The sequence below is a fragment of the Eucalyptus grandis genome, chromosome 3 (assembly GCF_016545825.1).
Source record: "Eucalyptus grandis isolate ANBG69807.140 chromosome 3, ASM1654582v1, whole genome shotgun sequence".
Classification (NCBI taxonomy): Eukaryota; Viridiplantae; Streptophyta; class Magnoliopsida; order Myrtales; family Myrtaceae; genus Eucalyptus; species Eucalyptus grandis.
This window is the reverse complement of record NC_052614.1, coordinates 17452691-17520675: the sequence shown is the minus strand read 5'-3', so window position 1 is coordinate 17520675 and position 67985 is coordinate 17452691. Positions and strand designations below refer to the sequence as shown.

Sequence of the window (67985 nt, the reverse complement as noted above, 5' to 3'; positions counted from 1 at the left end):
CAAGCCTGACATTTTGCACAGAAAATGATCGTCGACGTACAAGTTTCAAGTTTCTATGATCTGATAAACTCAACTAACAGACACACCAGATGCCACTTCCTTGGATTGTTTTTTTCCCTGAAAACTCGTCCTCAACCATAATGACAACCAATTGATGGAAGATGAGAGAAACCAAGAAAACAGTTTGCCTTGTCTGTAAATGTAAGTACATCTCTCCCTAGCTATGGTACATTCAAAGGGATCTCTCTCTCTCTTTTTTTTTTTTTTTAATGATGAGCAGTGGAACAAGTAGAAAAACAGTTGTATGATGGTCCATTTATGATATGAACTTGCCATAAATAAGCGCAGAGAAAATCTTAACATTGTGATAAAAATTATAAGCCATACTCCAAAAGGAAAGCTTGCTATTCAATGCTTGTGATATCTTGTAATACAATGAATATAATTTGTGCATCAGGAGCAATAAGCTCATAAATGTGCATATCTGCAAAGAATGTTCATGTCGGGTATAAAATATTACATCAAAGTATACAGATTGGCAGTGTAGTACACATGGTATTATGGCAGTGGATGTGGATTATGGAGAGCACTCATGGTGATTTTCTGCAGAATGTAGCAAGTCTTGAACATATGGACAAAATTTAGGAGTCAGTAATCAGTATTCAAGAATCAATACTTGACCATTACCATTTCCATCACAATTACCACAAACAATGCTTCGGGGTTTGGTGCCTTGACTATCCTCTGCAGCCTGTAAAACCAGGAGACAATGTTCAAGCCAAAGGAATATAAAAAAACAGAAAAAAAAAAAAAAAACAATCATGGAGAACAAACTCAATATGTATAAATTCAAAAGGTCATTGGAAAAGGATTTTGTTAAGAAGTGCCCTCAAGTTACTTGTTAAACACCTCAATGAAGAAAATTTGTCATTTCCAATCTATGATCTTTCTTGTGTTTTGTGTAATCCGTGTATTGAAAGTAAAGACGTTCCTTATTAAGTATGGTTAACAAGTGCTTCAAGGCCACTCGTTAACAAGACTCTTCTAAAAAATACCCATTTAGACATTACTTTGTTGTGAAAGGTTACTTCTCCATATTTTGCCCTCTTGCTCAAGCTAACAAGCATGTGATTAATCCTTCTATGATCTACTAATCATTCAAGTAGCCAGAACATCAATGGCGCAACATTTTTCACTGTCAATCCAGCTAGATTTCTCGCATGAAGTTATTACCACCCGATAAACTTCCTAGCAACAAATTGCTCAAAACCAAATGAAATACCAATAAAATCCACCCCTGTTGCCCATGGATTACATTATCGCCCTGCCACAGGTTATTACATAATTTGCATGGGTAGTCCAAGGCGATTTCCAAAAGCTCAAGGCAATCGAACCCTCATTCAGTATGGTCCAACTCAGAGTAATCTCATCACCAAACACCCAAGAAGAAAGAACAGCCTAAGAAGCTACCACCCATTTGCTTCAGCATTAAAACCCCTCATCCCCCACATACTAAAGTTCACTGCAATTTAAGAAGCAAAAAGATTAGCCTCAGAAGCCATCACCTTAACTTCCACAGACCGAAATCTTGCAACTTTAGTCCCAATACACGCTTCATTCACTCGGAGAACTTTCCCAGCAACCGAGCTACCAATCACCGCTCCTGCAATGCCCACCCGCAAAAACAATAGCAAGATTGAACGTCAAGTCAAGATTTCACAAACAAGAAAATCAAGAATCAAGGTCACATCCACATGGGAGGGAGGGAGGGAGGGAGGGAGGGAGGAAGAGGAAGTACCCACTCTGGGTGGAGGCTTGACAGAACAAGCCGGAGCGAAGCATATAGAATTCGCCATGTCCAGGAGATGCTCCAAGCTCCTCTCGTTCTTGGGTTGGACTGAGCACAACCGGAAAACTCAACCTAAAAGGAAAGGAGATGAACGACAGAGCAGCTGAGGTTTTTGCCTCTGATCCCCCACAGATAAGGCCCTCATGGTTTCATGAATGGGGACAACTGTAAATTGAACTTACCAAAATACCCTCCACAGAAACTCTGAGCAACGGGTGGAGCTAAGGGGGTGAAGGGTAATATCGATAGTCTGTGGCGAAAGCATTTTCCTTTCTTGGGGGCAGTGGTTCCGCTTGGCGCTCGCAGAACCAGAACCCAATTTTTCTTATTATTTGTAAAACAGGAGAGAGAGAGAGAGAATGGCAAGCGCCCTCTTGTCCACCGGTCTCTTCGTCCCGTTAAAAAGTAAGCACATCAAAGCTCGTTCATTTACAATTTTTTAAGGTTCAAAATCTCACCTTTTGAGCTTTTCACTGTGATTTGCTATGCTACTTTCGTTGGAATTGAGAAACAGCTCGGGGTCTCTTACATGTGCCATTTTGAACAGATAGAGGAGAAACTGGTGGGTTCTGCTTGTGGAATTCCAGGAGCTCAATTCATGGCGAGTTGCTTTCCAAAGCCAATCTAGTGAAGAGGGAAATTAGCAGCGACGCGAGGGGACGCCTTGTGATTGCCTCCGTGGTTGGTTTGCTCTTCACCTCTGCTTGTCTGTTTGTCTGTTGTCTTATCTTGAATTCAGTCTTTTGGCGTTCAAAACTTGGCTTAGCACGATGGTGTGCAAGAAAAGGGCTTGCTTAGACTATTTTGGTAATTTTTTATACTTATGAACTTGGAGCTCTTCGGGGAGCTGTGGCCTGATACAGTTGGTCATTGTAATGTATGGCAGCTTGGGAGGAAGGTCACCCGGAGAGAGACTGTAGTTCCTGACCCTGATTATAGAATACCCATTGTCTTACTTGGTAAGTGCCCTATTACGTTGCTTTTCTCACGTTGAAGTTTGCTTCTACTTGCTCTCCACAAACTCAATTGTGATAGGATGATTCAGGTGAACCTTCAGAATTATGTAACACTCCTGTCGTAACGTTTGATCTGGGGATTATCCTATTGGCTACTGAACTGATCTTGACTGATCATTTTTCCAAATCTTTAGAATTCGCTTCTTGGATGTTAGTATTTACTGTCATTAAGAAAAAATAGATCAGTTGTTAGATGGTCAAATGGCAATGAAGAAGCTGACAGGAATATTGATATGAATCAGGTATGGCTGGTGGATTAGCCTATACAAACAATCTGTTACCTGCTGCCCCTGTTGGTCTACTTGGGCTGCTCTTATTATTTCAGGTGATGTTACAATTAAGGCACGTGGATCCTCTACTGGTACAGTGCTCCTCCCGGTGCCTCGGTAAATCTCAATCAATGATTCATGAAAATGAGACTTTCATCAACGGTTGAAATTTGTTGAGACATCAAGGGGAGCACGACAAGGAGTAGAGGATCCTCACCCATAATTAAGGATCAATTTTTGCAGGCAGGTTGTGAAGTGGAGTAAAAAATTTGTGTCTGACACGCCACCTTAAATTTGCTTCCTTTGGCAATAACTAGTTGAAGATTTTGAGTTTACTTTGACAATGTCTGCTTATTACTCAATGCAAATTGTGATCTAGTTTGCCTAAATGGTGACTCTGTTTTCTTTCTCTTCCTTTTGATCCAGACTACTAGAGTGAGATTTGTCTTTGATGATGAGGCTCTGGTACGTTAATCGATCTTCATTCCAAGCTTCCAATTCATGCATGAGCTAATTGGCAAGAAAACTAATTTGAGTGTTCTAGTCTCTATGTGTATTGTGATGGAAGTAGATTCTCCTCAATGTGATCTACATTTCTTTGGTCTGAATTTCTTGCACTCAAGCATTGTTCTGGCCCTTCACTATTTTGACTTTAAAAGTTCAAGGTGGACCTCGATGATTCTAATTCTGGAAGCTGAAGCTTCTGCTTTTGTAATACTCAATTTAAGCTCATCTGCAATTAGAGAGTACTTTGAGCTGATGTGTTAATCTTAACAGAAACTCCACCTACTATACAACTTAGATTCTTTTCTCTGATAATAATTGGAATCTGAAGATGGTTTAATACCATGATTCACTAGTTTCTTCATTGTATCTTTTCTTTCATTATTTCCGGAATTCTTCCTTTAGTCATATTATGTCTTAGTAACTGTAGTTTGAGGCTTTGAGCCATGTCATGGTGACTTTAGCTTGAGCCATGACCACCCTAATGGATTACTCTTCATTTCAAGATCCCAATCAGATCAGTTAGTTGTTACAGGAGGATGATTCTTCTTGACAAATCATATGCTATGAGATTGACTCAGATTCATTTTAGGCTACCCAGCTCCCTGGTTTCACGGGCTTTGGATTTTATAAGAAACATGAAATAACTTACTGGTTGCATATAATTTCACTGCATGGTGCTATTATATTTCATTATCTTAGGAGGTGAAAGTTGGAGAGGAGCTTCAACAATCAGGTGAAAATGTCTTCGTAGGAGGGAAAAATCGGTGGAAGTAAGTTTTTTAGTTGCTGCAGTAACTTCGAGAAAATTTTGCTTTCAGTGAGAATTACAGAAGCTGCTGCTTTGCGTTCTGCATGTCTACAGATACTCTACCTTTGTGAATTGGGAGCTCTGGTGGCCAAATTTTCCTGTCCTTGTGTACTTCAAAGAGACACAAACAAAGCCTGAGGGACAAGTGCACTTCTTTCCAGTAATTTTTGTAAGTGAAAGATATAAGTGAATTGCGATTGCTGCAAAATCATGCTGCATCTTGTCCAGCTTCTCACTGTTTTTAGGTTGTGGAGCCAGTGAAGGTTCGAAATCTCATCTATGACTTTTTTTCTTGGAATATCAGAATGGGAAGCAACTGTATGATGTCATGGTGGAGAGAGCTGGTCCTTCAAAAACAAGCGGGCCAAAATAATGCTAAAAGAGTTTATGCATCAAGCTATGCCATATTATGTGGGACTTCAAATTGACGAGGTATGGCATTACATACTAAAAATTGTCAAAGTTTGTGAAATCCAAGAACGAGTGATTTCATTCTAGATTCTGTAGCAGCTGTATTTCTGGGTATTCTTTTGGTTGCTTCTTCATTGTGATTTTTGGAAGTTTGAAGACTTGTCTTGGTTGTCTTTTATCATCAATCTCTTAGAAAAGATATTTATTTGGCCGTGTGATTGACCCAGAGGCTTTCGTTTCTAACGGAATTATTTGAGTCACCTTATGCCATTTGAATGCAACTAAAGATTGTCGCACGAACATCATCCTTTTCCCTCCCATGACATCTGCGATTCTTTCTTTTGCAGGAAATGCTTCAGAGTGCTCGGTTAATTGAAGATTCACTATGAGAGTTACGTGAAAGACAGTTTTCTCATGTGCATATGTACCTATGTATGTTTTCTTCCGGAATGGTTGTAGCCAGTTCGAGTTCAATGTACCTTTGTACATCACAAACGAGAAAGAAATCTGTATATTTATAACGCTCCTCTAATTGTTTACATGGATCATGTCCCCTCGTATCTTGTAACCACATCCAACTTTTTTATGCATGGAGTTGTCGTGAGACTGAATCTTCGTGAGACTGAATCTTTGGTAGAATGGAGAATCCTCTTGTTCTCTCTCGTTCATGCATAAGCACAAACTCACAAAACCCTGAAACTATCAAATGTTTAACATGCTTCACCAATCAAACCAAACTACCATGAGTACATTCTAAATGTGGTCAGATTGCTTCATTCTCATGGAGATATAAATTCACAGGAAAAACAAGACTACAAGTGAAAAGGTGTTGAATATGCCTCTGTAAGCTCTGGTCACACAACTTATTTTGCATTCACTCGCCAATCGCAAGGTCATTTGCTACAAATACAAAGCATGAATTGCAATAAATAAACATAATAACAAATTGGGTGTGGCAGATCTAATGGCGACAGATACAACCCTAACTATACTCCAAGAGAAAACCATAAAGTATCTGTGCTTCCTCACTTGCTCAATAACTGGCTCCTTCAATGGACAGTGTATCTCATTACAATTCCAAATCTAATTCTCCATCTAGGAACTGAGTGGAAGTTCTGTCCAAGGGTAGGCAAAACTCTCACAAAGGAGTCTGCTAAAGAATTGTCCCTTTTCATGCTTGACACGATGATCTTACATCAACAAGGCTAAGGTAAATTAATCCACTATCAGCCGTTCTTGGTGCAGTGTGCGTCTGTACCATGCTGGGTGCAATGACGATACCCAACAGAGTGAAGAAATTCTCGAATCCCTTTAGAACTGCTGTTACTTGCCTGCAACAACCGTTCATCTTCCTCATAAATCAAATAGGGTGCCTTGCCTGCCTCTCTTGACAGCAACTTCACGGCCCCCTTCAGAACATGATGCTCCCAGCCCTGAACATCTATTTTGATGAGAAGAACCGGTTCTGACTCTGGTATCACTTCGTCCAGCGGGATGGACCTTACTTGAAGTTCTATTTCTTCATTGGACTTGAATGCCAACTTGGCACCAGCTGATGAGACAGCACTGTTGTCGAGCCGGCCAACCAACTGAAAACATCAGTCAGCATGGACATGATCAGCACAGCTAAAAGCATAGCCCGATCCCAACAATAAAAGAATAATTGTACTCTCAATCTTATTATAAGAATGACTGCATCAGTATTGGGAACTCAAAACATGATCAGATCATATGACATCTGGGACTGGAAGGAGCTCATGCAGATTGTCCTCCCTATTATTTCAATCTAATTATAGAACTTGAACACATATAGTTACATTTTTATTAGCACAAAGCAGCACGAGTCCTAAATCATATAGTGCCACCATCTCTGTTGCACCAAGTTGCACAGCAATTCAGATAATGAGTTTAGTGAGAATTATAGAGGCTGCATTCTTATTTCACAACATTATTATTGTTAGTTCACAGCTTCAATGTAAACAGAGAAGTTCAATGTTGGTACCCATTAATGGATACACCATGCCAACTATTGTCATTTCGAAATACAAGAGCTCAAGATGTTCACTGTTGAACTTGCAAATAGCGAATACCATTTTGAGAGTGTAAAATAGTTCGAAATACGCACTATCTTCTAGTTCTAGCCACACCATTAAACAATTTCATTTACGCACAGAATGCATCAAAGCACTGAAATTTTCTTTCCAAGGGCATTACAATGATAGAGGGCCAAAGCCTACCACTCACGTTACATCCCATTCGTTAACCACTCACGTTACATCCCATTTGTTAGGTCAAACCAAGCCAAATGGAGCCACATTCTATTAGCATTCCATTGATATTACCACATAAGTTTAAGCAGAAACCTATTGGATCGGAAAATTACTGCTCCACAGTTCAACCTTTGTCTCACATTCATATTCAGATCAAGCCATGGAGTCCCTAGGTTAGACTCTTTCAAGTGGCATATACACTGAATGATCAACTACAAAATTGGAAAATGCACGAACGTCACTAGCCTCCTAGGAACAAGATTCTCCACCAGCAGACAGAACTCATTCCATTTTTTCCAAAAACGGAAACCAACCGATACAGATGAAAAGCCTCAAATTTTAGAGCGATTCAAACAACCCAACAAGTATAAAGAAAACGCCACCTTGTGAAATGTGATGTTCCCAGCCCTGTCCGATGCAGCCGCCGCGAACAAATCCATCAGCTCCCCGACCCGATTCATCCAAATCCCATCGCAGATCCGCTGCAAGTTCTCGAAAACCGGCTCGAAGGCCAAAACCCTGAACCCCATCGCCGCGGCGGCGAAGCTGGCCATCCCGACATTGGCGCCCACGTCCACGAAAATCCCATCTCTGCCCTCGCTCCGGAACCCCTCCAGGAGCTCCTGGACGGTCACCGATATGTCGGGCCGCCGGAAGGCCTTGCCCTTGAGCGTCCGGACGATGTTCTTGTGGGGCTTGTCGGGGAGCGACCCGAAGTCGGAGAGGGAGTAGAGGAAGGGGTGCTTGACGCCCTCGACGACGTTGGCGATCACGGGGTGGGCCTGGGGCGACGCGAAGCAGTCGAAGGGGGAGATGGCGGGGGAGGAGAAGCGGGATTTCGTGGCGAGGGTGGTGGTGACGGTAGGGGCGTCGGGGGAAGGGGAGGAGGAGGGACGGAGGGAGACGAAGTAGAAGATGAGGAGGAGGAGGGAGGAGGAGAAGAGGAGGAGGAGGAACCTGGAGGACAGGAACTGGGGCTGCTTCTCCCTCCTCCACGCGTTCGCCATTGCAGGGAGCTGCTGCTGAGAGAGAGAGAGCGAGAGCTTCTGGGTAGATCAAGATTGGATCTTGGCACTGGGCCTGAACCTCGACTTTGGAAAAACTTGCCCCTTACGGTTGGGTATGTTTCAAATTTTGCGTCGAAGGAATTATCTTTTTTGACATATGAATTTTGCCCATTATTTTTTTTATAATTTTTTTTTTTGGATTTAAAACACATAAAGAAAAAAAATTGATTGTTGCTTTTTTTAGAGGTGAGAACAAATAGAGACAGGAGTAGAGCAGATCTGTTGAAAAGGTAAGAAATTTTCTCTAGCCATAATGGTTATTGTGGATGACTAATATGGACAGTCACATTCAATTTTGAGTAGTTGCATATAGATATAATGTTCATAACTTATGACTTCCAGTGGAAAGCATGGTTGGAGGGAGGATTGCACGAAAATAGCAAGTTAAATCAAGTTCATAGTTACTTCATTTAGGTATATTTGATTCTGGAGTTTTTTTTCGATCAATGATTCTTCATGCCATTCTCAAAGATCTATAATCTAGTGATGGTTGTGCTGCCAATGGCTGACATTGGCAAGGTTTTGAGAGAAAAAAAAAATACTTACTACTATACCTAATATTTTCTTCATTCTTGATAAGTGTCAAGTGGACAACTCTCTTGATTGATTAATACATGTACAAGTGGGGTCCACTCTTCAAATTTTTCAACTACCCTTAGCCTATTTCACATTTTCCTCTTCTTTCTCATATGATCGATCTTGCTCTCGACACCCTTGTTGGCCATCATTATAGGCGGGGCCCTTTTTGGCACATCTTTGAGATTTTCAACGTCGAAGGATGGTAACCACTGGGATTCGCCTCAGTGGCCATCCTTCCAACATGGAATGGGGAGGTGAGGGGTTCAAATCCCCACATTCTCAGGGGGATGGGGTGAGGACGCGTAAGTTTCAGGAGTGGGTTTTGACTCCCACGCGTTGCAAGAGACAGGACAAAAGTCTGAGAGTAAGTGTAGAAGTAAGTGTAGAATAGAAATAGAGTAGCAATTGGCTAAAAAAAAAAATGTCGAAGTATGGTGCGGCCATGAGGGTGTCGAGCGCAAGATGCATAAGGCAGTTCTCTAGTGACTCTTTGAAGAAGGAAGAAGAAGAAAAAGGAAGAGGATCTTGAAAAAAGAGAAGGACATTTGAAATTTATGAAGAGTGGATCCCATATGTATACATGATAATTAATCAATAGAGTTAAGTATATGCTTACTTGGCACGTGTCAAGTATGCAATATGCTTCGATCTCATGATTTATAAGAGACACTTATTAGAGGACACTGATCAGAGGGTTGGCATTTGGCATTAGAGCATCTAAATCAAATGACGGGAAGAGACACTGCAAAGTTGCTATTTATATGCCCAAGGGACTGTAGAACAACCCTATAAATTTGTCTATAATTTTTCATGCCAGTGGATTAGGTCTATCACATCTGACAGGGAGCTTAGTGTGGCCAACACACACAATCTATTGACAAAGAAAAGGCATTGCTGGTGAAATCTCATGTCCTACTTCAAATAGAAGAGAACCTATTAAGTTATACATTAACATCCATCTATAATGTCATATTTGAGACATCATGGAAAATGCTTACCATGAATATTTAAGTGGAAAATTTGAAATTTGTATATTTTTTCGGGAGATGATAAAGGAGCGAAATCAAATTGTGAGTATTCTTTTTCCCATTTTCTTCACTTACAGGCTCTCAAACAGAACCTAAAATGGTGATTACCTTGTATGGGCACTCATTATACTTATTTTGAGGTTTAATCCCCTTAGAGCTAGTCGGACTCTTATAATGGTATCAACTCTTAACAAGTTTTTAGGAGGGTGAATGAAACTGAAATAAACAGAACCACCCATCAAATAGGAGAGCTTTAGGAGTTTCGTTGGGTACACGGGCCAAGCAGAAGGGGAAGAAATGAATTAAATCACATCTACTAGGGCAGTAACCAACGTCCTATTTTAGATTTAAAAAAAAAATTGCTCCATTGAATGGTATATAAATCGACACCCCAACCCCGAATGACCACCACCTTGTGTGCTTGTATTTCTTTTGGGGGTTGTGTCTAACGTTGAACGAGCCCCATAAAATTTCAATCCTGATCCTTGAACTTATGCCTAACTTCAAATCAAATCCCTTCAACTCTAAATTCACTTAAATAGAGTTAATGTATCCATTGGATTCAACAAGAGTTTGATGTGGTAAAACTTACCGCACAGTAGGCTGTCACCTAATGGCAATGCATGGGATTTAGCACAAAAGAACTTTGAGTATTGAGATTTCTTAACATGAATGTTGCACTTGAGTTTTCCATGCGAAACTCTTGGTGGCTCCAATGGACACATCCACAGCAATTAATTAGATGAGTGAGAGTGACTTCATTGCAAAAGTTATTCATGTTCAAAATTGGATTTGACGTAATAAATTTAGAGACAAAGCTGAAATTTTACCTAATTTCAAACTAATCAGTCCACGGGCGAAGTTATTCATCCACTTCTTCCAACCTCATCTTACTTTTTTTAGCTCAAGGACACTAGCTCAAAGGCCTGACTACTTGGAGGTTAATGAAACACCTCGCAAACCTCATGAACTAGCTTAATTTAGGCGTTTGACTTATATGCTCTGAATCATAGCGGTTGTACACAATTGGTAGGGTTAAAATATATTTGAATTGAAAATCTCCTCAAAGCTCGACCAAGGTCGTCAGACAACCTTGTCACCTCGGACAATACAAATTTGTGTTATATTATCGCATCTGAAAAGTTATCAACGAAACTCCAGAATTTACTACCATTGTTTCTTTTTTGTAAGAAAACATATCATCAAGAAATTATATCTTCTACTAAAATATTTACTGAGGAAGTAGAAGCCCTTTTAAAAGAAGCTATCCAGGAACAGAAGAAACGCTTTCTACTTCAGAAACATGACCAAACCCGGATGAAGAAATTCGTCATGTCAGCTCACGGATTTTAGGATTTCGTCGTTGGGTTCAGTCCCAATCTAGAAAGAAGGAACAATGTGAAGATCAAAGCGATTTCGTGGGACGTGGCGTGAAGATTATGTGGAAGGCCATAGCGCAGTTTAACAAACTTCTTGTTATTGTTTTCCTTCTTCACGAGAGGCCCTCTTCTCGGGACCATCGAACTTGTCTTTTTCTTTTTTCCCGAGTGTTTCATGCTTATCTTTCTCTCTTCTTTTCGTTTCTTTCACTTTCACATGCATTTGCTTTCTTCAACCGGCAGAATTTGCTCTGAAATTTCTCTCTCTGTAAGGAAATCCTGGCCTTCTCTCTAAACTCGATCTTTCCATTGATTTTGCTGAAGAAGGTCCAGGCGAAGGGGGAGACGGCGGCGGACGAGAAGCGGGATTTGGTGGCGAGGGTGGTGGGGACGGGAGAATCGGGAGAAGGGGTAGAGGAGGGACGGAGGAGAGGAAGTAGAAGATGGGGAGGAGGAGAAGAGGAGGAGGAGGAACCTGGAGGACAGGAATTGGGGCTGCTTCTCCCTCTTCCACGCGTTCGCCATTGCAGGGGAGCTTCCTCAGCTAAGAGCGAGAGCTTCTTGGGAAAATCAAGATTGGATCTTGGCACTGGACCTGAACCTGACTTTGGAAAAACTTCCCCTTTCGCCTTCTTTCTTTCTAAGCGTTTTGTTCGGTTTGCCCGGCTCCTTATTCCTACCTTTTTGGGTATTTTTCAAATTTTGCATCGAAGGAATTATCTTTTTTGACATATGAATTTTACCTATTATTATTATTATTTTTTTTTGCAAATGATCTTTTGAATAAAATGACATAAAAAGAGAAAGTGGTTGTTGCTTTTTAGAGGTAAGAGGCTAAGAGCAAACAGAGACAGGAGTGGAGATATGTTAAAAAAATGATACGGAACTTTCTCTAACCATTATCTCTTATTGTGAGTGACAAATACAGACCTCACTTACATTCAATTTTGGGTAGTCGCATGTATAATGTTCATAACTCACCATGGAAAGCACGGTTGGGGGAGGATTGCACGAAAATAACAATTTAGATAAAGATAACAGTTTATTCATTTAGATATATTTGATTTTGGATTTTAAACCCATCAACAATTACATAGATATTATTACAACATAAAATAGTAAATAGTTCTCACAAGTCTCCATTTTGTTGACGACGAGCCACAATCCATCGACGCATAATGTGAGGATAGTAATTACCGTCAATGAAACGGATAGATTCTGTAATGCATAGGATAAGTTGCCCCAGCAGGATAACAGACACCACCGCAATCCACGCGTAAATGGCAAGGCCGATGCTTCTTGCCGTCATAAGTTGTAAACAAAAGGGGGACTCCATAAGTTGCCTCGGAGAAAATTATAGCCATACCCATATGGATAAAGTCTCGCCTTAAAAAAAATCATATTACCTGCCGTGATCAATTTTGTTTGTTCCATGAAAAATAAATAACTTAAATTCTTAAGAAAACAAATTTCAAATAATCTATTTTATTAATAAAAAACCTAATAGTGATCCTTTGTAAATTCTAAATGGTTCCTAGGAGACCAATGTGGTTCCTAATTTTAGAAATTTGAAATTGAGAATAACAAGTACATGAAAAATTTTTAATATTGAAGGATGGTGCACCATGAGGTATCGAGCGCAAGATGCATAATACAACAGTTCTCTAGTGACTCTTTGAAGAATGAAGAAGAAGAAAAAGGAGGATGATCTTGAAAAAGTAGAAGGATTGAAATTTTTGAAGAGTGTATCTCATATGTATATGTTACGGGCTGATCGATTTAGCGTTCCCTAACTGTGCGACCTAGGATTTTTAGAGAGACAAACTCTTATGAACTTGTATTTCACTTGTGGAATTATACAATGAGGAGGAGCAGACCCCTATATAAACAAGTACATGACAAATTGTATCCGTAGATCTCTCTTTAATCTAACGGTGGAGATTGTATCTCCCAACTACCATCTACCCGCATTTACTGCATAAGTGTACAATTACCATATTGCTCGCCTTCAAGAGTATTCTAGAATACTCGAGAAAACCTATGACTCAGGATACAAGCCGAGGATCACTTGTTCCGCAGATGGGTCACAGCCATCGTTTAGAACTCTTTTGGATTGGGCTTTCCTTCGGGCCGTGACATATATATGATAATTAATCAATAGAGTTAAGTATGCTTACTTGGCACGTGTCAAGTATGAGATATGCTTCGATCTCATGATTTCTAAGAGACACTTATCAAAGAACACTGATCAAAGGGTTGGCATTTGGCATTGGAACATCTAAATCAAATGACTGGAAGAGACACCGCAAAGTTGCTATTTATATGCCCAAGGGACCGTGGAACAACCCTATATCAAAAATTTTCATGCCGGTGGATTAGGTCTATCACATCTGACAGGGAGCTTAGTGTGGCCAAAACACACAATCTATTGACAAAGAAAAGGCATTACCGGTGAAATCTCAAGTCCTACTTCAAATAGAAGAGCAACTATTAAGTTATACATTAACATCCATCTTTAATGCCACATTTGAGGCATCCGGGAAAATGCGGATCATGAAAATTTAAGTGGAAAATTTGAAATTTTTATATTTTTTCGGGAGATGATAAAGGAGCGAAAATGTTAAATTGTAAGTATTCTTTTTCCCATTTTCTTCACTTAGAGGCTCTCAAACATAATCTAAAATGGTGATTACCTTGTATGGGCACTCATAATACTTATTTTGAGGTTTAATCCCCCATAGTCGGATTCTTATAATGGTATCAACTCTTAACAAGTTTTTAGGAGGACGAATGAAATTGAAATAAACAGCACCACACATCAAATAGGGAAGCACTAGGGAGTATCGTTGGGTACATGGGCCAAGCAGAAGGGGAAGAAATGAATTAAGTCACATCTACTAGGGTGGTAACCCAATGTCCTATTTTAGATTTTTTTTTAAATGCCCCACTGAATGGTATATAAATCAACACCCCGACCTCGAATTCCACCACCTTGTGTGCTTGTATTTCTTTTGGGGGCTGTGTCTAACGTTGAACAAGCCTGATAAAATTTCAATTCTAATCCTTGAACTTATGCCTAACTTTAAATCAAATCCCTTCAACTCCAAATTCACTTAACTAGAGTTAATGTATCCATCGGATTCAACAAGAGTTTGATGCGGTAAAACTCACTGCACCGTAGGCTGTCACCTAGTGGCTATGCATGGGATTGAAAACCTCGAAAGCACAAGAGAACCTTGAGTATTGAAATTTCTTAACACGAACGTTGCACTTGAGTTTTCCATGCGAAACTCTTGGTGGCTCCAATGGACACATCCACAGCAATTAATCAGATGAGTGAGAGTGACTTCATTGCAAAAGTTATTCACGTTCAAAATCGGATTTGACCGTAATAAATTTAGAGACAACGCTGAAATTTTACCTAATTTCAAACTAATCAGTCCACGGGCGAAGTTATTCATCCACTTCTTCCAACCTCATCTTACTTTTTTTCAGAGCTCAAGGACACTAGCTCAGAGTCCTGACTACTTGGAGGTTAATGAAACACCTAGCAAACCTCATGAACTAGCTTAATTTAGGCATTTGACTTATATGCTCTGAATCATAGCGGTTGTACACAGTTGGTAGGATTAAAATATATTTGAATTGGAAATCTCCTCAAAGCTCGACTAAGGGTGTCAGACAACCTCGTCACCTCGGGCGATGCAAATTTGTGATCTATTTTCGTATCTGAAAAGTTATCAACGAAACTCCGGAATTTACTACCATTTTTTCTTTTTTGTAAGAAAACATATCATCAAATGACCAAACCCGGATGAAGAAATTCATGTCAGCTCACGGATTTTAGAATTTCGTCGTTGGGTTCAGTCCTAATCTAGAAAGAAGGAAAAATGTGAAGATCAAAGCGATTTTGTGGGACTTGGCGTGAAGATCATGTGGAAGGCCGTAGCGCAGTCTAACAAACTTGTCGTTATTGTTTTCCTTCTTCACGAGAGGCCCTCTTCTCGGGACCATCGAATTTGTCTTCTATTTTTTTTTTCTCTCTTCTTTTCGTTTCTTTCACTTTCACATGCATTTGCTTTTCAACCGGCAGAATTTGCTCTGATCTCTCTCTCTCTCTCTCTCTCTCTGTGGAAGGAAATCCTGGCCTTCTCTCTAAACTCGATCTTTCCACTGATTTTGCTGAAGAAGGTCCGGTGTTTCTTGTTTCAACCCTGTCATGGATGGTATCTGTTCCCCTGTTTCTTCTTCTGTAATGTGTCATATACGTGTATATTGGGCATTGACATAATTCTCTGATAGCGTCTTGAACTTACGATGCTGATTTATTGTAGCATATCTGCTCACGCATGCCTCCATGCCGGTTCGATCTGAATTGTTGCTTTACTGGTCTTATGATGCTGATTTATTGTACATACTCTGTTCACGCATGCCAGCGTGCCGATCTTGAAATGTTACTTTACTGATTAAGCCAAATTAAAAAAAAAATTAATGCGTTTCTGTTACTTTACTGATTAGGCCAAAAGAATTAAAATGAGTGCGTTTCTGTTAAGGAATGATGGGGAGTTATCGTTCTTCAATAAATAGAGCATTCAAGTTGATTTTCTTTTGCTGAACAAGCAATTAAAGGCATAGAACGTTACATGAACTAACTGAAAGTTCACGGATTATGAACATTTTAAAACAGTTAGCTTTTTGAACCGTATGATATACCTCATGCTTGTCCAATGATGCATGGAGATTCCGTACAAGGAAGAAGCAGGAGCAGCTATGAGAACGGCGACAATGGAACATCGTTCCTTCAGCTAGTGCTCGCACTGGGTTCTGAAAACTTCATGGTGAGAGTCTTAACGATAAGGTTTATGGTCAGGCCCACGACCGTGTTGTTCTGTATTCGCGTTTAAAGTACAATGTAAACTCACTTGTGGATGACTGCTTTGCAACTTTGCAAGGGTACATTAGCTCTTATTCTCGCCTTTGGATCGATTTCTTGTGGCTTTGGCTTTGTGATTGTCTTCGGAGACTCCGGGTTTTTCAGTGTCTGCGATTATGGAGCCGTCGGTGATGGCGTTACAGATGATACGGGAGTAATACTTTTTCCTGTTAATACTTATCCACTCGATTTCATCATTAACTTTTTCTCACTGTCTTGGATTTGACATTGTCTCCCACTGGTTGCAGGCATTTCTTGAAGCTTGGCAGGCTACATGCAGCACGCAATTCGAGAATCCGACCATGATCATTCCAGATAATTACACATTTCTGGTACATCAGCTTACATTCAGCGGGCCATGCAATGCCAAAAAAATCACATTCCTGGTATAAAGAGATTGACTTCACTCTTTTCCCTGATTAGAATTGACCGTTCAAGAGTGAAATAGAATCATTAACCAAAAATGATTAACTTGATTAGACTGCTCGCACTGCGCGAGAGGAATTTCGTAGCCTGCTCGCAATGCCAAAAATAATTAGAACTGACCGTTCAAGAGTGCAATATAATCATTAACTTGATTCTCTTTCATTTTTCCTTCATGTCAATTTCAACTCATCTATCATGCAATTCCATAGGTATTAGGGAATATAAACGCACCTACCTCGCCTAGAGCATGGACGGATCTCGACCCTAGCTCCTGGATGACATTCCATGGTATAGATCAGCTTCGTGTTAGCGGTTTCGGTACAATTGATGGACAGGGATCAAAGTGGTGGAATCAATCCTGCAGATATCATCCACATTTGGTACATCAAAATTTCCAAATATATTTTTCATTCTACTTGTTTTTTCGTGGCTCGGATCATGCAATGGACTGTTATTTTTTCAGGAAGGATGCACTTCTCTGGCACCGACAGTAAGTCCACAACCTATTATCTTGCACTGTAACAAAAACACGCATCTAATCGACATATTGGCAGGACATTGACAAGTTTTAGTAGAACAATTGTGGATATTTTGTAATTGGTTTGCAGGCTATGAAATTCCTTTCGTGCAGTGCGAGCAGTCTAAACAATATAAAACTTGTAAACAGTCCACAAACCCATGTATTAATTAGGGGATGTCGCTTCTTTGACATCGGCAATTTGTTGATTGAAGCTCCGGGGACGAGCCCTAACACCGATGGCATTCACATTCAATCCTCACAGCATGTGTCCATCGCAAATGCAGTCATTGGAACTGGTAATTTCTGCCATTCCTCTTTTGTTTGGTCTTCCTTATTGCAGTAAGAAGTCGGGAATGTTCCTGTCTGTGATTTCCGTTTTACTTAAAGTTGGGCTTGTGATTTTTAGGTGATGATTGTATATCCATTGGAGACTATACTTCGAATATTTATGTCTCGTCTGTCACATGTGGACCTGGCCATGGTGTAAGGTGAAGTCCAATTGTTCATGATATCTCTGTCAATGCGATTATATGATGGAATCAATCATGACAAAAGGACATCAGATCATGAACACAAACATCTCTTTGAGCAATCTTAATCTTGAAAATTATCTACATTGTGCTCTCCAAGACACGTGCATAAGATGGCTTTAGTTAGTATTCAGGAATTGAGTATTGTAGATGGTGCACCAATCTTAAACCTAAAAGAGGATGAACTTTGTGTTCATCTAATAAGATGCAGATCCTTTCGTTCTTGCGAAGGTCATGCAATTCCTACTCCACTTCACGTTTTTGTCATTACTTCGTTTATGCTTTTCTACAGCATTGGAAGTCTTGGCCGAAGAGGGAATTTCGTTCAAGTTGAGAACATTCATGTGAGCAATGTACAATTTAAGCATACTACAAACGGTGCTCGAATCAAAACATGGCAGGTAATGAACAATGAGTGCAAACTGCATTCATTCATATTTCTATTCTATTTGAATTTCCTCAATATTCCTTTGTGCTGCTGTAGTGAAGGTCGGGAAGGGATATGTACGAAGAATCACTTTCGAGCATCTTAAATTTGACTCAGTTAAGAACCCCATTATCATTGATCAAAACTACTGTTCCATCCGGGGAGCATGCAAAGAAATGGTAAATTCCTTTTGCTAAATTGATGCTTTTCTTTTTCTATGAAAGATGCAAATTGTTGAGGCAATTTCTTTCTCCCTTTGAAATTTTTGGACGAAGCCAACTGGAGTTCACATAAGTAACGTGGCATATGTCGGCCAATCGGGGACTTCGAGCACAGATGTCGCTATTAATTTGAATTGCAGTCGGAGCGTCGCGTGCACAAGAATAGTACTTGAATCAATAGAACTGATGTCTGCAAATATGGATAGGCAAGTTACATCCAGTTGCCTCAATGCACACGGGAACGCCATTGGAGTGGTTCGACCCGATCCCTGTCTCCAAAGTTGACAAAAGCACATTAATCTCTTTCTGTTCTACCGAGAGACCGGCATCTAACTATGTCGATTTCTCAAAGTTTCTTTGGCTGTTGCAGAGAGCTTCCCGTGTATCCTCAGGAGTTGTGCGGTGAAAGTTGTCTGGGTTGTCTCTATATGGAGCCATTTCTTGCTGAAAGTGCTTCTCTGCACTGGCACTTTCTTTCTGCACATCCATGTTTCTGCATTATTTTGTGATTGTATATTCTGAATCACGATAGCTGAGCTTAGGAATCAATACCATACAAGAGCCCAGACAAGAGTTGATAGTGATGGATTTGGCTAACGTGTTCTCGGAAAACCCGACGGGAGGATGGTCCCGACGGTAATGGAGAAGGGAGAAATGACATTTGGACAACGGAGTCAGGCGGTTTTATCTCTGGTGGTACTAATAATCTGTAATGACCTAGTAGAATTTTGCATAAGCATGGCGTATGAAAACCGAAATCTCCTTTAGTGTTGGCTCGTTATGCCCAATTGATAAGTCCCCACCCTTATTGGATCGAATACGGGCCTAGCCCATTTATGAACTGCATATCTACTCAAAGAGTCATGCTTTGATATCATCTGTAATGATCTAGTCTAGTCTACGTGGGCCAAACGTTCAAAAGAAGTAATTTAAGTAACCATATAAGATGGTGACCATTTTGAGGTGGGTGTCAAGTAACTCAACAAGTCTTCTCCTAACTGATGTGAGACTTGAGTTGTCAAACATGTATTTATTTCCTCACATGCTAACTTAGGTAAGTGAGGTTGAATCCGGGTCAAAACCCAGAACCCCTCAATCTGTTCTCATGCATGCAAATCCATTCCCGGCGAAAGTCTTCGCAGACTCGAAAGCATTGATCGTGCATTATCATCGGTAGTTTCGTTGGGAGGAACAACAGATAGAATTTATCAAGTTTGAGCATCATCCACGATTACCTCGTGCCCCCGAAATTTAACACCACGAATATGCAACGTAGTCTTCAGGAAATGATATCATTCTCCTCCAGAACTATGCGGACTACATCAATTTTTAGAACATTCGTACATTGATTATGTCATCGGTCTTCCATACGCCATGCCTACGCAATACAGTTTTCGCTTGCGCTGGAATAAGACGCCGCAAGTCAGGACAATCGCGACGGCTCAGCATTGGTAACTGACCTGCTAAAGTGCAGACGAACTGCAGATTCTAGTTCTAGCGGCACAAGTTTGCCATTGTCCACAAGCATACATCTGAATGTAGAGAAGAGTTTTTTTTTTTTTTTTTTTTTTTTTTGGTAATCTATAAATATTTTTCCTTTCTTGAGAACAAGGTAGGTATTGTTTTTTTACACTTTGAATGAGTCATTGGGCATATTGACACATTAACCGAAACGATCTTGACAGCCGCATGAGATGAGCCATATGCAGTTAACGTGGACGGCAATTGCTCTGAAGGCTTTGTTTTTGTTAGTAGCGAATTGTAACAAGGAATCTTCTCTCGATTCGAGTCCTACATATCTCTTGATCCCACTTCTTGTCTTTGTTGTTGATTATTTCCTCTAATATTCACTCGGAGCAAACATACCTTAACTTTCTCGAAATTTCAACACATAGTTGCTAAAAGAAATTCCTAAACGGGAGGACAAACGATTATTGATTGGTTGAGTCCTTACCTTGTTCTGGCGGATTAAGTTTTCAACATTTAAAATATGTGCAATCGAGTTTTAATCTCACTGTCGCGAGTTTCCCATGCTAGAAACCCCATCTAAATGTCACGTGGCCACCAATCCATCAATATTATAGGAGTTTTGATGGCGTGTTTATGACTTGATAGCACATTTTTTTTTAATAATGTTTAGCTGTTAATTGACTGAAATAAAATGCTAAGATCTCATTCTTTTTTACCCATGCTCCTATTTCTTTTTTTTTTTTTTGTGACTTTATTCCTGTACGGGTGGAATGCTAATTGATTCTCGAACTTAAATTGTAATTACGCAAACTTCAATGATGTGCTAACACTGCCTCTGTAAGATGATTTCTCAAAAGTTTCAGGTGAATAGGAGAAAAATTCTATTTTTTTTTCCTCTTTTGTCTTTCCATTTTTGGCTCATGCAAGCATATCAGCAAGAGGGATATTCCTAGGAGCTGGTACGTGCACATTTCGTTTGGACGAGGACGGAGGAAATAGTTTTGAGAAATCAATCAAAGGCAAATCAATCAAAAAACCAATGCTGTGCTCTATAAATACAGGGACATAGATGGTCCGTATTATAAACGGGAAATGATTAGCTAACCATATTCGGATAAGAGTTAGCTTTTGCCGCTTCTTCTTCTACTTCTTCGCTTGTTTTCTTGAGCTTCTTCCAACAAAAGGAGGCAAGGCAACCATGGAAGTGATGAACAAATACTGGACCATAAAGACCCATATAGAGGACGCACCCAAGGAAGATGACTTCTACCTCAAGACTTCGACTTTGGCTCTGTCGCTCGGCCCAGGCTCGAAGGAGATGATCGTGAAGAACCTGTACGTGTCCATCGACCCTTACCAGTTGAACCGGATGAAGAGTTCCAGTTCGTCACAGAAGACCGGTGGTTTTGCCGTGGGAATCACTCCTGGCCAGGTTAGCCAATCTGTTCATAAAGTAGCTAAGTCTGCTTTGATATTGTTGCTGTTCTGTTAATCAAATTGAAGCATTATTATTTTGGTGAATTTGTAATGCTTCCAATGCTTGCAATGATGACTTTTGTTGTTGGCAAAAAATAAAACGATATCATTGCAAAGACCAAGCTAATCATCAATCATTCTCAATCAACGCAACTGTAGAAATCTCCTGTTTGTGTTGAAAAGATCGACTTGAATGGCAAAAACATGAGTCGGGCGTTTTGTTTTATGAATAATCTTTAAACAGGAAATTGAAGCTTTTGGTGTGGCAAGAGTTGTGGCCTCAGAGAACCCTGAATATGAGAAGGGCGATTTGGTTGTGGGAGTTGTTACTTGGGCAGAGTATAGCAAGATAGGAAGCAACGGAATGATCAGGAAGCTTGATCCAATGGGGTTTCCTCTGTCTTACCATGTTGGGATATTGGGTAATCTCTTTCACCATCTTATATCTCTGTAGTGAGTTCTGTCACGTGAGAAAGGCCCTTTTTTGATCCTCCTGTGTTCTTCCAGCATTTAGTGGGCTCACAGCCTATGCCGGGTTCTTCGAGATATGCAAGCCGAAGCGTGGTGAGAAGGTTTTTGTATCGGCGGCATTGGGGTCAGTCGGGAACTTGGTTGGACAGTACGCGAAGTTGCACGGGTGCTACGTCGTCGGTTGTGCAGGAAGCAAGCAAAAGGTCACTTTCCCCGCTGTCCTACGATACAAGTATCCCAATGCTTGTCGCCAAAAGATCGTGAATCATGATGAACTTTTTGTTGTTACAGGTAGAACTGCTCAAGGAAAAACTAGGTTTTGATGAGGCCTTCAACTATAGGGAGGAAAATGATTTGAACTCAACTCTGAAAAGGTCAGATTGCGTCAGATCGTATCAAGAATCTAGATTGTTTATTCTTTTCTCAAAAGAAAAATCTTGTCACTTTTCTTGCGTTTGTTTTTGTCAATTGACAGGTATTTTCCTGATGGGATCGATGTATACTTTGACAACGTAGGCGCCGAGATGCAAGAAGCTGCGGTCGCTAACATGAATGCCTTTGGCAGAGTTGCCGTGTGTGGAGTAATATCCGAGTATACAGATTCCGGGAAAAAAGCGGCGCCCGACATGTTAGATGTCATTTACAAGAGAATAAAGATCCAGGGCTTTTTAGCCGGCGATCACATTGGCCTTTTCCAGGATTTCATCTCAACCACCAGCGACCATCTCCGCAGTGGCAAGTTGTGCGCACTCGAGGACATCTCAGATGGCCTGGACAGCATTCCCTTTGCTTTCGCAGGGCTGTTCCGCGGCGACAACATCGGGAAGAAAATTGTTAAGATTGCAGAAGAATGAGAGTTGGCTAATTGGGGCATTAACTTAGTCAGATCGGTGCTTCAATGCCGATTCATTTGAGTTTACATATCATAAATTGCCGGAAACTTTCTATAGCTTTTATGATGGGAATCTTGAAATGGAGAATGGTAAAACAATTTGATGCAGATCAGGCCATGAAAACTTCAGAAATTAAAAATACTGATAGTCCTAAGTAAGATATTGAAGTACAGAGTCTAGTTTTTGCATCAAGTTTATGCAGCATCTCACTGAGGTTAGAGATAGCTCTCTATGCTATTGCAACCTCTTTAGTTGCATCTATTACACTGTAATGTAATAGAACTTTAATAAGGATCATACTGATTGGTTTAATTCGAACAAATGATCATACTGATTGGTTTCATTAACGACATGTAACCCTAAAATCATAATTAAAAGGGGAATATAAATTCACACCTTAAATACTTAATACCTTGCAGATATCATTAGATAAGTAACATGAGATTATATTAACATAAACACTGTATTATGATTATTACTTTACTAGTCAATCATAGTGTAATTATTCTGGACATGCGAATCCCTGGAGTACCATAACTTGGCAGAAATGGACGTGCTATAACTTACCAAAGATACACTTAAGTGCCATATTTGAAGAAAAATGGATCACTTAAGTATCACTTCGACTAAAGTTTGGCCAAAATGCTGACGTAACATTTTTCCAGCGAAGCGAGTGCAAAACGATGCCGTTTTGCACGCTGACGTGGCCAAATAATGCAAAAACGGTGTCGTTTTGGACCGACGTGATAAAAAAATAATATAAAAATTAATTAAATTAAATTGAGTTAAATTATGAAAAAAATAATAAATTTAAAATTAATTAAAAAATAATAAATAAATAAATACGAAAAATATTAAATAAATGCCAATAAATCCAATTTATGCTCATAATGTCTAATTGGATGCCGGAACGGACACGGAAAATTTCCAAGACTCGTTTAATAAATAATATACCATATTTCCTTGCTAATTACACTAACCATTTATTTAACATGCATCGGTAAGTCTCTAATTTAATTACTCTAATCTAATTTATCAATTTAATTGCACTTAATTAAATCTAATCAACCCCTAAGCATAATTAACCGACTAATAAGGGATGATTCTCGGGGCTGTTTCGGTGGCCTCGGTTGAGCTGGCCTTGACGCGGTTGAGCAGTGAAGATGAGGCACGCGGACGTCGGTGGAGTTGCAGGAGTCTTTGACTCAACCGAGAACAAAAGAAAAGGGATTGCAGGGGAATAGGCGAAGGAGAGAGAGAGATCGTGGGTGGAGGGCGGCTCAATTGAAATGAAAGAAAAATAAAGAAAGAGGGTGTGTCGGCCAAGAGAGGGGCTATATAGCACGGACACTCTCCGGAAGCCTTCGTGTCGTGTCCGACACTCCGACACGTGTCCGACACGCTCCAACACGTCCCGACATGCGGTCAACGAGTGTCGAAAAATCCGACACGTGGTCAACTCTTTCCGACACGCTCCAACACACAAGTCCAGAATTTCGACACGCGATTCCGACACGCACGGGGTCAATTTTAAAAATTTATAATACTTGAGGGGTCAAAATATAAATATACGCAAAAGAAGTAATAAAAGAAGTAATAATATTGCTATAAATATACATACAGGGTCAATTTTTTTTTTTTCAGTTTTATTTTTTTAGAATTGTTTTATTTTTTAAAAGTCTTTTACTCTGAAAGAAGTAATAAAAATGCTATATATGATAAATAAATAAATTTAAAAATATCATTTCAGCATTTTTCTTTAAACAATGTTTTTTTCCTCTAAGTTTTGTGTATTATTGTAACAAATTAAAATAATGAATGATATTATTTAATATTTTTTGTGTAAATTAATTCTAGGCTATTATTATTATTATTATTATTATTTATGTATTTATATATAAAAATATATCTAATATATAACGTGTCAGAACGTGTCGAAATTCTCTATTTTTAAGAAATAACGTGTCGACGTGTCGTGACGTGTCGTGTCACGTGTCACGTGTCCGTTTCGGTGCTACATATGAGAGGGGAGGGGAATGCACGAGAGAGAGAGAGAGAGAGAGAGAGAGAAGAAGAAAGGATAAGAGTAGAAAGGGATTGGAGAGGATGGTCGTCCAAGTAAAAAGAAATGTGCAAAACTAAAAGAAAAATGGAGAGAGAGAGAGAGATGTGATGGACGTGAGGGAGGCCACGGATGGGGCACTTGAGAGGGAGAGAGGAATAGAGAGAGTGCGTGTGGGACCGAAGGAGAGGAAGAAAAAATTAAATAAAACCTCCTAAACTAATCCAAATTTGGTCCCAACAACTTTATGCACAAATTCCTTTTCGTTCCCTAACATACTCTCAAACAATAACTCCACAAATTATCCAATTTGATGCCAAAAATGTCACTCACCAACGAAAGTTTCAAATTTCCTAATTTTGGCTTCAATTTCATCATGAAATTTCCCAAATCGACGTCAAATTTCGCCAAGGAAAATGCCCATAAAATTTCTACAAGTCCTTTCACCAAATAGCTCAATTTGCAAGTCAAAAATCCCCTTCAATTTGATCAATCCCAATTTCCATTTTTTCCCGAAACATCCGAATCGATTTTCTGTAAAAATCTCGGAATCTCCGAAAATTCCTCGAAAGGTGAGTCAATGTTCCTGAAATGACTCGTGACATGACAGAATTTTAAATTTTTGAAATCGAATTCAAATTCGTGGTTAATTTCAATCTAATGTGATTTTAGCATGATCTAACTTATCGGGTAGTTTTTAGGAATTTTTGGTGCAATTGACTCATAGTCAATTTTCTTCGAACCACACATACCTCTTCGACACATTGGCGACTCTCGGTTGTTGTAAAAATGTCAAGCTTTCAAATACGGACATAGGATACCAAAACGACAAAAAAATCAGTTTAGTGCCAATCAATGAAAATTTTACAAATTAGTGAAATCACTCAAGTTTAGCCATACATCTCAGTTGAACCGACCTATCTCTGATTTCTGATTAATTTTTAACTGTGCAGTAATGACCCTTGCAGATTAGCATAGTCGAGTAGTCGATTCGTAGTCGAATTTTCAAGTCTATTGCGTTTGAAATCTCAGAGAACGATAGTCTAGTTATCTCATGAGTGGCCATCTCAAAGAAAAACACTATAGGCGCGTTGATGAAAAGCCCAACTTATTCAATCGAAATTAGAATTTGAAATTCAGGATGTCACATAATTCCTTAAAGAAAGTGATATCATATCTCAAAATCTGACTTCATTGTTATCCTCGATTGTTTGTCATATTTTCCTAACACCTATTAATGATGATTCCTATAATCGGCCGCTGATTGTTTTTTGATACCATGGAAAATAAGGTCTTTTGGAATAAGAGCATACTTATAGCTGCAACCTATACTATTTTGTTTTCTAAGTTTTGTTTTGTTTTGCAGCTCTTTGGGAGTGTCCTTATTACTATTTTACTCGTACTATATAGTATTGATAAATATACATATTGCATCGGATTAGATATTGTCATATTATGCAAAAAGAAAATATATCACGAGGTCTAACTTATTGCCTAGGCTCACGCACACGAAATCAAAGAAATGATGATGATGATTGTTGCGATAGGGCAAGCGATCGAACGAAATATAGACGGAAGAAGAAAAATAAATCGACACCGGATTTACGTGGTTCGATCGTAAAGACCACGTCCATGGGAGAGAAGAAGACGGAATTTATTTATAGATCGTCGATACAAAGAGATTACACACTCAAGTCACTCAAACACTCTCTCAGTGTTTCCAAACCCCAATTACACCCAATACACCAATTTTTCTTAGATGTAAATCACGAATAAGCTTCGTAGCACGAACAACACGAAGACCCAAAGCCTATGGACGTCACTCACAAACAGAGAAAACCACGGACAAAATAAGAAGGTGCTTCGATCAACTACCAATCCTTCGGTGGCATGCGGCTTCTCCTTTTTATACGTAAGTCTTTGGCCGCTTCGTAGGGTTTCCTTTTCACCGACTTCGTACAAGATTCGTGTGCCCAAGGTCAAATAGTTGACCTGGGCCCACCAATTCTTAATTCGGCTCACTTCACGTGCAGAGGGTTCTCCCTTGGCGGCATCTTCCTAAAAGGAAAAGAAGACCTTCAATTATTTCTATACGTGTGCCCTCACTTGGGCCCACCACGTTCTATTTGTCTTCTTCACGCGCGTGGACTTCATCGTTCGGATTCCGCAAGCAATTGAAGAAAACTTTGCTTCAATTTATTTTATATTTCAAAACTCTGTAGTTCGCTTTGGGCTTAAACTCGAGACATATTTTAACAATGATGATGAAGCCCACGGAACATTAAAATTCGACGAATGAGAAAATCTAGACGTAAGATTTACTTATAAAAATCTTAATCATTGCCTAATTAGGTGCATGATTATGGATATTTTATCAACTAGAAAAATTTTAGCTTCTACGAGTCTATACATTTGGTTTGGCTTTTAGTCCTATTGTTTGTTAAAGAAATCTTAAACAGTGCTTTCACATAGAATGCAATACTATGTTTTTTTTTTTTTTTTTTGATGAATGCAATACTATGTTTGTTAAAACCGACTAGTGAAAACATAGTGACCATATTTTTAAACTCACGAGAGTTTGTCGTATAATTAGGATGCAAAATTTAGGAATCAATCTCAAAAATATTTTTAATTGGATTTTTTAGAGAAAGAATCTTATATGACGTTAAAATGTCAATATCCATACATGTTGAAACGTTTGAAATGATCTTATTTAAATTAATCAAACTTTTCAAACTTTACACGACAAAAATAAAAAGTAAATGGTAGAAAGGTCAATTTCATGCAGATAATTTATATATGTGGTCCTATGGTTATAGAAAGACTTACAGTTTCATCCATACAAAGAATCTGTCTAGTTTACTAGCTTCAGCTTCTTCTTGTTCTTCTGCAACCATGGAAGTGGCCAACAAGCATGTGACCCTGAAGACCCACATAGAGGGTGCACCCAAAGAATCTGATTTTGAGCTCAAAACCTCACCTTTGGCTCTATCACTCGACCCTGGCTCAGGCGAGATGATAGTGAAGAACCTGTATGTGTCCATCGATCCACATCAGTTGAATCAGATGAAAAGTTGCAGCTTGTTGCAGAAAACCAGTACCGGTTTCGATGGAATTGCACTTGGTGAGGTGAGCCCAACTTGTTCATAGCAGCTATATATATGTTCACCGGAAGATCATGTAAATGTGATGGGAATTGAAAAGCAGGAATTGGGTTTTCTTTGATTTTTGGCTGCAAATCTTTGTGAAGGAAATTGAGGCATATGGTGTGGCAAAAGTTGTGGCTTCAGACAATGTTGATTTTGAGAAGGGTGATGTGGTTATGGGAGTTGTTACTTGGGCAGAGTATAGTAAGATAAGAAGAAATGGGATGATCAGGAAGCTTGATCCATTGGGGTTCCCTTTGTCATACCATCTTGGAATACTGGGTAAATTTCTCATTCACCAACAATTTCCTATTATCATAATCATTTTCAATGGTGCATGACTTCTTTGTAATCAAAAGAATTTTGTAAGACTCTGCCAGGGAAAAGAATTTTCAAGGCGTGCTTCGGATTTTGGCATGTGCCTGCTTAAGTAGCTGTACTATTCTGGCAGAATAATGTTTTAGTTAACTGATTTTAACAATAGAAACATAAAAATTAAAATGGTGTTGAAGTCATATGGTTCATTACAGCAATATGTCACAAGAGGTACACATTCGGACAAGGACATGTCTTAACATGGTCAAGAAATGATATAGGGGTTATTTGACCTTGGATCGACATCTCGCAGAATGCGCTATAGTTGGGTGATACAAATGATGTCTCAACCTATGTCAAGTTCGTGATCTTAGCCTCTCAGTAGACATCGAACTAAAAACCATTTGTTTGCACTGATGCTTTAGGCTACCAAACGTTTTTCCCCCTTCTGGTTGCGTTTCTATACGGGTGTTTGCTCGTTCTTTCAGGATACAGTGGACTTACAGCCTATGCCGGGTTCTTCGAGATATGCAAGCCGAAGCGAGGTGAGAAGGTGTTTGTATCGACAGCAGCGGGGTCAGTCGGGAACTTGGTCGGACAGTACGCGAAGTTGCACGGGTGCTATGTCGTTGGTTGCGCTGGAAGCAAACGAAAGGTCACTTTACCTATGGTCCTACATCACAACTTTCCCCAACGTTTCCGTCACCAAAAGATCACGAATCATGATGAAATTGTTTTGTTGTTACAGGTACAACTGCTCAAGGAAAAACTAGGTTTTGATGAGGCCTTCAACTACAAGGAGGAAACGGATTTGAACTCAACTCTCAAAAGGTCAGATTGCTTCAAAGCGTGTCAAGAATCTGGATTGTACATTCTCTTCTCAAAAGGAAAATCTAGTCATTTTTCCAATGTTTTTGTCAACTGACAGATATTTTCCTGACGGCATCGATATATACTTTGACAATGTGGGTGCTGAAATGCAAGAAGCCGCGGTCGCTAACATGAATACCTTTGGCAGAGTTGCCGTGTCCGGAGTAATATCCGAGTATGCAGATCCAGGGAAAAGAGCCGCCCCCAACATGTTACAGGTCATATTCAAGAGAATAAAGATCCACGGGTTTTTAGCTGCCGATCACGTTGGTCTTTTCCAGGATTTCATCTCTACCACCAGCCACCATCTCCGCAATGGTGAGTTGTGCCCGCTTGAGGACATCTCGGATAGCCTGGACAGCATTCCCTTTGCTTTCACAGGGCTGTTTCGCGGTGACAACATCGGAAAGAAAATTGTTAAGATTGCATAAGAATGAGAGTTTGCTAATGGAGTTATAACTTAGCCATATTCAATGCCTCAATATCGGATTCCTTCGAGTTTACTATGGGGTGTTGTCATCTCTATTCATATTATTTTTGTGAGCTATATAAGTGATCATTTTTATGAATGTTTTCTAAATCATTCATTTTTCTCAAAACATGCCAAATCTAAAATAGGAGTTCCCTTGAAAAGCAATTTATCACATAACAGATAGACTATTGTTGGATTTTAACCGGCTCCTATAATTCGTTTGGTGCTCGTTTATTTCGTTCTCAAGTATTCTTCTAATGCATCTCTTTTCAGTCTTGCAAATTCAATAAACGTGCATTGTGAGACACAAAAATTTATTCAAAATAAAATAAAATAATTGGAGAAACATTTATGATACACTTTAAGTATCATGTCAACTACTATGTGTCATAAGATCAAATTGAGTTATGCAACATATTATCTATCGAAATCAATTAAGAAATTGACAAAGTTTGATTGAAAAATAAATTTGGTGTTGTTCTTACAAATAAAGCCCAATACGCAATAATCTATTATAAAAATTGCTGTTATTATACAGTTTAGACCTCAACACATAAAGAAATCGCAATCATTTCCTCTTGTACTTATAATTCGTTCTACTCTGTAAAATAAAATCACCCACCAATCGAGTAATTATGCAATTGGAAATTAGTGACCACTTGGCTTTATTTGGCCAGTAGGCCTAAAGGAATCTTCTCAACGCATGACTAGTCCTTCCATCTTTATTTAATCAATCACAATTTGTCACGGGAATTATCTGGCCAATGAAAACGGCCGGCTCTTGCTGCGGGTACTACTCGTTCTTGATCCTGCCCTTATTTTTTTTTTTTGGGTACTTGTCTTAAACCTTATTTAGTATTCTAAATTTTTTTGAGAAGGACAAAAAATCACAATCACTAAACAGTCCTCTTACCTAGGATGCCGTACTAAGTTTATTAAAACCGCTCTATATAAGTAGAATATTGAGTTTTGTAGTATAGTAAAAGTTGACATTTGACAGAGTAATCATATTTATTACCTAGTGAGAGTTTATCTCATTTTTAGTGTACTAAGTTTAGGAATATTTCTTGTCATTATACTCGACATCAATTATATGACATTACATGTTAGTATCCAAATATGTTGAAATTTTTGAATTAATCTTAATTAAATTTATCAAGCTTTAGACGACGAAAGTAAAAAGTAAAAGGTACAAGCCATCAACATTTTTTGTGAAGTAAGCACCGTGGTAGATTACCACTGCAAAAGGTTACTTTCATGCAAACATTAAAAAAAAAATTCAATTTTGGTTATTGTCAATATGCAATAGACTTAGTAGATGAGAATAGAGTTTTGTCATTTATGAATAGAATTATCGACAACTTAAAAATGAATCAACAATCTCAAATAGCAGAATAAATCAACCATTGAGGCAAGATTTGAAGAAACTGTCAATATAGTGGAGTCAATGTAACCATTTGGTAACCATTTGTAACATTTGTTTATAACATCTATTTTGATAACCATCAATTATAGGTTTTAAATAGTCACAACGTACTTTTTGGAGTCCCTACACAAATCAAACAAAATTACTATCTTTTCAATATCTTTACTTTCCTGTGTAGTACTTTATTTTCCTAACTGTAGCTTCCAAATTTGCATTGTCAATTGAATTTGGGTGTGCATTTTTATCTTGCGCGTTGTGTCATTGATTAAACTACAGCATGGTGCTTTTATACTTTTGGGTTGTGTTGTTGATTAAATTCTGATATATTTTGTTTGCATTTGGTTACTTAACAAAGTCCAAACTTTCCAAGCCTTGTCGTTGATTAATTTCCGGCATGATTTACGTTTGTGCATTCCTGTTCTAATAAAAGTCGTTGGTTGCTAATCATCTTTGATATTTTGTGTTCGGAGTTTGTGTAGAAACCTGATTTCCTTTTAAGTAAAAGTTAAAGAACGACTTTTAAGTGAAAATATATTTTATCGTGGGAGCAATTCCGGTAAAACATAGAAAGACTCGTCAATTTCACCCAGATAATAATCTGTCTAGTCTCAAACTTCAGCTTCTTCTTGTTCTTCTGCAACCATGAAAGTGAAAGTGGCCAACAAGTATGTGACCCTGAAGACCCACATAGAGGGTATACCCAAAGAATTTGATTTTCAGCTCAAAACCGCACCTTTGGCTCTATTGGTCGACCCAGGTTCAGTCTAGATGAGTGAAGAACCTGTACGTGTCCATCGACCTATATCGGTTGACCCGCGTGATGCATTACAACTTGTCGCATAAAACCGATACCAGCTTCGAAGGAATTGCTCTTGGTGAGCTGAGTGTGACTTGTTCATCACCGGCTAAATATGTTCACGGGAAAATCATGTAAATGTGATGGGAATCGAAAAACAGAAATTGGGTTTTCTTTGATTTTTGTCTTCAAATCTATGTAAAGGAAATTGAGGCATATGGTGCGACAAAAGTTGTGGCTGCAGACAATGTTGAATTTCAGAAGGGTGATTTGGTTGTGGGAGTTGTCACTTGGGCAGAGTACAGTAAGATAAGAAGAAACAGGATGATCAGGAAGCTTGATCCATTGGGGTTCCCTTTGTCATACCATGTTGGAATATTGGGTAAATTTCTCTTTCACCAACAATTTCCTTTTGTCATGATCATTTTCAATCGTACATGAATTTCTTTGTAATCAAAAGAACTTTTTAAGACTGCCGGGGTGGGGAAGAGAGTTTTACATGTGTGCCCGCTTAAGTAGCTGTCCTATTCTGGCAAAAAAAATGTTTTAGTTAAGTGATTTTGAGAGAAGAAACATAAGAATTCAAAATGGTGTTGAAGTCATGTGGTTTATTCTAGCAATATGTCGCAGAAGGCACACATTTGAACAAGAACAGGTCTTAACAGGGTCAAGAAATGATGTAGAAGGCATTAGAATGCACAGTTGGGTGATATGATGTCAACCTAGGAAAAGTGAAGGTACAGTTCTAAACATTAGAAATGCACTATAGTTGGGTGATACCAATGATGTCTCAACCTATGTCAAGTTCTTGATCTCAGCCTCTCAGGAGACATCAAATTGAGGAACATTTGTTTGCACTGATGCTTCAGACTAACGAACGTTTTTTCCCCTTCTGGTCGCGTTTCTTCATGGGTTTTTTCTTGTTCTTTCAGGATACAGTGGACTAAGAGCCTATGCCGGGTTCTTCGAGACATGCAAGCCAAATTGAGGCGAGAAGGTGTTTGTACTGACGGCATCGCAGTTGGGAACTTGGTCGGACAGTACACGAAGTTGCATGGGTGCTATGTCGTCGATTGTGCTGGGAGGAAACGAAAGCCCACTTTCCCCATAGTCCTACATTACAACTTTCCGCAATGTTTCCATCACCAAAAGATCGTGAATCATGATGAACTTGTTTTTTGTTGTTACAGGTACAACTGCTCAAGGATAAACTAGGTTTTGAGGCGGCCTTCATCTACAGGGGGAAACTAATTTGAACTCGACTCTCAAAAGGTCAGATTCTTCAGAGTGTATCGAGAATCTAGATTGTCTATTATCTTCTCTAAAGAAAAATCGAGTCATTTTTCTTGTGTTTGTTTTTGTCAATTGACAAGTTTTTTCGTGTTGGGATCGATATATCCTTTGACAACATGGGCGCCGAAATGCAAGAAGCGGTGGTCGCTAGCATGAACACCTTTGGCAGAGTTGCCATGTGCAGAGTTGTTGAGATTAACGGATTCCCAAAAAGCGGATTCGACACTAAATCAAACCCCTAAAACGAATGCGGAAGACAAGTCCGGGAAAATCATGTATCACCGATCTTAAAGCACACCACGGATTCGAGCATACCTTGTTAGCCACATATTAGACACCGACGCCGATAAGAGGAAGATAATTTGTCCTTGTTCGATCCGATGACGCCTTGAATGGAAGAAAAAACGTTGCCTTGTGCTAGTGTTTTTCTTTTCTTTTTTGGAGAGAAAGTGAGGGAGAGGGAGACGTACGTACGTTAATTATGCCAAAAGGTGCGTTTTCCCTCTCTCCCATCCCTTTTATACGTCCCTCCATCCGCGGGCCCTATTCCTATGGGCCGGGCTTTTAGGCCCAACATGGGCGGACGGGCCTTAAGCCCATCATTAATAAAACCATCAGGAGTAATATCCGATTATATAGATTCAGGGAAAAAAGCCGCGCCTGACATTTTAGATGTGATTTACAAGAGAATAAAGATATAGGGCTTTTTAGCCAGAGATGACGTTGGTCTTTTCCAGGATTTCGTCTTGACCACCAGCAGCCATCTCCTCAGCGGCGAGTTGTGCCCGCTCGAGAACATCTCGGATGGCCTGGACAGCATTCCCTGTGCTTTCACAGGGTCGTTTCACGGCGACAATATCGGGAAGAAAATCGTTAAGATTACAGAAGAATGAGGCTCTGCTAATGGGATTATAACTTAGCCAGATTCAACGCCTCAAAATCAGATTCCTTCGAGTTTACTACATGAACTTACACAAGCGTTGTCATATCTATCAGTAATATTTTACTCACATTACTGCATATCGTCAGAAAAAACTCACATTGCATCAGATAATATACGATCTTATTTTGCAAAAAGGAAAAAAATTTACATGAGGTGGTACCGGCATCATCAGATGATATATAGCAAATCAACTGAGATTCTCATTGCTACCCCGCCATACGAAATAAATGAACAAAAAGTTTAGGCCCATGGAACAAAAAGCTCGACAAATGGAAAAACTCTTGACTTGTTGATTAGGTGCTCGGTTATGAGTGTTTTCTTAACCAAATTAAGTTGTGGCTTCTTCAAGTCTATGCGATTGGTTTAGCCTTTAGTATTACCGTTGCTTGAAATTTTGCTCAAAATAGAGAGATTTGGATGACTCATACCATCCGTGTTAGAGCTATAATCAAGTTGAGTTGAGTTATCAAAACAAAACTTTACGCCAAAAGACACTTCCACAAGTTAATTCCAATATATATATTTCAAAATTGGTATCCCTATGTTCAGTGAATAGTTGACTTCATTCCTACCCTTACGTCATTCTAGTAGCTTGCTAGTAGACCCTTGCTGATATCTGAATATCGCCGAGAATAAATGAGGGATTATAATAAGAATACCCTGGGGTCCACCATTTATAAGCATGTCATATACATCGCGATCATGGTGTTAAATCCATGTCGCCCGCTAAGTGGTTCCTCTTAATCGTCTATCTTAGATGGAGTCATCATAATGTCATGTAAGATTCATAAATTGCATGAACTGTGGAATTTGCCAATTGATAGGCTTCAACAATTAAATGTACGTTTTATTCACACTTACGCAATAGAGATCGTTGGAATATTGGCCGTTAATTTCGTCTATTTTATAGCCACAGCTTCACATTCTCACCATCCTATTCGTTTGTCATTTGGTTCATGCAAGGCCCAAGCTCGCATTATGGGATCAGGGGAAGCAAAACCGATAAGTCCCGTAAATAATGGTCGGTAAATTCGTGCAAGAATTAAATAAATTTAAGGCATTCATAAGAAAGACAAATAAAATTAGTAAACGATAACAAAAGTTGATAAATTTTGAATAGTCACATTGTATTTATTATTTATTTTATTTTTCCTCTCATTTTAAATTATTTTCATTTTTCTTTCTCTTTCCCCTTCCATCGTTCTCTAATAAAATTTTTATTAAATAATAAACTATACCAATATACCTAAAATACTAAAATACCTAAAATATGTGATAAATATAAATATAAATTATTAAATTTATATTATAAGATATAGTTAAAGTAGAGTATATAAATAAATATAAGATTAAATTAAAAATAAATTGTTATTTTTGGTTATTTTGAATTTCTTATATTAGAATTTAAATATTATTATATTGAAATATAATTTCATTTTGTTAATTTAAGAAATTTGTCGAGAAAAATATATTTTTTGTTATGGATATTAAAAATACTACCCATCTTTATCCCGCATCCCTTAGATAATTTTGTCTAGCCTATATCCCTCTTAGATCCGATTTTATATTATCTTGAGTAGACACCAAATGTAGTGTAAGATAAGAATTTTTATCCTTGTAATACATCTAAAGTTCATGCAGTTTTGCCCCTTTACTTTAAAAATCTATAAAATTTAAAATTCACTGAATGCAAATGTTTGCATTTGAGTTTATATATATATTAGAGTGATATTTTGAATTTTGGTTGGATAATTTGCTTTTGCTTCCTCTTCCATAAACCTTCTAAAATATGTAGGCTCCGTTCGTTTCGTAGAAAATAACTTACGAGAAAATATTTTCTGAAATTTCCGGTGTTCGGATGGCGGAAAACACACGGTCAACGGAAAATATTTTCCGGTCAACGGAAAATCCCTCTTGAATGAGCGGAAAATGTTTTCCTCTTTTGAAAAAGGAAAACATTTTCCGCAGCTCTCACACGAGCTCGGTGCTCCCGCTCTTTCCTCCCTTCATGTTCTCGTTCTCTCTCTCTCTCTCTTTCTTGCTCTCCCTGAGGAGGCTTCGGACGACGTCCTTCCCGGGATCGGCCTCCGCCCTCCCCGCTCCCGCCCGCCCCCTTTGCTCAGCCGGAAGCCACCGCCGCCGCCGCGCTCCGCTTCCCGGCGGCTCGAAGCCACTCGGGAGAATTTAGCTCAAGAGGGAGCACCGCGGAGGCGCGGGAGGCTCGCAGGAGCCCGCCGTCCGGTGCCGCTCGTCGTGCGGCCACTAGCCGTGAGCTCGTCGGATCGGCGGCGGAGCTCGCGGCTCGCCGGATCAGCGCGAGCTCGGGCTCCCGATCCGGGCAAGCTCGAGCTCTGTCGCGAGATCCAGCGCGCTCGGGTGAGATCGGCCGAGCCTCAAGCTCGCCGGATCTAGCGGCGCGGCTCGCGGCTCGCCGGATCTAGCGAGCTCGGGCTCCCAATCCGGCGAGCTCAAGCTCATTTGCCAGATCCGCGAGCTCGGGTGAGATCGGCCGAGCTCGATCTCACCCGAGCTCGCCGGATCGGCCACCGGTCTTGGTCGGCCGGGAGGAAGGAGGTGACGGCGGCGGAAGCCGCTCGGGAGAAAGGAGGTGGCGGCGGCGAAGGAGGAGGAAGGAGGCCACGGCGGACGACGCCGCTCGGGAGGAATCGGGAGGAAGAAGGAGACGGAAGGAGGAAGGAAAAAAAAAAGAAATAATAAATAATAAAAATTTCTATTTTAAAAAATATAAAAATTTAAAAATCATTTTTAAAAAATATAAATAAATAAAATAAATTTTTGGGTCAATTAAAAATATTAAAATTCAATTTTTGATAATTTTTTCCGGAAAATGTTTGAGCTAACGAACAGTGGAAAATATTTTCCACTCAAATTTTAGATGTTGGCGAACACCGGAAAATAGAGTCATTTTCCTGGAAAATGACTTCGGGAAAATGTTTTCCGGAAACGTGATATTTTCCGTGAAATGAACGGATGTAGTGTTAGGAAGTAGAGACCAAGTGACGATGCATTCTTCCTATTTCATTTTGATTATTTTATTTACATTTTGCAATATAGATAAAAATATAAAAATCTTTGTCGACATATTAAATATTCGTTTATTTTATAAAAATATAAAAATTGATAAAAAGGTAAAAAGCAAAACAAAAGCAAAAAATAAAAATAATGAATGAAATTAAAAAAAAAAATCGAGCAGGGCTGGATATTCGGCCCACTCCTTTAATAAATATTCGGCCCCCCTAAAATTCCTCTCCCTCGGCCCATCTTTTTTGTTTCTTTTTGGCCCATGTTTCTTTATTTCTTCAACTCCACAATTTGAGCCGAAGAAGAAAGAAAAGGGAGCCCAGGCCCATTCCCTCTCCTTCTTTCCCGCGTGCTCACGTCCGTGACGCAAGGAGATGAAGGCAACAAACGAGCGGCCTTGAGCGAGAGCAACTTGAAGCTTCTACAATCGTGAGCTGGGAAGGGGAAATAACGGACAAGATTCGCCCGAGGCAGGCGTGCGAGGAGTGCGCGAGCGTGAGGGGGGCTCGGCCTAGCGGAAGAAGAGGAAGGTGTAGAACGTGCTCGACGTTCGGAGAGCGAGAATCAAGGAGCGTGAGAACCACAGAGAGAAAACTAGAGAAAAAAGAGCGTGCTCGACCAGGGAAAATGGTGAGCAGCGTGGATTCGAGTAAAGAGGGGCAAGCGTTATCGGTCGAGAGGAACCGCTCTATCTGTACGTGCGCTTTTTCCCCGAGCTGTCGAGGATTCTAAAGAACAGCCGTCCCTCATGCGATTCTTCATGTGTGTCTCGATCGCTGGTACCGGCCGCAAGCTGTTCACTTCTCAAGGTGAAGTCTTTTCCTTCAATCTGATGATTCTGTTGTTTTGGGTCTTTAGGGAAGATTCTTGAATGCTCGATGATCTGCTCTTTTTGTTGTTTTGCTTCCGGCTTGCTTCTGGTTAATTTAAAGGGAACAAGAAAAATGGTTGACATTTTATGACTTTTCGAAGGAATCAAGTCACACCATGGTTGTCAAAGCTTCGTTGGAGAGAGAAAAAGAGGAAGGGAGGACATCGACCATTTTGTGGTTGGCTGTGGGCTGAAGATGAGAGCAGAGGGCTTCGACCATGGATTGAAAAAAAATCTTTGAGAGAGAGAGGGGTTCGGCCATTGGTGCTTGCTCGAGAGGGGTGCTCGACAGAAGAAAAAATACAGAGCAGAGATTGAGGGAGCTTCGACTAGAGGAGCTAGAGCAAAGGAAAAAAAAAAAAAACAGAAAAGAGTGACAGTGAGCTTGGCTAGAGAAAAAACAAACGAGTCAAGAGAGGAGAGAGAGACGTTGGCCGAGGGAATTTCGGCCATGGAAGAGTTGGGGCTAAAGAGAGGTTCGCGGAAGAGAAGGGAGAGAAAGATTCCTTGGGTGGTTTTGGCGGAAAAAAGAGAGGAGAGGGAAGAGAGATTAAAAAAGGAAAACCAGAGAGAACTACAAAAAAAAGAAAAAGAAAGAGAGGGAGGTTCGTTCCAGAAAAAAGGGAGAGGAGCACAATGATCGCGCAACTTGGGTAGGGGAGAATGACTCAAATGGAGAAGAAAAGCTAGTGAGGCATGCTGCGTGACGCCTCTGTGTCTGGCCAAAGTTGTTTCGCCATTGTGTTATCCGTCATCTTATCCTCGCTCCTAGATATAAGAGTCCGAGGAGTGGAGTTCTTCCCCCACTTGAGAGGTTTTCGTCGATGTGATGACTCCATTGTCAACAAACTGAGGATACTTAGTCTTCGTTTTGAAGAAAGGTACGGTCTCATTTCTCTATGGTGAATTTGAATTCTCCTGTGCCTAAATGGAGAGAAAGATTCCTTGGGTGGTTCTGGCGGAAAAAAGAGAGGAGAGGGAAGAGAGATTAAAAAGGAAAACCAAAGAGAAAACCACAAAAAAAAAAAGAAGAAAGAAAGAGAAAGAGAGAGGTTCGTTTCAGAAAAAAAGGAGAGGAGCACAACGATTGCGCAACTTGGGTAGGGGAGGATGACTCAAACGGAGAAGAAAAGCTAGTGACGCATGCTGTGTGACGCCTTAGTGTCTAGCCAAAGTTGTTTCGCCATTGTGTGATCGGTCATCTTATCCTTGCTCCCAGTTATAAGAGTCCGAGGAGTGGAGTTCTTCCCCCGCTTGAGAGGTTTTCGTTGATGTGATGACTCCATTGTCGACAAACTGAGGATACTTAGTCTTCGTTTTGAAGCAAGGTACGGTCTCATTTCTCTATGGTGAATTTGAATTCTCCTGTGCCTAAATGGTCGTCGGCCGAATGTTGTTTGATGATTCGAAGACGATTTTCGTTATTGCTGATAACTTGAGATGAATCCCTCATTTGTTGTTAAATCAATGTTCTGCCTCATGTCGTCTCATGAGAATTGAGTTTTCGAGATTGTTAATGTCTATGATTCGAGTTGAATTCTCAGTACGAATAGAGTTGAGTGTTCGACATTGTTACGTATTGTAAATTTTTACTTCTACAAAACAACCCCAAACAATTCTCGTACTATGATTATGACAATAAAATCCATACCTTTTGGATTTCTATACATAACCAATGAAGTAATCACTTGCCATTGTTAAATCTTTTTTTTTTCTTTTTTTCATGTGAATTGTAAATTTTTATTTTTGCAGGACAACCCAAAACATATAGATGTCATAAACTAAGTTTTCTTTCCGTCCATAGTTCAAAGAGAATCTTTGAAACTGCTTTACTAAGAACCCTGTTTAAATACATTGAAGTTTTTAATACATACATCTAGAAATATAATGATAAAAATGAATGACTGATTATACTTCTAACCATTTTCATTAAAATACGATTAAGCTTTTCTGCTGCACCATTTTGCAATGGTGTATCATGTATCGTGTATTGAGCACAAATACCATGTTTTTCAAGGAATTTAGCAAATGGACCTGGACATTGTCCCGATTCATCATATTTTTTATAATATTCACTACCTTTCCTCGACCTTACTATTTTCATTTTTTTTTTATTTAATTACCTCTTAACCTCTATAATATACACCTCAAGTGCATACACCAATTAAAATTTATCATGCAATAAATATAATCATAATGTGAAAAATCATTAATAAAGGTAATGAAATATATTTGTACATTGGTCTTTTGGAAAAATTAATGTTTACCTCATGGATGGATCAAAGAGATAAGACTTCAACCAGCGCCCTCGTTTGGCTGTCATTCCACGTGTGATGCATTGTTGATTTCTCGGGGATGGAGTCATTTCATTGGACCCTTTGACCATTTCATAACATTCCAATGAGGAAGGGCTCGAGATGGAGGGCAAGTCATTTGGGGGCATATTACCGTATTTCTAAATTTTTTTTGGCACCAATTGAACGGTGTGAACCACCACCAAAAACATTAATGGAAAATTTCAAATAAGGACATAGAGTTTTCTCAAATAAAGACTTGAAGTGAATGTTGTCTCGAATAAGAACTTGAAGTGGTTAGATTTATCTCAAATAAGGACCTCTTGCCAATTACCCAAATGTTTCTCTGGCTGACAAGTAGTGGTTAGATTTGTCTCAAATAAGGACCTTAGCTTGTTGGCCGGCCAAATGTTCTCCGGCCAGCGAGCAAATGACGTTTCCAGCGACTCGAATGGGGACATTTCTGTCCAAAAAATTACAATTGCTCAAAAAAAAAAATTCAAGGTTTCATTCTTAAGAACAAACATCATTCTTTTTCCTCCCCAACTATGTTTTCCCAGAATTTTCACGCAAGCTCTCGAACCTCAAATCCATGTTGCCCAGCAATTTCAATAGATGAATTTCGCCTTGGTTGCCACGATGTCACTACGACTCTTCCTCAAAAGCTCTGTGCCTTCTTGTACTCATCCCGTTCACTTCCTCAGGAGCCCCGTGCTTTCACCTTCCACGTCTTGTGTCAAGCAATCGATTAAGTGTAAGTTGATTTATTCACTTGGAACTTATCTAATGTTTGTTTCTGGTGCGGTGTTGTTGCCGGGGAGAGTTGAGTACGACTTTATGCCTTTTTTTCATTTCTCAATCAAATGCATATGATGCATCGAGGAAATGCCTCAGAGGCATGACTGAAAAATGATCCATGAAATTCTTAGATCCGAAAACGTTTTGACATAGATTAGTCGTTTTCAATTGATATGTTAGATCCAATGCCAGTCATATGTCATCGTATATGTATCGATTTCTAGTGTTTTTATTTTATGTTTTGCATATGTTCTTCTTACCCACTCGATCAATCTATGTCAAAACATTGATTGATCAAGTAAATACGGCACAAATGATAGGGAGGGAAGAGAAGGGGTTGAGCTCGACCTCAGGGGGCATAGAGGTAGGTATTAGCACAAAAATACCATGGCGGGGCCAAGCATAGCAAATATGGCACAAAAGATTCATAGAAAGATATGATCCGCTCGTGCCAGTCGTGGTGGTCTGTCATTTTGAGTTAATTCGTTTTTTCTTTTTCTCCTTGTCCTCGTAAATTTTTGTGGGTGAGTTCTGTGAGGAGGGTGGATAATTTATGATGTATAGAAAAAAGTTATGTAAATTATTTAGGAACTAAAATTGTTTTTAGGAACTAAACGAAGTTCCGAACTCACTGTTCCTAAAAAGTTCGATTTTTGAAGAAGTATACGTCACATTGAGGTAAATATTGAGACCGAGATGATACTTACACACTTTGTAGACCGAGATGGAACCCACAACCAAAAAACGATGAGGTGCCATGTTTCATTTCAATGGGGGGACTTGAAGTGAATTGGTGGAGACAAAAGACACAGATTGGGAAACGTTAAATGTTGTCAAAGACTATAATGTTGGAATCCATGAAAGTAAATATATGACGTGAGACCCCTCAAGTGCCTTAACTTTGCCTAAAGGGACACTTAAGTACCATAACTTACGAAAGGTATACTTAAGTGCCAAAATCAGAGTAAAAATGATCACTTGAGTGCTAATTCGGCCAAAATGCCGACATGACATTTTTCCGGCGAACCGAGCCTAAAACGACACCGTTTTGCACGCTGATATGACCAAATAATGCAAAAACAGCATCGTTTTGGGCTAACGTAGTAAAAAATAATAAAAAATTAATTAAATTAAATTAAATTTTAAATTTAGTTAAAATATTAATAAATAATGATTTAAAAATTAAATTTAGTTAAAATATTTAAAAATCAATAATTAAAAATTAAAAAAATTAATTTAAGAGGGGGAAGGCGGTCGAGGATCGGCCCTCGCTGCCGCCGCCACCGCCCTATTGCCGGAAGGGCCGGCGACGGCGGGGAGGGTCGGCGGGGTCTCCGGGCCCTAAGCTAGGGGCTGCGACCCCCCGGCCAACCGTCGCGACTCGCGTGGTCCTCACCCGATCCGACGACCCTCGCCACTAGCCACAAATGCAGGGGAGGTCGCGGCCCTCGCCTAGATCGGCGAGGATCGGCGGCCCTCACCCGACCGGGCCAAGGGCCACCGCCCGCGCCGCCCGCCCGCCGACCCTCCCCCCCCCGTCGCCGGCGCCGGGCCTTTCCAACGGTGGCGGCGCAGCCGAGGACTAAACCCTCAGCTGCCTCCCCACCCTTTCCTTTTTTTTTTATAAATATTTTAAATATTTTTAATTTTAAAATTATTATTTTTAAATATTTTAACTAAATTTAATTAAATTAAATCATTTTTTTTTTTTTACCATGTCAGCTCAAAACGACGCCGTTTTTACATTATTTGGTCATGTCAGCGTGCAAAACAACGTTGTTTTTGGGCGCATTTCACCGGAAAAATGTCACATCGGTGTTTTACCCGGAGTAGCACTCAAGTTATCCGTTTTTCTTTGAATATGACACTTAAGTGTACCTTTCTTAAGTTATGACACTTAAGTGTCCCTTTGAGCAAAGTTATGACACTTGAAAGGTTCTTTTGCCGTAAATATATAAATAGGTGAATAGGATGATGCCGACCGTTGGGCAACGATCTTTCAATCTAGAGGAGACTCAGTTTTTGATCGTGTAAATGGTGTTCGGCAGCCATTCCATTGTATGGAAAGCCACCAAGAACGCGATCACCACTCCTGCCCGTATTTTTATCCCAAGTTCTATATTACAAGATGTTTGGTCAGTGAAGAACAAAGACCACTGATGTTCGTAGGAGCATCGCTTACCGCATTTTCATTCAAGGCCGGCCTCGATCCACAATTTGCCGTATTATACAACTTCCCAGTTATCACGACGATTTTTATTCCTTCCTATATCGTCATGTCATTGCTGCTAACAAGCCTCCCTTCGAGGCGTGCAATCTTTCTCTCTACAACGAGGGTGCTACTCTACTTTGCCATTCTCTCGTCAGCCTTCGCTCATGTCCATGTGGTTAGAGCCACATATTTTAATCCCGAGTTCTACATTGTTGGCGAAATCCTCAGGCGCCCTGGCTCTTACCACATGGGCATGAGCGAAGGCCGACGAGAGAATGACAAAGTAGAGTAGCACCCTCGTCGTAAAGAGAAAGATTGCGCGCCTCGAAGGGAGGCTTGTTAGCAGCAATGACATGACGATATAGGAAGGAATAAAAATCGTCGTGATAACTGGGAAGTCGGATAATACGGCAAATTGTGGATCGAGGCCGGCCTTGAATGAAAATGCGGTAAGCATCGCTCCTACGAACATCAGTGGTCTTTGTTCTTCACTGACCAAACATCTTGTAATATAGAACTTGGGATAAAAATACGGGCAGGACTGGTGATCGCGTTCTTGGTGGCTTTCCATACAATGAAATGGCTGCCGAACACCATTTACACGATCAAAAACCGAGTCCCCTATGTATCATCTTCCTACAATCGACACAAGGGGATCATCTTCCTACGTATCTTATGTGCCATATTTTCTATTCTCGGCCACGCCATGGTGATCATCGTGCCAATACCTACCTCCATGCCCCCGGAGGTCGACCACAGCCCCGTCTCTTCCCTACATTGAGGTATAACTATTTTATATGTTTAAAGCTTTTCATGCCACGATTAATTTATCTAGAGTACCTAGGAAAAAGAAGAAGAAAGCATATGGTATAAATATCTCAATTAATTCAAAAATCCTAAACATGGGTTTGAGGAGAAAAAAAAATTAGATAAGTAGCGAAATGATATCTCAATTAATTCATATCACATATATACTCCCATTTGAGCAAAAGAAAGTGCTTGGTAAGTGTCCAAACATTTAAAATTTTAATCAATTAAGCCTATGCAAATTTAACAAAAGAGTTGCCACTAGCATTTTTGGGGTTGGCTAGAAACCCATTAAGATACATAAGAATATCTTACTATTCATGCAATTAGAGATTCTAGAATCGGGGACCTGATTATGTTAGCCTTAAGAATAATTCCCCATCGATACCTAAATTGATCATGCTAACTAATGCCATAGTAGCCTATCGAAAAAATGTAAAATTTGTCTTAACCATTTTAAAGCAGGAAAGTAACACCAAAGATATTGAAATATACATTTAATTATAATCATAAAGGAAAGCAAACAAACATCCTAATATCGTCCTAAAAAAAAAAAAAAAAAGCAACACAAAACAAAGAAGCCCTAAGGCTATGTTTGGTTGTTTAGATTTCTAAATATGATATGATAAGAAGTTCATGGATTTTTATATATCATATTCACTATTTGGTGAACTGTGGATTTAAAATCGAATATATTCACATTATATTATGTATATTATTTAGTATAACGTACATCAATGTAAATGAACCTAAAAGTTTACAATTGTAGATGATAAAAATCTTTCGCAGCACTCGTGCCTTCTTCATTTTTATTTGTCATTTTTTCCTCTTTTCTTAATTATTTTCATTTTCATTTCTTTTTATTAAATAGCAAACTAGACTAATATACTTAAAATACCTAAGATATGTAATAAATATAAATATAAATATAAATATATTTATATTAAATTTATATTATAAGATATAATTAAAATTCGACTATGTAAATAGAAAATAAGATTTAATTAAAAAATTTAAATTGTTATTTTTGTTATTTTGAATTTCTTATATTGGAATTCAATTATTATTTATATTGAAATATAATTTTAATTTTATTAATTTATGAAGCTTGTTATTAGAGAAAAATAAATTTTCTATTACAAATAGGAAAAATCCTATCCTTTTTTTATCCAACCTCTCTCTTAGGATATTTTTATTCAGTTTACATTCTTCTTATATCCGATTTTGTTTAGTCTTAAGCATGCACCAAATGGTTGTGAATCGAATAAGCTTCAGTTTATCAACCCCATCACTATCAAAATGGTTGTCTGCGGTACTAGATTGCAGTACCAGTACGAATATTAATCACGCCAAACTCACTAGGCCTCTCATCACTTGTGATCTGTGAGCGGAAATTAAAGAAGTAACATTAGACTTGTGAATGAAGTAAAAAGATGTACGCCATCCTACATATTTTTCTTTGAAGAACTATGCTATAGGTTAAAGGTTCTTTTGCTTCGCAAGGCATCATTGCTTCTCTAATCACAGTCTCGTCAATCCTATCAATTCCTTGTCATCCTTGGAGTCCCGAAATCAATATAAGCATTGAAAAGCATCATGCGAGCTATCACTAGAGAAAAAACATTGTAACAAGGAGGTCACCAAAGCTACGGCATCAATGACGTTCGGAGATTAATAAAGAAACCCTGGTGCATGATGCAAAATAAGTATCAAGAGTACAATAAGGAGGAAACTATACGGAACTCATGTAAAACATATACAGATATAGAGTGACAATTATATCTTACAGGCAGAAGTCCTGAACTTTTTGCACAGGTCGAGCAGTTGACCCCGCCACAATCGAGCAGCTCCAGCAGCATCCTCGAAGCAATGCAGGCGCTGCCAATTCATAGCGGAATCAAAATCATGATAAACAGATCGGGCGGGCTCTGAGCCGCATCCTCAAACACTGACTGCTCACCTTGCCACAGGAAGCGCACTCCCTCCATCCGGAGTCCTTCGAGTGGGAAACATCGCAAAACGTGGCCTGTTCAAATGCAGACCTGGAAGCAGTCAAATTCGACATTAGCGACCGCTATTCAACGGCACTGCTAAGCATCCAAAGCACCTCTCCGCTCATTACTAGGACCAGATAAACATTCAAAAATCGATGTCACACCGCTTTGAAGCACCGAATAGAACTGAGAAAATCGAAAGTGAAACCGGCGGACGACAGAGGAGGCGAGACAAGAGTAGTTACCCGCACTTATCGCAGAGGGTGGCGAGTTGCAGTTTCGTTTCTTCTTGAATTTTTATTAACGGTTTTGGCGCTCTCCGCCTGGTGGTTTCCCAGGTTGAAACCGCGTCGGTTTGGGGAGGTTTCGAGCGGTCCGCGAAACGCTCGGGCTCTTTTTGATTTTTGAACGGGCGGAAGGCTGTGCTTCCGTACGCTCTCGCGTTGATTAGACCCCGGGGACCCTACCGAGGGGTGGCGTGGGTGACAGCTGGTGGGCCCTGACTGGACAGAAGGTGATGTGTGATTGATTTAATAATCTACGCTGGTCACTTGATCTAAATTTCAAGATCAATTCGAAGTTTGAAAAGCGCGAATCCATGCAGTCCACGCGGGCCCCGCATCGGGGCCGTGGAGTCAATTGCGAAATGACGTGGATTTTAAATTTTTTGGCATGGGAGATAAATAACTCATCTGATAAAGCGATTGAAATGAGATTTTTATTTATTATTATTATTATTTTTTTTTATGTTCAGGATCCGTCAGGCTCATATTTCGCTTATGTTAATAGATAACTTGCGGTCCGTACAGTGCACGGTGAATAAAGAAAGGCAGAGAATATTAAAGATAAGAGAAGATTTTAATCGACAGAGATGTTGAAGCAACTACTTACACATGTGATGATTAGCGCATGGTCCCGATTTTGCTCTTTTTAACCCTCCTCGTTAAATACACGTTTTAGCCACTGGGAATGCAGAAAGAGAGAGAGAGAGGGAAGGAGAGGAGGAAGAAGGGGGGCGGTTTTGGAAGTGGAGGACGTGGGTGGTGGCGGAAGAGAGACGGGACGTGGGTGATGATTCACGTGTGTTTATTTGCTTTTGAATCCCCATTTATCTTTTCTGCCTCCGCCAGATTCTCACTCTCCTTCTGTCTCCCCAACTGAAAAAGGCCAAAATCTATTAAATCTGATGTACCCACGTTGCAAAAGGTATTTTAACATGTCGAATACAACGCCCGCCATTGTGACGATGTACGTGGCGTGACTATGATTTGTCTGCTGCAAATCTTGATTTGCTTGAGGACGTGTGTTTATACATTTCGCTTTGGATCGACCGGCGGCCTCACGCGTTACAAGTACGTGATGCATCGGTCGGTAACATGAAATATATCCTCTATCTTGAGCTCCTTAGGTAGCTATTACCGATTTCATACGATGAGCAAACAAGTTGTCGTGGTTATCTTTATGAAGGCCGTGCCACTCGACACTAAAGAAGAGCCGGACCATTGGAAGCCGTTTGAGTGTCTTCTTTGATTGCCTAACTAGAGATCTTGACGTTATTATAGACGAACTCCCCAAAATTGCAAAATAATTTTTTTTTTTGAGTATCTATGTTTGATCCACCATCGTCTATTTGTTGAACAATTTATATATTTCAAGCTTTCAATTAATGCTAGGTTAGGTTGTTTTTAGTCATGCCTTAGTGTTCACGATAGAATATTTAAATATTAAATCATGTTAAAATATTTAAATAATAAATCACATATTTACTTAATAATTTTAGCTTTCAAAACAGTTTGCCTGATTTAATATTTAAATATTCTATCATTTTAATGTCCATTTAAAAGTTAACCCTCGTGAGCATCTATATGGAGGTAAACTATTTGGCCAGCATGTTCTATTACTGGTCAAAGTGAAAAACATATATTTAAGATATATATAAATATTAGACGGTACTTGGAAGAAAGAAAGAACAAGAAAAAAATAATGTTAAATTGAATAATTGTGTCACACTAGACTGGAACAAAATACTAATATATTTATTTTTCGTTTTTTGCTTTCCACGTTGTATTAGTTCCGACCTTTGATCATACTATGAGATACTCCTATTTGGCGTAGCGCGTGCAAATTGGATGACCAAATTTTCAGGGATTTCAATTGCCTTTGCACGCACCTCATTGCCGATACCGTCTATGCCTAGCAATTGAAACTCTGGTACGACTGAATAGACAAAAGAAGCCTCTAAGATGATCTAATTAAAGATGGGAGCAAGCCGACTTTCTCTGCCCTTAAGAAAATTCTGACCAGTTTCAGAGATGTCGTCCATAAACGCATTCTTCCCAAGTTGGGACTCAATAGACCCTTCCAGGAGCTGCCTACTAATCACGAAGTTCATCCTTTTCTCTGAGCATCGATGAAATGACACCCCATCGTCCCCAAAGTACTCTAGAATTTGCACTGTCGCTATCACCGGCCTTATTTCTAGAAGGTCAAGGCCGCTCCCAAAAACCGAGACAGAGCATAAGTCACAGAGAGAAAGTTAAGGCTATTTCTTTTCTTTTCCTGTGCTCAAAACCTTTGCTAGCACGCAAAATTGCCGCTTGGTTATTAGCTCATCATATTAATAAGTCTAGGGATCCAAGGGAAAAATGAAGAGGAAAAGATAAAGGGGAGAAGTCGATGGGCACACGAGGAAGATTCCTATGTGTTCTCCATAATGGCAAACAAATGAATTCTCTGATCTACTGTAGGACAAGACCGAAAAGGGATAATACTTTCACAAGGCACAAACCTCATTTGACCGAATATTTAACAAGGATTATTTTCGAAAGAAAAAAATTATTCAATGAAATGAGCAAGTACTATCTTATGTGCCCTTTATGCTGATTGGGACAATGCATTTGAAGGTGCCCTATTCTGAAGTAACATGAATTAATGATAGCTGCTGGTTAAACTGGCATAAGCAAAGAAATCAGTGAAAACACAAAATGTAATCTGAGAGCTCCGATCTTTACTTGCATTAGTTGATCCGAACCTATATGCATCCATCGACCCGTATTAGTTGAACCTGATGAAGCGTTACAGCTCATCGCAAAAAATAGGTCCCAGTTTCAAAGGAATTACCCTCGGCGAGGTGAGTGCGATTTGTTCACATAAGTTAAATATATGTTTAGAGGACAATCATGTAAATTTGATGGGAGTTAGAAAAGAGGAATTGGGTTTTCTTTGATGTTTGTGTTAATCTATGCGCAAGAAATTAAGGCGTATGGTGTGGCCAAAGTTGTGGCTTCAGACAACGTTGAATTTGAGAAGGTGATTTGTTGTGGGAGTTGTTAGTTGGGCAGAGTACAGAAAGATAAGAAGAAATGGGATGATCAGGAAGCCTGATCCATTGGGGTTACCTTTGTCATACCATGTTGGAATATTGGGTAAATTTCTCATTCACGAACAATTTCCTATTATCATAATCTTTTCAGCGATACATGAATTTCTTCTTAATCAAAAGAACTTTACAAGACTCTACCGGGGTGGGTAATAGAGTTTTACAGGCGTGCTTCAGATTTTGGCATGTGCGGCTTAAATAACCGTGCTATTTTGGCAGAAAAAATGTTTTAGATAAGTGATTTTGACAGAAGAATGGTGTTGAAGTCATATGGTTTATTAGAGCAATATGTCCCAGAAGGTACACATTAGAAGAAGGACAGGTCTCAACAGGGTCAAGAAATGATGTAGGGGCAATTTGACCTTGGATCGGCATCTTACAGAATGCCCTAAGTCAAGTTTTGTCAAGTTCTTGATCTCAGCCTCTCAGGAGACATCAAACTAAAAACCATTTGTTTGTACCGACGCTTCAGACTACCAACGTTTTTTCCCCCTTCTGGTTGCGTTTCTTTATGGGCTTTTAGCTGTTCTTTCAGGATACGGTGGACTTACAGCCTGTGCAGGGTTCTTCGAGATATGAAAGCCAAAGTGAGGTGAGAAAATGTTTGTATCAATGGCACCGGGGTCAGTTGGGAACTTGGTCGGACAGTACACAAGGTTGCACAGCTGCTACATCGTTGGTTGTGCTAAAAGCAAACGAAAAGTCACTTTCGCCAATGTTTCCGTCACCAAAAGTTCGTGAATCATGATGAACTCGTTTTTGTTGTTACAGGTACAACTGCTCAAGGAAAAATCTAAGTTCTAATGAGGCCTTCAACTACAGGTAGGAAACTGAATTGAACTCAACTCCCAAAAGGTCAGATCGCTTCAGAGCGTATTAAGAATCTAAATTGTACATTCTCTGCTCAAAAGAATAATCTAATCTTTTTTCCCGTTTGCTTTTTGTCGATTGACAGGTATTTTCCTGACGAAATCGATATATAGTTTAACAATGTGGGTGCCGAGATGCAAGAAGCCGCAGTCGCTAACATGAATACCTTTGGCAGAGTCATGGCGTCCGGAGAAACATCCACGTATACAGATTCAGGGAAAAGAACCGCCCCCAACATGCTATAGGTCATATACAACAGAATAAAGACCCGGGGGCATTTAGCACAGATCATGTTGGTCTTTTCCAGGATTTCATCTCGGCCACCAGCAACCATCTCCACAGCGGCAAGTTGTGCCCGCTCGAGGACATCTCAGATGGCCTGCAGAGCATTCCTTGTGCTTTCACAGTGCTGTTTCACGATGACAACATTGGGAAGAAAATTGTTAAGGTTGCAGAAGAATGAGAGTTTGCTAATGGTTTGTGAGTTAGCCGGATTCAATGCCTCAATATCGGATTCCTTCGAATTTACCACATGAACTTGACGAGCGTTGTCATATCTAATGGTACTATTTTACTCACATTACTACATATTATCAAAAGTATACGCATTGCATCAGGTAATATATTGTCATATTTTGTAAAAAGGAATTTTTTTTTACATTAAGTTGTACCCGCATCACATGATATAAAGCAAATCAACTGACATTCTCGTTGCTTCCTTTGTCATATAACTTCCAATCTGAATGTGGGGGCAAAGGTTGCGATTAAAGGTGATCATCAGGGAGGCTCGTGCTGGATGGGCATCCAGTTGGAGTGTTTGAGCTAGTCTCACCCTCTCCCCTCCCTCTTTTATTGATTTTGTTTATGTTTTATTGTTCTTTTCTTACCTTTTCTTCTCTCCCAATTTGGATTTGAGAGCTTTCTTCTCATGATTTAGTTCTCTATTTGAGAGTTTGAACTCTCACGGTCTAGTTGTAGATTTGGGTAATATCACCTCTCGATTTAGATTTGAAAGTTTAATAAAAATACTTTGGGGAATTTGAGGTGAAGAAATTGACAAAGTTTGATTGAAAAATGAAGGTGGTGTTGTTCATATTAATAACGCCTATCTATTTTAAAAATTTAAGCAGTTATTACATGCAGAAAAATACATTTTAGAGCTCAACACATAAATAAATCACAATCGTACTTATATATTGAACTACTTTTCAGAATAATCACCCACCAATTGAGTAATTTTCTTTACCAAATTAAGTTTTAGCTTCTTCAAGTCTATACCTTAAGTAGCACCGAAACCGACACGCGACATGTGACACGCGACATGATACGACATGACATGCCAACACGTCGTTTCTTAAAAAATAGAGAATTCCAATACATTGAGACACGTTGTATATTATATGTATATTTTATTTATAAATAATAAAATATTATTTTTATGATTATTTCAATGAAATTAATCCGATTCAAATTCAAAAATTAATAAATAATAATAAATTCCTATAATAAATTTACACTAAAAACATTAATCCACCATTTATTAATATCCTTCATTATTTTAATTTGAAAAATTCAACTCCATTTTAATAAATCCATGAAACTTGGAAAGAAAAAAAAATTAATTCATATTCTAGACTTATGTATCAGACGTGTCGAAAGAAAAAAAAAACTTGAGGGTAAATTATGTATCACGGAAAGTGACAGTCAAAAGAAGAGAATAAAATATTAGGTTTTTCTTATTTCCTAATTTATTATTTTTATTATTGATTTTTTTTATTTTCACACACACACACACACACACACATATATTTGACCTTTCATTTACTGAAATTTTTTAAAATTGACCTCACATGTCAGAATCATGTGTCGGAAACTTGCATGTCGGAATTCCAACTCAAGTGACGAAGAGTGTCAAAAAAAATTTAACTAGGTATCGATTTTCGACACGTGTTAATCGAGTGTCGAAGAGTGTCGAACATGTGTCGAAGTGTCGACACAACACGAAAGCTCCCGAAAAGTGTTGGTGCTTCCTAGTCTATACCATTACTCTCTCTCTCTTCAACCCTCAAACTAGTCTCCACCTCCCCTCCCTCTCTACCCACTTTTGTTGATTTTGTTTGTGTTTTATTGTTCTTTTCCCTTTTTTCTTCTCTCCTAATTTAGATTTGAGAGTTCTCTTCTCCTAGTCTAATTCTCGATTTGAGAATTTGAACTCTCACAATTTAGATCTAGATTTGGGTGCCATCCTCTCCCAATTTAGATTTGGGAATTTAATAAATATACATTTGGGAATTCGAGATTAAGAAATTGACAAAGTTTGATTGAAAAATGAAGTTGGTCTAGCTCATATCAATAATGCCTATTATGCAATAATCTGTTCTAAAAATTTATGCTGTTATTATACGTGACAAAAAACATTTTAGAGCTCAACACATAAATAAATCAAATCATGTCCTCTTGTGCTTATATTTCGAATTACTTTGTAGAATAATCACCCATGAAATCGAGTAATTATGCAATTGGATATTAGTGATCACTTGGCTTTATTTGGCCAGTAGGCCTTAAGGAATCTTCTCTACTCTTGACTATTCCTTCATCTTCATTTAATTAATCGCCACTTGTCTGGCCATTGAAAATGGCATCTTCTCTTGTTGCGGGTACTACTCGTTCTTGATCCTGCCCTTGTCTTTTTGCTTTTTGTATTTGTCTTAAAACATATTTTGTATTCTTTTAATATTTTGGAAAAGACAAAAAAAAAAAAAATCACAATCACAAAACAGGCCTCTTACCTAGAGTGCAGTACTGAGTTTATTAAAACCAGTCTACATAAGTAGCATATCGAGTTTTGCAGTATAGTGCAAGCTAACATTTGACAGAGTGATCATATACATAACCTAATGAGAGTTTGTCTTATTTTTAGCTTATTAAGTTTAGAAATATTTCTTGTCAATATACTTGACCTCATTTTTATGTAAATAATTCTAAAAAATATTTCAATTAATTTTGGAAGGAAAAAAACTTTTATGACTTCAAAATGGGCGGTGGTATTTCCACCCCTATATGACTTAATTTACTCAATTTCTATTAAAAGACAAAATTATCGTCTATCATTTAATTGCAATTTAAATTAGTGGTCTAAAATTTATTTACTTTCCTTTTTTTTTTTCTATTTTTGTGTAGGATCTACTTACCATAATTAAGAATTTTATATGTTTAGGTTTTGTTTGTTGTAGATTTTCCATGTAAATTAAAGGCACTATTTTTTTTATTGCTAGATATTACCTCTATAAATGTTTATTTTGTTGAAAAGAGAGATTTCCTAGAATTCTAATTCTTTTTCATGCTGTCGATTGCATTTATAGATATATTGTTAAGTAGATGAAATTTAATTACATCAAAATATTGCACAAAGTAAAAACTTTAAAAATCCTAGTGAAATATCATTATTTTGGATTAACAAAAATTCATATCATTTATGAATTGTACAAAAAAAATCAAGATACCTTATTGTGTATAATGTTTTTTGTGTTTTCCTATATATTCATATAATGTCTTACATGCTTTATATAAAAGTATTTCACTAGTATAATAAGGAAAAAGGATAAATTCTTTTATCTTGTAAAGAAAGAGATTTAATATACATAGTAGACTAATGAAATTAATTAAAAGTTCACCAAGAAAGTGAGATTTTGAGATAGGAGGGACAAAAAAATAGATAATTTGTTATAAGATCAATAATAAAGAATAGACTTTTCAGTTTTATACTATATCAAATAATGTCTTCTTTTAGGAAATTTGTTATCGGATTTTTAGTTAGTTAACAAATTTGTTATCGGATCATTTTGTTTAAGTGTTTATGCGCATTTTAGGAAAAATCAAGAGAAGGGTTTCCTTGAAAATAGGAGCTATCGGTCACATAACAGATAGACTAATGTTTGATTTCAACCGGCTCCTATCAACCGGCTCCTAGTATTCCTTTGGTGCTCGTTTATTTTGTTCTCAAGTATTCTTCTAATGCATCTTTTTTCAGTCTTGCAAATTCAATAAACGTGCATAGCGAGGAAAACAAATTTATTCAACAAAATAAAAATAAAAAATGAAGAAACATCTATGATGATACATTTTAAGTATCATGTCATCTACTATGTGTCATGAGAACAAAAATGAGTGATGCAACAAATTATCTATCAAAATCTCAAGATTAAGAAATTACAGAGTTTGATTGAAAAATAAGGTTTGCATTGTTCGTACTAATAATGACTAATACGCAAAAATCTATTCTGAAATATTGAGCTGTTATTATACATTTTAGAGCTCAACACATAACGAAATCTCAATTGTGTCCATTTTTGTTTATATTTCGAACTACTTTGTAGAATAAATCACCTACCAATCGAGTAATTATGCAATTGGATATTAGTGTGCACTTGGTTTAAATGGCCAGTAGACCGAAAGGAACCTTTTCTACGCATGAGTACTCCATCTCTATTTAATTTAATCGCAACTTGTCTGGCTAATGAAAATGGCATCTTCTCTTGTTGCGGGTACTCCTCGTTCTTGATGCTGCCCTTGTCTTCAACCATATTTAGTATTCTTAATGTTTTCAAAAAGGACAAAAAAATCACGATCACTTAACAGGCTCTCACCTAGGATGCAGTACTAAGTTTATTAAAACCGGTCTATATAATTAGAATATCGAGTTTGGCGGTACTGTACAAGACAACATTTGACAAAGTGATCATATTTATAACCGAACGAGGGTTTGTCTTATTATCAGTGTACTAAGTTTAGGAATCTATATTGTTAATATACTCGACATCACTTTTTATGTAGATAATTCTCAAAAATATTTTAATTAATTTTTAAGGAAAAAAAACTTTATGACATTAAAATGTCAATAACCAAATATGTTGAAACTTTTGAAATAATATTATTTAGATTAATCAAACTTTAGATTACGAAAATATAAAGTAAAAGGTAGAAGCCATCGACATTTTTTGCGAAGTACCACCGTGGTAGATTCCCACTGCAGGGGTCAATTTCATGCAGATTATATATATGCGGTCCTATAGTTATAGAAAGACTTGTTAGTTTCATCCAGACAAGAATTTGTCTACTCTTCAAGCTTCAGCTTCTTCCTGTTCTTCTGCAACCATGGAAGTGGCCAACAAGTATGTGACCCTGAAGACCCACATAGAGGGTGCACCCAAAGAATCTGATTTTGAGCTCAAAACCTCACCATTAGCTCTATCACTCGACCCCAGCTCAGACGAGATAATAGTTAAGAACCTTTACGTGTCCATTGACCCATACCAGTTGAACCGGATGAAGCTGTACAACTCGTCACAAAAAATGGGTGCCGGTTTAGAAGGAATTACTCTTGGCAAGGTGAGTGTGACTTGTTCACAGCAGCTAAATATACGTGTAGAGGACAATCACGCAAATGTTATGGGAATTAGAAAAAAGGAATTGGGTTTTCTTTAATTTTTGTCTTCAAATCTGTGTGCAGGAAATTGAGGCATATGGTGTGGCAAAAGTTGTGGTTTCAGACAATGTTGAATTTGAGAAGGGTGACGTGGTTGTGGGAGTTATTACTTGGGCAGAGTACAGTAAGATAAGAGGAAATGGAATGATCAGGAAGCTCGATCCATTAGGGTTCCCTTTGTCATACCATGTTGGACTATTTGGTAAATTTCTCTATCACCAACAATTTCCATTATCATAATCTTTTCAATGATACATGAATTTCTTCTTAGTCAAAAGAACTTCATAAGACTCTGCCGGGGCGGTGAAGAGAGTTTTACAGGCGTGCTTTGTATTTTGGAGTGGACGCTCCTTGTTCTGGCAGAAAAATGTTGTGCTTAACTGATAATAACACATTTGAACAAGGACATGTCTTAACGGGGTCAAAAAATGTAGTGCTTATTTGACCTTGGATCAGTAATTTGCACAATGCGCTGTAGTTGTGCAATACACCCGATGTCTCAAGCTATGCCAAGTTCTTGATGTCAGTCTCTCAGGATAACATTAAATAAAAAACATTTGTTGTCGCCGATGCTTCAGGCTACCAAACGGTTTTCTTCCCTTCTGGTTATGTTTCTTTATCAATTTTCTGCTTGTTCTTCCAGGATACAGTGGACTTGCAGCCTACGCTGGATTCTTCGAAATATGCAAGCCCAAGCAAGGCGAGAAGGTATTTGTGTCCGCGGCTTCAGGATCGGTTGGAAACATGGTCGGACAGTACGCAAAGTTGCTCGGCTGTTATGTGGTTGGTTGCGCCGGAAGCAAGCAAAAGGTCGCTTTCACGAGCTCCTGTGTGACTAGTACTTGTAGTACTTGACGTGTGCCCACTTATGAATCTCCCAAGTTTTGGACTTGTGTCACAGGTAGAACTGCTCAAGGAAAAACTCGGCTTTGATGATGCTTTCAATTACAAAGGGGAAACTGATTTGAATTCAACACTCAAAAGGTCAGGTTCTCCAAATTTAATATGCACGGATGCACTGACCACCTTCTTCTCCAGTGTTTTGGGATAAATCTAAATTCTAAAACAATCCCACAATCATTTTGCTTCCCGCATTTCCGGTAACAGGTACTTTCCCGACGGAATCGACATATACTTTGACAATGTAGGTGCTGAGATGCTAGAAGCTGCAGTGGCTAACATGAATACCTATGGCCGAGTTGCCGTCTGTGGAGCAACATCTGAATACACGGATCCTGGAAAAAGAGCCGCACCCAATATGTTAGATGTTATCTACAAGAGAATAAAGATCCAGGGTTTTCTAGCCTGGGACCACATGGACGTCTTTGAGGATTTCATTTCAACCACCGGCAACTGTCTCCGCAGCGGCCAAATGCACCCGCTCGAGGACTTCTCGAATGGTGTGGAGACCATTCCCGCTGCTTTTGTAGGACTATTTCGTGGAGATAATATTGGGAAGAAGATTGTTAAAATCCCACAAGATTGAATTTGCTTGGTTAAACAACTTAACCAGAAAGCCGGTAATGTTTGTGTGACTCATTATGGCTTCCGTATAATGATTTTCAGTTTATCTAATCTTAGTCACAAAATTTTTTAAATGGCTAACGGCAAATTCACTTACAATCAAGATGATCCTGGCAAAGCGGGAAAGATGCGGACGCCGAAAAAACACTACGGCTAGTAATTGATGCCGGGTTGCTTGGTAAAGTAGGTTGATACAAGTGATAGTGAATAAGAATTTATTCAAAAGGCTCGAATCTCTGAGGCCAATGCACAGGAGCATTTCTAATGCTAATTAGAGCACTATGATCGCAGTATTCTTTCGGGCTACCGTTTGAACTCTCTATCCAGACAGTCAACAGAGGAACTTCCGTTCTCAGAGTGATGACTGGGGACATTTATCATAAGAAATTCCACTCTCGGAGCCATGACATCCATAGTTTACTCAAGCATGGAACTTATACAAAAAAAAACACGAATTGCACAAGAAAAAAATATCTCGTTACATAGAAAGAAATAAAGTAATCTTAAATAGAACACAAGAACTGCACCATCACAAACGAATGAATCCTAACTTAACAATTAGTGTAACTAGTCTCTCTTACAATTAGATTCTCCAAGGGAGTCCATCAGTGGTAACATAGTAGGATGACCAAAAAAGTTATAAAGCGTAGGATCCCTGTGAAGCACTCAAAATAGGGATGACACCACGACAGAGGGTCTACAGTAATATAATCCACAATATGTGAAGATAAACCAGCACACATAGTACTGATATATACAATCAACATTCCATGCACAAATTTAATCTTAATTGTATGGAGATACACTAGACATGTATCAGTTAGATCTTCCATACCCAAAAAACCATATTTACTTTGCCTCTCGCAATGGATTAATCACCTTGTAACCCTTCCATGTTAGTTCCTTGAGATTCACTGGCCACATTTCTGCCAGGATACTCATAAGAGTTTGCTGATCTCTGCAAAAGAAAAAAAGTAGCATAAATTCTCACATTTTGCTTAAAAATGTCGCATGAAAATGTCAAATTTCTCATGATGCATATAGTACCTCGCTCAGTACACCTGCATATGCCATGTTGCAACATTCAAACAGCTACATTAATCAGTAGCATCAAATATCAAAGGAATATAAAGAACGCCATGACAGTGGGACTATAGATTAAGTTTACTTATGTAGTTGGCTCAGTAAATGGGTAGAAGCCACTTGCGAACCAAGGTGAATGGCGAGCACCTCTTGCATTAGATAAGTTAAATGGTCTCATTAATCAAATGAAAAAAAAAAAAAAAAAACACATCTCAGGCCAAGAGAAGATACCCCATTATTAAGACTTGGATTTGTAGTAGGACCCCAAAATTGCAAGGAGAAAAGACACTTGACAGCTGATGTGAATGTGCCAAATGAGTCAGTAAATGGGCTTCGTCCAGAGTAGCGCCAACAACCAGCTCTTCATTACAGAATGAAATTGTAGTTACATGAAGTGTAAAGTAAAATAGCTCACATAATTAATGGAAGTAAACTCATTATACAATATATTACCAATCACCTCGACTCTGTATTGCGGTTGAGGTTGCTCCTTTGGATGATTTTTTCCTTTTTTTCTCCAACTTACTCTCAACCCCATCACCTGTTACTCCCTTCGCTTTCCTTCGAGGGTGATCTGTTATTGATGTCTCGCTAATGGAGTAAGAAACCTCATTGGCATTCACAAACCTATCGCTGTTAACTTCACCATCTTTGGTCAAAAGATTGGATTTGTGCCTTAAAATTTCCTCCACCATCTTGTCCAAATTTTGCATTGCAATTCTCATCGTATCTTCATCTTCGGCAGCCAAGCTCATTACAGCAAAAGCTTTTCGCATCAGTGTGGAATAACGACTAATCTTTGATGAACATGGTGACACTTGTGGAGAGTCATCATGCACAATACAATCCTTGGCACCCTTAGTCCATCTCTTTAAAACATAAGCTGATGGGATTTTTGTAACCTTAATATTCCCATTAAGTACATACAAAGCATGACGGCACAACCACCCACTTGATTCAAATAATTTACATCCACAAGAGACTGAAAAATTAACGGAATCGAATTTCACAACATTTTCCCCTTGAATCCCATGGCAAACTAGAGTATATTCAGAGACTGCCCCATCACAACTACAATCCAAAACTCGTTCTGACATACTTTGCAAAAATTCCTCATAAAACTTGGAAAATATGGTGCAGTGTATGCCACTGCAGCATGTGTCAAAATCGCATTATTTGACACAACCAATTCTGGCTTACCTCTAGAACTGTGATCATCTCGAACTTCAATCTCCCTTATATATTTTAACTGTTGTTCATAGTGGTGGACAAATCCAATAAGGTCCATGCTATTAGCAGGCATCAGCCGGAAGATATCATTTGTGCCCTCACTCCTCTGAGTTGATCTGATACCACATGAAAATATGCCCCGACCAAAGGCCGCACTCCATTTATTTCTTGATTCATATAGTCTGTTAAGCCAAGAGTTGTCCTTAGTGCCCCATTCCTCTTCCATTTCCTTCCAAGTGGATTCGAATACAGACTCTGTTTCACATCCATACAGTAGTTTTGAGAAATATCTATCCCTAAACTCAGGCTTCTCATAAAGATTGGGGATCTTTTTAGCAGCATTTTTTGCAATTTGTGATGTGCATACACAATGTTGTGCATTCGGAAACACCTTTTCAACAGCTTTTTCTATAGCTTGGTCTTGGTCAGTGAAAATTGTTCTAGGCGCTCTGTTTCCCATTGCCTCCAAAAACGTCTCAAATAGCCATATAAATGAATTTACTGTCTCATCTAACAGGAGAGCGCACCCAAACAAGGTATTCTTCCAATGATGATTAACCCCTAAAAATGGTGCACATATCATGTTATATTTGCTAACGTGATATGTGGTATCAAGCATCACCACATCACCAAAACAATCATAATCGAATTTAGACAAACTATCTCTCCAAAATAGGTTTGTCAATTTACCGTCTTGATCCACTTGTACAGCATAGAAAAGCATAAGATTTTGCATCTGCATGCACATGAAATGATTCAAGAGGTTTTGCCAATCTTCCCCCTCGCGATGCTTGAACTTTGAGTTGGCAAGAAATTATGGCTACCACGCAAACTAAACCCCAAATTTCTACTTGCTCCATCTTCATTTTCCAAGTTAAATGACCTGAAATTTACAATGCCAGCTTTTGCCATGTCAGCTAAGACACCTTTACTTGGATCAGAAACTATCCTTCCACATCTGATCAGATGCCTTTGATTTTCTGGAAGAAATGCATGGTTATGCTCAGGTTTGTACTCTATGATTTCATGAACACCATTTTCAACCTTAAATTTAATATGCGCTTGACAGCCACACCTAATCTCAGTCCTTTCCATCTTTTTTTGCTGGTAGGGTGGAGTGCAAGAGAAACCCTCACAATTACACAAAAATGTACGCCGAGTGATTTCTCCTTTGGAATTTCTAACTTTGTGCCCTTCCGAATTCCAAATCCCTTACGTAATGCATATGCCACATACGTGTGATATGCTTCAAGTTCACTTGAAAAGACCATCCCCACTTTAAACTCGAAATTTTTGGGAGATTGTGTATTGAGTGGCGAAGATGGGCATCGTCATCTTCTACAGTCCAGAAAAGTTCAAGTAGCAAATCATCAAAACATGAGATTCATAAGTTGTAAAAGCATAAGTTTGATTAACAAATTATCGCAGGTCATTAAAGATCTTCATTACAAAGAAGAGATCTACACACCTTCTGCTATCTCCTTGCTTGCATTCTCTGGTTCCATATTATCTCCCATCCTGGTACTAAATTCACAAAAATCAGACACAAAGCCCTCGGTAACCCACAAATACAATGCATAAACACAACCGCCCCCATAATCTGTATAGCGACAACTACTGAACAGCAAAAATTGGACCTTCTCTTTCTAGAGAGAATTCAATTTCTCATCCACTATTAACCAGTCACCCACATATTACCAGCTCATGAAGTATCAACAGATGCTCTAATTTCATTGTTTAAAAAGAATGCAATTCCAGGTACCAACTTAAGGGCTATATCAGAAGCGGAAATCTCATTGCTGTACAGAGTAACAGTAAGGAACTCTCACTAAACTACGAGAAAGAGAGAGAGACAGAGACAGAGAAGCATAACCCTTAAGAAGAAAGACAGCAAAGTGGAAACCAGCACATTTATTTGCCTTTCTGGCTCAGAAAAATTGAAACTTGACAGGTCTAACAGTGAAATGAACTCGAGACGTGAATGCTACGAAGAAGAGAGGAGTAACCTGGGGCTCCTGAGAGAGAGAAGAAGCTGGAGAGGCAATTGGCACCCCTAGAACGACGGCGGCGACGCTCGACCGTCCCGCTTCCGGTGACCTTCACGGTGGCACCGCCTCGATATCCGGTCTTCTCCGTTCGACCAGAAAGAGAAGGATCGGACATGGAAGGAAACTCTAAGCCCCAGCTCCAAAAATGGTCGAAATTGCCCATTACTTGTATTCACTAGTCACACGTGTGAATGTTTATAAATTTTATGGTGTCAATTACTAATTTCTTGTCCGAAAACTTGCCAGTCATGTAGTCAAGCCATCATCAATAATACTTTTCATATTAAGATTAGAAATTGATTGAAGAAATTACTAGTTATTGAAATGGTCTAAGATGTTTTTACATGAGAAATCAACGTCAATTTTAACAAGTTAGCTGGCGGCCATAAAGATAGGTTCGAACTTAATATTCTCAATATAAAAGTACTAGCAAAATAATGAGAAAAATTACTAATTGGTCGGTAAGCACTTATTTTGCCAATATATAACCATATTAGTCTAATGAAGAAATTACTTCTCATAATCACTGACCAAAGGAAGGTCACCAAGTGCTAATAAATTGATAAACATTTTTCAGTAAAAATTGCTGATGATATAGAAAACTACTACTTATGTATACATATTTAGGGTGGCGCTATTTCCACTCTTTATATGACTAAATCCACCCAATTTTCACCAAAAGGCAAAATTACCCTATATTATTTAATTGCAATTTAAATCGGTGGTCTCAAATTTGTTTACATTCCTTTTTCTAAGTTATTCTATATCTACGTAGGAACTAACTACCAAAATTAAGAATTTAATGTATTTAGTTTTTTATTACTGTAGATATTCCATGTATGTTAGAGGTACTATGTCTTTTTATATTGTTAAATATTACTTTCATAAAAATTTGTTTTGTCAAAAAAAAAAATTTCAAGAATCTACTTCTTTTCTACATTGTCGATTATATTCATGGATACATTGTGAAGTAAATGAGATTTAATTAAATCAAAACATTGCATAAAGTAAGATTCTTTTCGAAAATGCCGGTGAAATTTTATTATTTTGAATTAACAAAAATTAATATAATCAATAAATTGTTTAAGAAAAATATTAAGATATCTCATTATGCATAATGTTTTCAGTGTGCTCTCAAATATTTCTCTAACTTCTCGCATGTTTTATATAAAAGTAACTCATCAATATAGTAAGGAAAAAATATAAATTCTTTGATATAGTAAATAAAGAGAGTTGATAAATATTTTAGACTAATGAAATTAATAAAAATTTCACCAAGAAAGTGAGATTTTGATATAAGAGGAGAAAAAATAGATAGGTTGTTATAAGAATGATAAAGAAGATATTTTTTAGTTTTATACTATATCAAAGAATGCATTTTTTTGCCTTACTGTTAGCATGATAATTTTACATAGAGCATATAAAGCGTTATAAGTATATCAAAGCTATAAAAAAAATGTCAAATTCTTAATTATTGTAACTATCCTACATAGAAAAAGACAAAAATCGAAAAAAGTAGTGTGGCCATTATCTAAAATTGCAATTAAAAGATTGAGGATAGTTTTGTCTCTTAGTGTAAATAAGGGTGGATTTAGTCATTTAAGGAGTGGAAATAGTGTCGCCCTATATATATATATAATAAATGGTTACTAAACACTTGATATATGTTTTCTCAATATAATTTGATTTGCATGAACGGCTCAATGACAATTACGGCCATTTATCGTGAGGGTCTCAGTGAAAATATTTAGATTAGCCATGACTTGACCTGAGATCAACTATATGGGGATATATTCTTGTCTAGACTTGAATGGATAGATCGGGTGTAATCTCATTAGTTTTATCTAAGTCCAAAATATTCAGTCCTATGATATGATTTACAAATCTGGCTGCGAACAAGTATTCCATGGATGTAGCACATAACTCATTTTGGGTCGGACTTGATGGGATTTACATCGGACCTACCATACCAGTCTCCATTATCAGGATTTTGGAATGTGTGCGCTTAAGTAGCCGTGTTATTCTGGCAAATAAATGTTACAATTAACTGATGATAACAGAAGAAAGATAAGAACCCCAAATAGTTCTGAAATCGTCTCGTGTATTGCAGCAATATGTCACAGAAAAGTACGTTTGACTTATATAGGGAGCACATTTGAACAAGGATATGTCTTAAGAGGTTCAAGAATTGACGAAGTGCTGACCTTGGATCAGTATCTTGCAGAACGCACAATAGCTGTGAGACACAAATGATATCTCAAGCTATTTCGTGGAGAGCATTCCCTCTGCTTTTGTAGGACTATTTGGTGGAGAAAATATTGGGAAGAAGATGGTTAAAATCACGGAAGAATGAGTTCACGTCGTCGAACAACTTAACCGGACAATCGGTCACGTTTGTGTGATTCATCGTAGCTTTCATGCAATAGTTTTCGGTTTCTCTACCAAATCTTAGCAACAAAGCTTTTTAAATGGTTAACAGCAAATTCACTTCCGATCAAGCAGATCCAGGTCGAGCAGGAAAGACGAGGATAGTGAAAAATCTATAATTAGTAAATGATGTTGGGTCACTTGGTAAAGTAGTTTGACACGAGTGAAATGGAAAAGAATTTATCCAAAGGTTCGAATCCTTGTGGCCAATGCACAGGAGCATCTCTAATGCTAATTAGAGTAAGATCACAGTATTCTTTTGGGCTACCGTTTGAACTCTCTGTTCAGACAGTCATCAGAGGAACTTCAATTCTCAGAGTGATGACTCGGACATTTATCAAAAGAAATGCCATTCTTGGAGCCATGACATCCATAATTTATTCAAGCGCGGAACTTGTACCAGAAATAAGACGAATTGTGCATGAATAATATGCTGTTTACGTGTAAAGAAACCAAGCAATCTTAAAATAGATCACAAGAAGTGCGCCATCACGAACAGATGAATCCTACCCAAACAGTTTGTGTAACTAATTTCTCTTACAATTACATTCCCAAGGAGCCTGCCAAAGGTAAACATCGGATGACCAGAAAAAAAAAAATATACAGCATAGGATCCTGTGAAGCACTCAAAACAGGGATGACTGTAACAGAGGGTCTACAGTAATATACTCCGCATGTGAAGATAAACCAGCTTACATAATACTGATATATATAATCAACATTCCATGCACAAATTGCTTACTTGTCCTGAGATATACTATACATGTATCCAAGTTAGACATTCTATACCCACAAAACCATATTTACTCTGCCTCTAGCGATGGATTGATCAACCTTGTAAACCTTGCATGTTAGTTCCTTCAGATTCATTGGCTACATTTCTGCCAAGATATTGATAAGAATATGATGATCCCTGCAAAAGAGAAAAATATTATAAATTCTTACATTTTGCTTAAAAAATGTCGCATGAAAATGTCAAATTTCTCACTGTGCATATAGCACCTGACTCAGTACACCTGCATATGCCGTGTTGCAATATTCAGACATCTGCATCAATCAGTAACGTCAAATAGCAAAGGAATATAAAAAGAATGCTACAACAGCAGGACTGTAGATTAAGTTCACATATGTACTTGGCTCAGTAAATGGGTAAGAGCCACTCCCAAACCCAGGTGAATGGTGAACACTTCTTACATCTAGATAAGTAAAATGGTCTCGTTAATCAAATGGAAAAGCACATCTCAGGCCAAGAGAAGATATATTGAGACTTAGATTTGTAGTTGGACCCCAAAAATTGCAAGAGAGAAGACACTTTAGTGCTGATTTGAATGTGCCTAATGAGTCAGTAAATGGGCTTCATCCAGAGAGTAGCACTAACAACCAGCTCTTTAGTACAGAATGAAATTGTTGTTACATGGAGTGTAAAGTAAAATAGCTCATATTATTAATGGAAGTAAAGTCATTATGCAATATATCCCAATCACCTTGACTTTGTATTTTGCTTGAGGTTACTCCTTTGGATGATTTTTTTTTTTCTCTCCAACTTACTCTCAACCCCATCACCCATTACTTTCTTTGCTTTCTTTCAAGGGTGATCTGCCATTGATGTTTCACTAATGGAGTAAAAAAAACCTCATTACCATTCACAACCTTGTCGCTGTTATCTTCACCATCTTTGGTCAAAAGATTGGATTTGTGCCCTAAAATTTCCTCCACCATCTTGTGCAAATTTTGCATTGCAATTCTCATTGTATCTTCATCTTCAGCAGCCAAGCTCACCATGGCAAAAGCTTTCACATCAATGTGGAATAACGACCAATCTTTGATGAACATTGTGATACTTGTGGAGAGTCATTATCCACTATACAATCCTTGGCACCCTTAGTCCATCTCTTTAAAACAAAAGCCAATGGGATTTTTGTAACCTTAATGTTTCCAATAAGTACATACAAAGCATGGTGGCACAACCACCCATTTGATTCAAATGATGTAAAATTTACATCCACAAGAGACTAAAAAATTAACAGAATCAAATCTCACAACATTTTGCCCAGGAATCCCTTGGCAACTAAAGTATATTCAGAGACTGCCCCATCAGAACAACATCTCAAAACTCGTTCTGACGTACTTTGCAATAATTCCTCATGAAACTTGGAAAATATGGTACAAGTGTATGCCAATGCAGCTTGTGTCAAAATTGCATTATTTGACACAACCAATTTTGGCTTACCTCGAGAATTGTGATCATCTCAAACTTCAGTCTCCCTTCTATATTTTACCTGTTGTTCATAGTGGTGGACAAATCCAATGAGGTTCATGCTATTAGCAGGCATCAGCCAGAAGATATTTCTTGAGCCCTCGCTCTTTTTAGTTAATCTGATACTACATGAAAATATACCTCCACCAAAGGCCACACTCCATTTATTTCTCGATTCATATAGTCTGTTAAGCCAAGAGTTTTCCTTAGTGCCCATTTCCTTCCAAGTGGATTCAAATACGAACTCTGTTTCACAGCCAAATAGTAGTTTTGAGAAAATGTCCCCAAACTCAGGCTTGTCATAAAGATTGGGGATGTTTTTAGCAGCATGCTTTGCAGTGTGTGATGTGCATACACAATGTTGTGCATTCAGAAACACCTTTTCAACAGCTTTTTCCATAGCTTCGTCTTGGTCAATGAAAATCGTTTTGGGTGCCCCATTTCCCATTGCCTCCAAAAACGTATCAAATAGCCATATAGATGAATTTACCGTCTCATCTAATAAGAGAGCACACCCAAACAAGGTATTCTTCAGATGATGATTAACCCCAACAAAAGATGCACATATCATGTTATATTTACTAACATGATATGTGGTATCAAACATCACATTGTCACCGAAACAATCATAATCAAATTAAGACAAACTATTTCTCCAAATAAGTTTGTCAACCTGCCATCTTGATCTACTTGTACATCATAAGAAAACATGGGATTGTGCATCTGCATGTACATGAAATGATTCAAGAGAGTTTGCCAATCTTGCCCCCTCGCAATACTTAAACTTTGACTTGGCAAGAAATTATGGCTACCATGCAAACTAAACCCTGCATTTCTACATCCTCCATCTTCATTTTCCAAAAGTTATATGACTGAAATTTACAATGCTGGCTTTTGCCATGTCATCCAAGACTCCTTTACTTGGATCTAATATCATCATTCCACATCTTATCAGGTGCCTTTGATTTTCTGGGAGAAATGCATGATTATGCTCAGACATGTACTACATGACTTCATGAACACCATTATCAACCTTAAATAGAATATGTGCAAGACAACTGCACCTGTTGTCAGTCCTTTCCATCTTTTTTTGCTGGCCAGGTGTAGGGCAAGAGAAACCCTCACAAGTACACACAAAAGTACACCAAGTGATTTCTCCTCGAACTCCAAAATCCTTACATAATGCATACGCCACATACGTATGATATGCTTCGACTTCACTTGAAAAGACCATCCCTACTTTAAACTCAAAATTTTCAGGAGATTGTGTATCTAGTGGCAAAGATGGGCACCGTCATGTTCTACAACACAGAAAAGGATGTGTAGGAAATCATCAAAACATGAGATTCATAAGTTGTAAAAGCATAATTTTCATTTGACACATTATCGCAGGTCATTAAAGATTTTCCTACGAAGAAGAGATCTACACCCCTTCTGTTATCTCTTTGCTTGCATTCTCTGGTTTCATATTATCTCTCAACCAGGTGTTAAATTAAAAGAAAATCAGACCTAAAGCCCTCAGTGGAGCCCTCAGTAACCCACAGACATGATCCATAAACACAACCGTCCCATAATCCATATAGCGACCACTACTGAACAGCAAAAATTGGACCTTCTCTTCCTAGAGAGAGCCCAATTTCTCATCAAATATTAACCAATCACCCACAGATTACCAGCTCATGAAGTATCAAGAGATGCTCCAGCATCATTGTTTATAATGAATGCAATTCCAGATACCAAGTTAAGGGCTACGGAACTCTCGTTAAGCTACGAGACAGAGAGAGAGAGAAT

General features: G+C 38.6%; 10 protein-coding genes and 2 long non-coding RNA genes across 25 annotated transcripts in view; 7 read left to right on the top strand and 5 right to left on the bottom strand.

Annotated features, from left to right (window-relative positions):
* The window catches only part of LOC104436690 (protein BUNDLE SHEATH DEFECTIVE 2, chloroplastic), a 2583-nt gene extending 587 nt beyond the window's left edge, over window positions 1-1996 (bottom strand). Inside the window, exons 1-3 of the mRNA XM_010049537.3 lie at window positions 1799-1996; window positions 1566-1663; window positions 688-751 (exon numbers count right to left, since the gene is read on the bottom strand). Of these exons, the coding sequence (XP_010047839.1) occupies window positions 688-751; window positions 1566-1663; window positions 1799-1856 (220 nt within the window). The 5' untranslated portion in view covers window positions 1857-1996. The remainder of the gene's footprint in view (window positions 1-687; window positions 752-1565; window positions 1664-1798) is intronic.
* A 97-nt stretch (window positions 1997-2093) lies between these two features.
* On the top strand, window positions 2094-5464 carry LOC104436688. Its single transcript, XM_010049536.3, has 9 exons — window positions 2094-2254; window positions 2397-2530; window positions 2736-2808; window positions 3108-3190; window positions 3561-3599; window positions 4341-4411; window positions 4504-4618; window positions 4754-4881; window positions 5208-5464. Exons 1-8 carry the CDS (start codon window positions 2209-2211, stop codon window positions 4820-4822), a joined length of 630 nt encoding a protein of 209 aa, XP_010047838.1. The 5' UTR covers window positions 2094-2208; the 3' UTR covers window positions 4823-4881; window positions 5208-5464.
* A 209-nt stretch (window positions 5465-5673) lies between these two features.
* LOC104436687 lies at window positions 5674-8250 on the bottom strand. Its single transcript, XM_010049535.3, has 2 exons — window positions 7514-8250; window positions 5674-6449 (listed from the first exon to the last, which is right to left on the bottom strand). Exons 1-2 carry the CDS (start codon window positions 8135-8137, stop codon window positions 6087-6089), a joined length of 987 nt encoding a protein of 328 aa, XP_010047837.2. The 5' UTR covers window positions 8138-8250; the 3' UTR covers window positions 5674-6086.
* Window positions 8251-15231: 6981 nt separating this feature from the next.
* Window positions 15232-19081, top strand: LOC104436686 (probable polygalacturonase At1g80170). Of its 5 annotated transcripts, none has more exons than XM_039308740.1 (12): window positions 15234-15374; window positions 15871-16021; window positions 16136-16270; window positions 16365-16502; window positions 16752-16922; window positions 17006-17032; window positions 17151-17358; window positions 17469-17550; window positions 17885-17993; window positions 18082-18198; window positions 18295-18495; window positions 18611-19081. In XM_039308740.1, the coding sequence occupies exons 2-12, from the start codon at window positions 15911-15913 to the stop codon at window positions 18644-18646; spliced, it is 1335 nt and encodes a 444-aa protein (XP_039164674.1). In that variant the 5' UTR covers window positions 15234-15374; window positions 15871-15910; the 3' UTR covers window positions 18647-19081. The 5 variants fall into 5 exon arrangements, 4 of the variants coding, with proteins under 4 accessions (XP_039164674.1, XP_039164675.1, XP_039164673.1 ...); XM_039308741.1 differs by having other exon boundaries at window positions 15234-15409; window positions 15924-16021; XM_039308739.1 differs by having other exon boundaries at window positions 15234-15409.
* Window positions 19082-20908: 1827 nt separating this feature from the next.
* LOC104436685 (NADPH-dependent oxidoreductase 2-alkenal reductase) lies at window positions 20909-22511 on the top strand. The gene is made up of 5 exons (XM_010049533.3): window positions 20909-21142; window positions 21431-21608; window positions 21694-21860; window positions 21949-22031; window positions 22133-22511. The coding sequence occupies exons 1-5, from the start codon at window positions 20909-20911 to the stop codon at window positions 22509-22511; spliced, it is 1041 nt and encodes a 346-aa protein (XP_010047835.2).
* A 4940-nt stretch (window positions 22512-27451) lies between these two features.
* LOC104436684 (2-alkenal reductase (NADP(+)-dependent)) lies at window positions 27452-29508 on the top strand. Of its 2 annotated transcripts, none has more exons than XM_018869885.2 (5): window positions 27452-27741; window positions 27863-28040; window positions 28562-28728; window positions 28822-28904; window positions 29092-29508. In XM_018869885.2, the coding sequence occupies exons 1-5, from the start codon at window positions 27508-27510 to the stop codon at window positions 29372-29374; spliced, it is 945 nt and encodes a 314-aa protein (XP_018725430.2). In that variant the 5' UTR covers window positions 27452-27507; the 3' UTR covers window positions 29375-29508. The 2 variants fall into 2 exon arrangements, with proteins under 2 accessions (XP_018725430.2, XP_010047834.2); XM_010049532.3 differs by having other exon boundaries at window positions 29002-29508.
* Window positions 29509-31661: 2153 nt separating this feature from the next.
* LOC104439118 lies at window positions 31662-32893 on the top strand. The gene is made up of 4 exons (XM_039309377.1): window positions 31662-31727; window positions 31842-31987; window positions 32570-32669; window positions 32828-32893. Exons 1-4 carry the CDS (start codon window positions 31662-31664, stop codon window positions 32891-32893), a joined length of 378 nt encoding a protein of 125 aa, XP_039165311.1.
* A 4431-nt stretch (window positions 32894-37324) lies between these two features.
* On the top strand, window positions 37325-39332 carry LOC120291355. The gene is made up of 2 exons (XR_005549358.1): window positions 37325-37724; window positions 37888-39332. It is a non-coding gene; the product is annotated as an uncharacterized LOC120291355 (long non-coding RNA).
* A 15962-nt stretch (window positions 39333-55294) lies between these two features.
* On the top strand, window positions 55295-57111 carry LOC104436679 (2-alkenal reductase (NADP(+)-dependent)). The gene is made up of 5 exons (XM_010049526.3): window positions 55295-55528; window positions 55650-55827; window positions 56269-56435; window positions 56527-56609; window positions 56733-57111. Exons 1-5 carry the CDS (start codon window positions 55295-55297, stop codon window positions 57109-57111), a joined length of 1041 nt encoding a protein of 346 aa, XP_010047828.2.
* A 523-nt stretch (window positions 57112-57634) lies between these two features.
* Window positions 57635-59362, bottom strand: LOC120286412 (protein FAR1-RELATED SEQUENCE 1-like). 3 transcript variants are annotated; one of them, XM_039308155.1, is made up of 4 exons: window positions 58693-59362; window positions 58464-58593; window positions 58197-58210; window positions 57635-58107 (listed from the first exon to the last, which is right to left on the bottom strand). In XM_039308155.1, exons 1-4 carry the CDS (start codon window positions 59327-59329, stop codon window positions 58088-58090), a joined length of 801 nt encoding a protein of 266 aa, XP_039164089.1. In that variant the 5' UTR covers window positions 59330-59362; the 3' UTR covers window positions 57635-58087. The 3 variants fall into 3 exon arrangements, 2 of the variants coding, with proteins under 2 accessions (XP_039164089.1, XP_039164088.1); XR_005549027.1 differs by lacking the exon at window positions 58197-58210 and having other exon boundaries at window positions 58686-59362; XM_039308154.1 differs by lacking the exon at window positions 58197-58210.
* Window positions 59363-60658: 1296 nt separating this feature from the next.
* Window positions 60659-61607, bottom strand: LOC104432036. Its single transcript, XR_005549025.1, has 3 exons — window positions 61469-61607; window positions 60931-60986; window positions 60659-60800 (listed from the first exon to the last, which is right to left on the bottom strand). It is a non-coding gene; the product is annotated as an uncharacterized LOC104432036 (long non-coding RNA).
* Window positions 61608-64575: 2968 nt separating this feature from the next.
* LOC120286262 (protein FAR1-RELATED SEQUENCE 4-like) overlaps window positions 64576-67985 on the bottom strand; it is a 3776-nt gene continuing 366 nt past the window's right edge. The window contains exons 2-4 of one of the 7 annotated variants that reach the window (XR_005549229.1): window positions 67259-67495; window positions 64940-64984; window positions 64576-64850 (exon numbers count right to left, since the gene is read on the bottom strand). Coding sequence is in view for 4 of the 7 variants with exons in the window: in XM_039308426.1 (XP_039164360.1) it covers window positions 64767-64850; window positions 64940-64984; window positions 66217-66801 (714 nt within the window). In the remaining 3 variants the exon portion in view is untranslated. The other 6 variants (XR_005549227.1, XM_039308427.1, XM_039308426.1 and 3 more) reach the window with 6 other exon arrangements.

Coding starts and splice junctions, on each gene's coding strand:
- LOC104436688 (XM_010049536.3), top strand. CDS start 2,209: ATGGCAAGCGCCCTCTTGTCCACCGGTCTCTTCGTCCCGTTAAAAA. Junction 3,191..3,560: donor GGCTGCTCTTATTATTTCAG/GTGATGTTACAA, acceptor CTTTTGATCCAG/ACTACTAGAGTGAGATTTGT. Junction 4,412..4,503: donor GGAGGGAAAAATCGGTGGAA/GTAAGTTTTTTA, acceptor GCATGTCTACAG/ATACTCTACCTTTGTGAATT.
- LOC104436687 (XM_010049535.3), bottom strand. CDS start 8,137: ATGGCGAACGCGTGGAGGAGGGAGAAGCAGCCCCAGTTCCTGTCCTCC. Junction 6,450..7,513: donor GGAACATCACATTTCACAAG/GTGGCGTTTTCT, acceptor TGATGTTTTCAG/TTGGTTGGCCGGCTCGACAA.
- LOC104436686 (XM_039308740.1), top strand. CDS start 15,911: ATGATGCATGGAGATTCCGTACAAGGAAGAAGCAGGAGCAGCTATGAG. Junction 16,923..17,005: donor GCAGATATCATCCACATTTG/GTACATCAAAAT, acceptor TTATTTTTTCAG/GAAGGATGCACTTCTCTGGC. Junction 17,994..18,081: donor CTCGAATCAAAACATGGCAG/GTAATGAACAAT, acceptor GCTGTAGTGAAG/GTCGGGAAGGGATATGTACG.
- LOC104436685 (XM_010049533.3), top strand. CDS start 20,909: ATGGAAGTGATGAACAAATACTGGACCATAAAGACCCATATAGAGGAC. Junction 21,861..21,948: donor GTGCAGGAAGCAAGCAAAAG/GTCACTTTCCCC, acceptor TTGTTGTTACAG/GTAGAACTGCTCAAGGAAAA. Junction 22,032..22,132: donor TTGAACTCAACTCTGAAAAG/GTCAGATTGCGT, acceptor GTCAATTGACAG/GTATTTTCCTGATGGGATCG.
- LOC104436684 (XM_010049532.3), top strand. CDS start 27,508: ATGGAAGTGGCCAACAAGCATGTGACCCTGAAGACCCACATAGAGGGT. Junction 27,742..27,862: donor ATGGAATTGCACTTGGTGAG/GTGAGCCCAACT, acceptor ATCTTTGTGAAG/GAAATTGAGGCATATGGTGT. Junction 28,729..28,821: donor GCGCTGGAAGCAAACGAAAG/GTCACTTTACCT, acceptor TTGTTGTTACAG/GTACAACTGCTCAAGGAAAA.
- LOC104439118 (XM_039309377.1), top strand. CDS start 31,662: ATGCATTACAACTTGTCGCATAAAACCGATACCAGCTTCGAAGGAATT. Junction 31,728..31,841: donor TTGCTCTTGGTGAGCTGAGT/GTGACTTGTTCA, acceptor ATCTATGTAAAG/GAAATTGAGGCATATGGTGC. Junction 32,670..32,827: donor GCATCGCAGTTGGGAACTTG/GTCGGACAGTAC, acceptor TTGTTGTTACAG/GTACAACTGCTCAAGGATAA.
- LOC104436679 (XM_010049526.3), top strand. CDS start 55,295: ATGGAAGTGGCCAACAAGTATGTGACCCTGAAGACCCACATAGAGGGT. Junction 55,529..55,649: donor AAGGAATTACTCTTGGCAAG/GTGAGTGTGACT, acceptor ATCTGTGTGCAG/GAAATTGAGGCATATGGTGT. Junction 56,610..56,732: donor TTGAATTCAACACTCAAAAG/GTCAGGTTCTCC, acceptor TTCCGGTAACAG/GTACTTTCCCGACGGAATCG.
- LOC120286412 (XM_039308154.1), bottom strand. CDS start 59,329: ATGTCAGAACGAGTTTTGGATTGTAGTTGTGATGGGGCAGTCTCTGAA. Junction 58,594..58,692: donor AACCGCAATACAGAGTCGAG/GTGATTGGTAAT, acceptor TCTGTAATGAAG/AGCTGGTTGTTGGCGCTACT. Junction 58,108..58,463: donor ATCCAAGTCTTAATAATGGG/GTATCTTCTCTT, acceptor TTTCTTTTGCAG/AGATCAGCAAACTCTTATGA.